General features: G+C 44.2%; 4 protein-coding genes across 6 annotated transcripts in view; 3 read left to right on the top strand and 1 right to left on the bottom strand.

Moving 5' to 3' along the window:
* The window catches only part of HYAL2 (hyaluronidase 2), a 16,522-nt gene extending 6,657 nt beyond the window's left edge, over nt 1–9,865 (top strand). The window contains exons 1-4 of one of the 2 annotated variants that reach the window (XM_069968671.1): nt 527–676; nt 5,282–6,234; nt 7,329–7,418; nt 8,839–9,865. In XM_069968671.1, the coding sequence (XP_069824772.1) occupies nt 5,302–6,234; nt 7,329–7,418; nt 8,839–9,249 (1,434 nt within the window). In that variant the 5' untranslated portion in view covers nt 527–676; nt 5,282–5,301 and the 3' untranslated portion in view covers nt 9,250–9,865. Of the gene's footprint in view, nt 1–526; nt 677–5,281; nt 6,235–7,328; nt 7,419–8,838 lie in introns of those variants that run through there. The other variant, XM_069968670.1, reaches the window with a different exon arrangement.
* An 18,942-nt stretch (nt 9,866–28,807) lies between these two features.
* On the top strand, nt 28,808–33,225 carry HYAL1 (hyaluronidase 1). Its single transcript, XM_069966542.1, has 4 exons — nt 28,808–28,919; nt 30,188–31,098; nt 31,774–31,863; nt 32,062–33,225. Exons 2-4 carry the CDS (start codon nt 30,196–30,198, stop codon nt 32,377–32,379), a joined length of 1,311 nt encoding a protein of 436 aa, XP_069822643.1. The 5' UTR covers nt 28,808–28,919; nt 30,188–30,195; the 3' UTR covers nt 32,380–33,225.
* A 2,411-nt stretch (nt 33,226–35,636) lies between these two features.
* NAA80 (N-alpha-acetyltransferase 80, NatH catalytic subunit) lies at nt 35,637–41,328 on the top strand. Its single transcript, XM_069968669.1, has 2 exons — nt 35,637–35,681; nt 39,198–41,328. Exons 1-2 carry the CDS (start codon nt 35,659–35,661, stop codon nt 40,108–40,110), a joined length of 936 nt encoding a protein of 311 aa, XP_069824770.1. The 5' UTR covers nt 35,637–35,658; the 3' UTR covers nt 40,111–41,328.
* A 9,287-nt stretch (nt 41,329–50,615) lies between these two features.
* On the bottom strand, nt 50,616–64,911 carry IFRD2 (interferon related developmental regulator 2). 2 transcript variants are annotated; one of them, XM_069966540.1, is made up of 13 exons: nt 64,769–64,911; nt 61,086–61,145; nt 58,864–58,980; nt 58,698–58,782; nt 58,486–58,610; nt 57,694–57,851; nt 56,735–56,785; nt 56,127–56,293; nt 55,773–55,878; nt 55,554–55,691; nt 53,841–53,969; nt 53,646–53,741; nt 50,616–51,951 (listed from the first exon to the last, which is right to left on the bottom strand). In XM_069966540.1, the coding sequence occupies exons 1-13, from the start codon at nt 64,821–64,823 to the stop codon at nt 51,871–51,873; spliced, it is 1,368 nt and encodes a 455-aa protein (XP_069822641.1). In that variant the 5' UTR covers nt 64,824–64,911; the 3' UTR covers nt 50,616–51,870. The 2 variants fall into 2 exon arrangements, with proteins under 2 accessions (XP_069822641.1, XP_069822642.1); XM_069966541.1 differs by lacking the exon at nt 61,086–61,145 and having other exon boundaries at nt 64,769–64,909.
* Between the last annotated feature and the right edge of the window lie 7,178 nt (nt 64,912–72,089).

Raw genomic sequence — 72,089 nt, 5'->3', positions numbered from 1 at the left:
AGGCCAAATAGCCAGCACAGTCATGTGCTTCTCCATGCTATATGTACAGATTGGTGGGGGTCTTTAAGTGTCACTTACATTACATCACTTACATAAAAACATTTTTAAAAATGCTGCTTTTATTCAAAGAAAAATACTGTGTGTGACACAAGCCTGATGTTTGCCGTGATAATAAGGTCAGTTGTACTGTAATCCCTACCTGCTTAAGCTCTAGAGCCAGTAATAATCCTACAATGATGGGAGTGATTGTCTCACTGTTACAGCTGCAGTCATTGCTCACGTGATGTTTACCTGTAGAAGCAGCATTGGGCTCCTTTCTCAGCTACATGATCACGTGATGCGTGTACAGTGCTGCAGACAAGGAGCTGACCGCAGAACTTGCACTCACACGCTCCCGTCTCCGCTCTCACTGTCACGGCGCCTGTCCCTTTAATCTTCGACCCCGCCCACTAATAGTGGATTGTCCCAATCGGAGGGGTGTCTGGGGCCGCACAGTTCAAGCTTCGGGATAAGGGAGAAGGACTGAAGAGCAGGGCGCCCCTATTCTGGCTGGCAGCAGTGGTTGAGGCGAGATCGGGCTCTTTATGTGAATGAAAGGCCCGGGACAGATACAGGCGACAGTGGTACAATGTATCCGGGGCAGAAGCGGCGCTGAGAACACCGGCGGACCGGGAGGGTGAGTGACGGGATGCGAGACACAAGTCTATAGGAGGGAACACCGCTCAGCACAACCACAGCTCAGCTCAACCAGCTCTGCTACATGGGGCACAACTTTCTGCACTCATAATACATGTGCTGAGCACTGATACCCAGATGGTATATACCCTGATACATCCATGTATACTACCTAACATATATATACTGATACCTACAGATTGTATATACCCTTACCCATCCATGTATACTACCTAACATATATATACTGATACCTACAGATGGTATATACCCTGATACATCCATGTATACTACCTAACATATATATACTGATACCTACAGATGGTATATACCCTGATACATCCATGTATACTACCTAACATATATATACTGATACCTACAGATGGTATATACCCTGATACATCCATGTATACTACCTAACATATATATACTGATACCTACAGATGGTATATACCCTGATACATCCATGTATACTACCTAACATATATATACTGATACCTACAGATGGTATATACCCTGATACATCCATGTATACTACCTAACATATATATACTGATACCTACAGATGGTATATACCCTGATACATCCATGTATACTACCTAACATATATATATACTGATACCTACAGATGGTATATACCCTGATATATCCATGTATACTACCTAACATATATAAACTGATACCTACAGATGGTATATACCCTGATACATCCATGTATACTATCTCACATATGGTATATACCCTGATACATCCATGTATACTATCTCACATATATATACTGATACCTACAGATGGTATATACCCTGATACATCCATGTATACTATCTCACATATCTCACATATATACTGATGCTTACACATGCACCTAAGTCATACATACAGTGAAACCCATGTTATATATTTACTGATACTATCAGATGCCTACAGATACCTATATTATATATACACTGATACTACCAGATTTTTAGAGATACCTATATTATATATACACTGATACTACCAGATTCTTACTGATACCTATATTATATATACACTGATACTACCAGATACTTACAGAGATACCTATATTATATATATATTGATACTACTAGATACTTACAGAGATACCTATATTATATACACACTGATACTACCAGATACTTACAGATGCACCTAAGTCATACACACATACATACAGAGAAACCCATGTTATATATACACTGATACTACCAGATGCCTACAGATACATATGTTATATATGGACTGAGGCCTTCAGATGTTTATAGAGAGATATCTGTGTTACTGTCAGATACTTAAAGAGCTACTGATACTACCAGATAACTATAGAGATACCCATGTTATATATACACTGATCTCCACAGATACTTACAGATATACTGATACTACCAGATAACTATAGAGATACCCATGTTATATATACACTGATCTCCACAGATACTTACAGATATACCTATGTTAAATACACACTAATACCTATAGTTATCTGTGTTATTTACATTCTGAGACATCCAGATATACCTGTGTTATATATGCACTGATCTTTACAGATACTTACAGATATACCTATGGTACTGTGGGTTTACACTGATACTTAATATAATATACCTATGGTACTGTGTATATACACCAAAACCTCCAAATATCTACAACTTTGTTACATATCTACTGAGATACCTATGTTATATACACACTAATACCTGACTGACTGATTATACTAGATAATCAGATGGTCATAGAAATGTGTCTACACCTTGCTTACAGCTTTATCTAGGCTTTCCATAATTCTGAGCAAAAGTTCAGGACCAGGGGTACATGGTAGCCAATCACACCTTTCCTCTTGCAAGTAGGGGCAGAGAACCCTCAGGCTGCTTTATTGTTCTCATTGCCCCAGTGAAGCTGACAATACACACTTTTCACATGCTGTGCTAAAATCTCAAGTCCATGCTCAAAAACTATAATTAGAAGCACAGGCCTTGATAAATATTGTGCTATTTTGCACTTTTTGGCTTAAAAAATAACTAAAACAATGTTTTATGATAAATCTAGCTAAAAAAAGTAGCTAACCCAAACCATGCCAATAATGTGACCCTTTGAGCAAAAAAAAGAAAAAAAAAATGCAACCCCTGTAAACTGCTCAAAAATAGCGCAAACTGCTTGATAAATGATGCAGAAAATGTTACGCCCTGTGCAAAAACACAAAGAGGGAGATTTATCAAACATGGTGTAAAGTGAAACTGGCTCAGTTGCCCCTAGCAACCAATCAGATTCCACCTTTAATTTTCCAAAGAGTCTGTGAGAAATGAAAGGTGGAATCTGATTGGTTGCTAGGGGCAACTGAGCCAGTTTCACTTTACACCATGTTTGATAAAACTTCCCCAAAATACACAAAAAAATGAAGCAAAAAGAATGTTACACATGCCCCCAAGTATTTGGACAGAATATCTCAGGCGTTGGCTGAAGAGCTGACAATGTACTGTACAGAGCTTCATGTTTTCCTCTTGCGCAGTCACACCACAGGGCATAATTGTATATCATCTAGAGTGACCACATTCACAGCTAACAAAACCACTGTATCCTCGCTCTACAATCATCCACTGATCCCTGTGGCCCTGCTGCCTGCCTGAGAGAGAGGGAAAGGGCAGACATGGAAATGGACTTTATAAGGCAGAGCAGGCTTGGGTGAGTGAGAGGTTTCTGTACCGTAGACGCCATTGTGTGATAAAGGGACAATCCAGACAATGGGACACCAGGCGCCAGACCCCAGGAGAGAGTTAATAAAAGGCAGAGAGTTCCGGGGGTGGGGGATGGGATGGGTCCCTCTATATTGTCTCCCTTTATTTGTGTTGTGGACAGAACTTGTGACATCCATGGTTTTGGGTGCTGTCCTTCGATAAACACATTTCAGACACTAAACTGCTTTCTCATCTCCATGGTGTGACCAGAGGAATACAGGCTGGAGAGACAAGAAGCAGAGGTGAATTACGTTATTATAAACTACAGTGATTAGGTTACTGGCCCTTTAAATCCTTTATATGAGAATCATACTGAAACATCTGTGCTTCTAAAACAAAGCAGATAAGGGTATATCTTCTGATTGTATTGGTTGTATTACAATCATTAGTATTATTAGTTGCTGTCGGTCATCTTTGTATCTCTTTTAGTGATTGACTCTCTCTACTGTCTTTATGACTTGTGTGTAGATGGGTGCAGGGCCCTGAAGAGGCCATCAGGGCTCCACCTGCTGATTGTCACAGCTACAGGCAGTCGGACTGTGCCAATTCCTTCCTTTTCCTCTCCAAATGCCACCAGATAGATCATTTAAAGGGGGTTTTCTGCCACAATAGATGTGAGCAGAGGGAACCACACAATTGTGCATGCACCCATATGTAGCAGTCTATGTTGTGGACATAGGTATAGATTCTGGAGGTAGGTCCTGTATCAGAAAGACGTTTATGGCATATTCTGTGGGTATGCCATAAATGTCCATGTTGGTAATATCTATTTAGGGGTTACTCTCCAGGATTTTAGTGCCTACTGTTGAAGATCATGACCAGTTAAACCCGTCCCAACTTTTTCTTCACTGTTTCACCATTAGTAATGGTTTCTGTCAGGAACCATCATAGATCTAGGGTCCTGCTCTCCAAACGTTGACATTTTCTGCTACCTCTGGTTTGTCATTCCTCTCTAGGGCGTCATTTCCCTTTATAGAGGATTCGGTTGTTTGTGTGTTACTATATATATGTCCTGGAAATTACCTCCGGTAGATCTTGTTGCAATGCTCCATCGATGACTGTCACCCTCTGACACACCCGGCCAACTACTCTCCAGGCATGTGCTCTGTACTAGCACTGGTCAGACAGGTGTGAGTAAGAGGTGGGGCACTGACACCCCCTTCGTAATGTGTGATGCAATCCTGTACAGAAAGCACAGGTGCACAGTCAGCCAAGATCATTGTGGGGTTCTGTCTTGTATATTGTGAGGTCGGTGAAGTTGGTGAGAAAAAGAATGGTGGCTGTCTGTGAGCTAATGGGCCAGGACCTGAGATTGGCGTACTTAACCTGCACTGACAACAAGCCCTGCGTAAGCAGCACTACATCAAGATTCCACGATCTCTATTAGAAAGCGGTTCTTTGTGGGATGAAATGATGTCATCGCGTGGCTAGTGATGATCTCTGCTTCTCTCTCCCCTCCTTTTCTTTACAAGCCATGACATCTAGGAATAGGGAAGGACATACAGCATTGATTTGCATTGTCACAAGGCTCTGCATGTAGGAGCTCTAGTATGTTAGCACTCCTTGTCTTTCTAAAAATACTTTCTGTTTGTGCAAAACCTCAGTGATGTTATTGGAAGCTAAGGGCATGGATGTAGTGTGATAAAATCTACCTGGGTAAGGGGTACGGAGAGTGATGTCATCAATCTGACATTAAGCCTGTTGCAGATATGTGGGCAGTTCCAGTCTTTTGTTCATATATAGCTTGCTGGGGTGAGTGTGATGACATCAAAGCTCCTATAGACCTATACTGGTTTCACTTCAGTATGATCAGGTGTTATTACTGGCAAGATGATGATTTGCTGAAAATACAATGTCTTCTTTTCTCCCTTTAGGTGTCTCTTCCATTTTTACCATGCCTCCCTTCTTTATGTTCATTATCTGGTGCCTTGTCCTCAACTTCCATGATGGCATTTCCTACCCCGCAATGGAGAAGCCCACTGCTCGCCCTATTTACAGTCAGCGGCCATTTGTGGTAGGCTGGAACGCACCCACGCAGGAATGTCAGCCACGACACGATGTGCCATTCGATTTACGAATCTTTGACTTCAATGCATCCCCCAATGAGGGCTTTGTGGATCAGAGACTCACCATCTTCTACAAGGAGCGCCTCGGACAATACCCTTACTATGATGAACGTAATGTTTCCATCTATGGCGGTGTCCCCCAGAACGCCAGCATCAGCAGTCACTTGATTTGGATGCAGGAGGGATTAAAGAAATATATAAACAAAACCGTAGATGAGGAAGGTCTGGCTGTCATTGACTGGGAGGAGTGGCGTCCTATTTGGTTAAGAAACTGGAACCTCAAAGATATATACAGACAGGCATCAAAGGATCTGGTGGCTGCTCGACACCCCAACTGGAGCAAAGAAATGGTGCTTAAGCAAGCAATATTTGAGTTTGAAACCGCCGCCAGTAACTTCATGGAAAAAACGTTACAACGTGCCAGGAGCTTCCGGCCCCACCAGCTCTGGGGCTTCTACCTGTTCCCTGACTGCTATAACCATAACTACCTACAGAACTGGGAGAGCTACACTGGGAAATGTCCAGATGTGGAGATTTCACGTAATGACCAGCTGAGCTGGTTGTGGGAGGCCAGCACTGCACTCTTCCCGTCTGTTTATCTAGATCCTTCTCTGGCATCCAGCAATCAGGGTCGCTTGTTTGTGCAATTCCGGGTGAAGGAGGCCATGAGGATCGCAAATAAACACCACAAAGACTACGCCTTGCCTGTCTATGTATATTCCCGACCCACTTACAATAGGAGGCTGGACACCCTGTCCCAGGTAAGATACATGCAGGGTGATATTTTCTATTTCCATGGCTGCCAATCACATGACATAAATGCCCAGTCCTTATAATGCTGGACACTTCTCAGAGGAGTAGAGAAAAGAGTTGACTTTTAACAATAGAAAATCAAGTGGCGTTCCTCTTGTGTTCTGAAAACTTTTTGATAAGGGGTTAATTTACTTTTTGCTTATCGTTTAGCTTCTCCTCACAGTTGGTCGATGCAGTTTATCGGCTTACTGCTGTTGTTTAAGTTCCCAAAATGCACTACACTTTGGTATTAGATAAACAGCAGAAATGTGATAAAACTTCAGTCACTGAGTGCTGCACAGTGAGCAGATACCCTGCATATATTATAATTGTACAGTATGCTAACTTTCCCTCACTCAGAGACGTGTGGGTGACCCAGCCCTTGCTGAGAATCCACGGCAGCCATGCCCTCCTCCCCTCCCAAACTGTGGGCCTGAATGTTTTGACAGAATCTGCAATGGAATGAACCCAAAGCAGAACCAGGCACGTCCATCATAGAATTATTCTTCATCCTCACATTTAACCCAGTCCATACCCCGCTGCAGCCTGCATCTGCTTATTACAGCTTATTTTCTCCAAGAACTTGCTGCAAGGCTAGAAAACCGTGTACTCCATCCATCCATAGATCATGTCCTCTATTATATCTGGAGTCCCCCATAAAGCCAAGCCATAGATGAGGCAGTAGCGCTGAACATAGATGAACATTATCTCAGGGATTATATTATGTCCCAGATCCATTTTTCCATGTTATGTTTTCTAGTTAGTTTTTTTCCACATATCTACATATCTAATAGGGTTATAAAGCCTTCTTTACCTTGACCGTACAGGTTCACAAAGAAAAAATCAGACTACAGAAAATAAATGATGTAACTATATAACAATGCAGATTTCTATGCCAATCGGGGAGGGTGAGAAGCTGAGCAAGAGTCTTTTATACAGACATGCCCATTACCAATGTAATAGACTCTTTATTCCTCCTATGGAAGCTGTACTGGTAGCGATAAGTGCTAGTCTCAAAGTGTTTGTTGTCATTTATAATAATGTTTTTTTTTTTTTTTTACAGATGGATCTAATCTCCACCATCGGGGAGAGTGCTGCACAGGGGGCTGCTGGGGTCATCTTCTGGGGTGATGTTGAATATGCAAAGAACACGGTGAGTGCCCTGGTCCAGAGCCATCACACATGACTCCAATGCGACTGTGTCATGTGATGACTCCAAATGTTGTGCAGACAAAAACTGTACATTGTGTTTCCCGTGAATTTCGGTTCATTCTGAGGTTGTTTAAACAATCTTGTCTTTTGAGGATTGAAAGGTTGTGTTCACACATTCAGGTTTTTAATAGCAATTATTGATTACAAAGTATTTTCAGTCTAGAAAAACTACTGAAAATAAATGGTGTTTTTTTCTGCTGATTTTTCTGGGCAGAAAAAAACTGCTTATTTTTGGCTAAATCAGCCAAGATAAACAACATAACTTTATTTTACACCTGTTTGAATAACGGCAGAAAATTAATGTGAGAACAAACCATCTGTTTTTGCCAAGTTAAGTAGAACTTAAAGAAAATGAACAGTAAAAACATTTTTTTCTGGGGTTTTATGGCACAAATAAGTGAATCCACTGCATCGGCTACCATACAGAGCGAACTGCCCTGGAAGTCCTGCATTATCTACTGTGTAATGGTTACATTGGTTCAGCCCCTACTGAACTGAACAGGAGCTGAGCTGCAGTAACCAGCACTACACAGTAGATATTCAGGGCTTCCAGATGTGTTCTCTGTGTATGGGTGGTGGTGCGGTGGCTCCGCCTAACAGCTGATCAGCGAGGGTGCCAGGTGTCACCCTGACAGTGTGTGAACATAGCTTAAAACACAGAATAAAAATGAATATGCTGCTGTGGTGGGGAATAGGCACAAACCCATACCTACTTAAAGCCCTATTACATGGAGATATTATCGGGCGTATTTGGCCGTTACGGACGATAAGCGTCCCATGTAATAGAAGGCAAAAATCAGCCGACATGAACAATGTCGGCTGATCGTTGCTGTCGTTTGTCTTTCAAAATGTGGAAAGACAAATGACTGTGATAGCAGCGACATGTTGCCGTTGCTTTGTGGAATAGGAGCGGTGGCAGCAGACCGCCGCTATCCTCTATGGGCTGCCCAAACGATCTAGCGATCACCCAGGCAGCTCCCCCGCAGCTCCCAGCGGCCTCCCCTCCCTGCCACCGTGTGTAGTAGCCGCCGCGTGTAAAAGGGGTGTTCTGGTTCTAGTGTTTTATCAGTGTATTTTAGCTCCTGGGTGCATTAGTGCTCTGTTCCCAACCCTGCCCGTTGTTGTGAATTTACAGATCCAAGCATGCCAGTGCTTGCTGGGAGTTGTAGTTCTACAACAGCTGGAGAGCTCCAACTCTAGACCATAGCCGTACCTCTCTACACGTCATAAACTTTGCTTTTTTGTACATTATTACCTAACTAATGGCCTTATACTCCACCACCCTCTGTACTCGCTTGTAATGTTATAATACCTATCATGACTCTGCTGCCACGTTTTCATAGTCTGTGTGTTTCCTGCAGGAGTCTTGCATGAAGGTGAAGTCGTATCTGGAAAACAGCTTTGGTGAATACATTGTTAATGTGACAACTGCTGCTGAGCAGTGCAGCCAATTTCTCTGTGGTGGGAACGGCCGATGCTTGAGACAAGACAATAAGACAGATGCCTTTTTACACCTCAACCCATCCAGCTTCCGTATAGTTCACTCTTCAAATGCTATAAATGCATTGGTCCCTATATGGGCGACGGGGCGTCTTTCTGAGGAAGACAAGCGCTACTTGAGTTCACATTTCCGCTGCCAGTGTTATGTAGACTGGTATGGCGACAGCTGTGGGACACAGAGAAGTACAAGGAACCAGACAGGAGCCACCGGCCCCTCTAGGGGCCACATGCTACTGTGTTCATTGCTGGCCTTACTCCTCATGCTGCTGTGAGGGCCACAATGACCTACTGAAGGACAGTTCTGTTTATCACTACATTGGGCTGTGGCTGATGGGCTCTCCAAAAGATGGGAGCCAAAGGACGTTTTTAGTTGGTCCCGTGAGATTTATTTATTTTAAATGAACTTCGTATCTGCCATGGCATGGCGCTGTGTATTCCTACCTCTAGGACTTGACAATTAACCCTGTGCCATAACACAGGACGCAGGGTTCAAGGGGTCGTGGTCCTGGCCACATCTAAGACTGTGCAATAAGGTTCTCATCATATCTGCCTGGGGGGCTTGGGGATGCAGTGTTTGACCTGCCCCCTCCCCTCCATCATATAAAGGGTTAATTGCAGTCAGGCACTCAGGAACAGCATTAGCTGCTGCTCATGTCGGTGCCTTCACCTGTTTTTATACTGTTGGTTGCTGCCATTTTGTAGTATTTTATGAACTTTTTTTTATTGTGTGGCTGTGAGGTCATTGGGGACCCCTCCAGGGGTTGTATGAATGTGGAACGCCTTATCTGGAGCTGGTCATCCAGACTTTGTCATCAGCACACATGCCCAGTTCCGCCATAACTGGCGCCCAAGAACCGAGAAACACAAAACAATAAAGTGTTGTAAGAACCCGGTGTAATGCTTCTTATTAAGTGAGAGCAGCTCTGTGTTCAGTGTAGGTAATCCCTGCTTCTTAAAGGGGGGGTCCATCTTCATGTAACATTTAAAAACATTCTCCCCGAAATAAAAAATTCTCATAAATACAAGTTCTTTCTGAGGGTTTGTCACAATGCATCAGTCCAGGTAATGGCACAGGTAATCTGTGCTACTGGTACACGAGAAGGGTGGAGCTCACAGAGAATTATCTATACTGAGAAAAACAACTTTGGACACCACTCGCTGAGGATAGGCTACTAGCTTTTTCATGTAAACAAGAATGTTTTCATTCTTTGACAAGCAGAGATATAAAGAAGGTTTGTCTAGGTATTTTGTGTCAGTGTATGTATATTTCCAGATCTCGACTCCTATATTTACTGAGTTTAGTAACCCCCCTCCCCCAGCAGAATGGACACAGCTCATGTGACTGCCTAGCCCAGGTGATGCTTGATCTAACTCTGCGGGGGGTAAGAAGGTTGGGGCGAGCTGTGGGGGTGGGCCGCTCTCTACAGCTCTTCTTTCCTTCCCAATTCTAGGAATAAGGTTGCAGCGCTGCTCTGATGTCTGTTGCGTAGGTTCACACACCCCTGATACATTGTTACTGCAGCTGCCTTATTTATACCAGCTTCTTAGCCGCTAGTCCTGTTCCAGGAGCTTTATCAGGAGCTCGGGCCTCATTCTCCTCCTCCTCACAGCAACGTCTTCCAGATGTGAAACCTGATGTCTTTCTTACTGAGCTTTTACTGACATAGCCCCCAAGGGTGTTACAGGATGCTTAACTCCTTCTTGGCTACTTGCAGCCTACAGTATAATGGTCTCACCGCCTGGGGCTGGCTTTTCTTATGCAGAACCCCTCTGTCCTATTGGGGAAAATATATATTATATAGAGGGATCTCATTCTGGGACACATGGCCCAGCCATCCATTTCACGGTCTCTCTTTCGTTTGAATGAGTGACATGTGACCAGAAGAAAATTCCTGCAGCAACATCAGATGACTGGCAGGCGGTTACGGGATATAGACCTGCAGCAATCAGCTGAGCGCTGGTGACTTTTACAGAAGGGATTGTCTTGCAGAGTTCACTTCTTTGGATTGAATAATAAAGAAGTTCAGCCATTTTCAGCATTTTGTGGCTCTTCACTTAAAGGGGTTATCTGTCACAGTAAAAAAGGAGCTCAGGCCAGTGTTGTTAGGGCTTACCAGAATGCTCTGCTTTATGTGACCAAAATGAGTAGCTGTAGGACCCCTGAAGCCCCACAGTCCCATGTCTAAAGCTGCCTTACTTCCACATTGGGCAGCATGGCACATGATGCACACTACTAAACCACACCCCGCACATGTGATTGGGGCCAAGCGGCCTGTCCAGCTTCCTGGATCATGTATCTTCCAGTATGCTCACCCAACCAGTGCCATGCAGCTGAAGAGGTCATTGAGGGAGTCTGGCCTGAATGAGGAAAACAGCTTTTGAAACACCCTGACATGATGGAACTGTGCATTTTCACAAAATGGCAGCGCGCAGTGAAAAGCAGGGACGACAGTCCAAAAAGTGTATATGATTGCACAACTTTTGGTGGGGAGATATGGGGTATAAAAAAACACTGTGAGCTTTTGAAATCAGTGACATAAGTACATTGGTAAAGTGATATAACTGAAAATGGGGTTGAAGCATTCATCATTTTCAATATTAAGAAGTTATCCTCTATAGGGGATACCTAACCTTTACACCCAGGGGCTGCACTCCTGTCCCGATCTAGTCCTGCACACAAAGCCCAGAAGGTGCAGCCCTATCCAGTCTAAACAATGCTGTGTGAACTCCATGGCTGTGTACACCTGCACTGATACATTGTAACAGAATATGGGGACAGGTTGGAGATATGTCACGATTATTTTTAGGGGATCCTGACTGGAAGTTCAGATGCAGTTTCTGTTGCAGAAACTGTTCTGGTTTCTGTTTTGTTTTCTGGATATTTTATAATAAAAGAAGAAATGTAGCTTCATTTCCATTTATAAACCTGGGCTCCCATGATGCTTTGCATTGATATTGTAAGTTATCAGTAGCAGGGCCATCCTAACAGCATTAAAGGGGTTGTCCGGCGATAAAAAATTATTCACAGAATAACACACATTACAAAGTTATACAACTTTGTAATGTATGTTATGTCTGTGAATGGCCCCCTTCCCCGTGTCCCACCACCCCCACCCGTGTACCCGGAAGTGTGGTGCGCTATACATTACCTGTCGCGTGCCGACCACGGTCTCCGATCGTCAGCAGTGACGTCTTCTTCGGGAGGCCAGCGGATCTTCCCGAGTGCCGGCCGCCCTCTGCAGCGTCATCCGAAGCTCAGCCGCGATTGGCTGAGCATAACTGTGCTCAGCCAATCGCGGCTGAGCAGCTGATGACGTGGCCGCGTCATCAGCCGCTCAGCCGCGATTGGCTGAGCACAGTTATGCTCAGCCAATCGCGGCTGAGCTTCGGATGACGCTGCAGAGGGTGGCCGGCACTCGGGAAGATCCGCCAAGCTCCCGAAGAAGACGTCACTGCTGACGATCGGAGACCGTGGACGACACGATATGCGGTTAGTATAATGCACCACACTTCCGGGTCTAGCGTGGGTGGGGGGAAACACGGGGAAGGGGGCTATTCACAGACATAACATACATTACAAAGTTGTATAACTTTGTAATGTGTGTTATTCTGTGAATAATTTTTTATCGCCGGACAACCCCTTTAAGGCTCCCTAGACAGAACTGTGAACTGGCCCCCCTTCCCCTGATGTTCTTACCAGCCACATTATGCTGCGTTTACACAAAGCGATAATTTGCCCAATCGATCGTTTAACGATTTGGTTTTTAAGATCGCTTAAGCCCATCTTTCACATAAGATGAATCTGTGAAAGACTGTTTACACAAAGCGATCTGCGAATTTTGTAAGTACATTATTTAGTACGTTACATAATCTACTTACAGGAACCAGGATTTACACTTGGATTCCCTGTTCCTGTACAGTACACATTGCCACTCACTTGCCACCCCAGTCGTCAATTGCAATTACTTAGCTCAATTTTTGCGGCAGCTACCTGGGCACAGGGGGCATCTGCAGGACTGGTGTCACCCCGGGGCAGAGGGGCCCCCTATGAGTCATGGGCCCCCGGGCAGCCACCTACCCTGCCTAATGAGAAAGACTGCTCTGATCAGTAGCCATCATAATGTGGGATCTCATAGAAAAACAGTTATGTCCCTAGGTATGTAAGAGTTACTATAGAGGAGTCAATGTGCTGCACTGATATCACACTGTTCACAGGGCCAGGAACCAGTGATTCATTTCCATTTATAAACCTGGGCTCCCATGATGCTTTGCATTGATATTGTAAGTTATCAGTAGCAGGGCCATCCTAACAGCATTAAGGGTCCCTAGACAGAACTGTGAACTGGCCCCCCCTTCCCCTGATGTTCTGCCCAGCCACATTATGCTGCGTTTACACAAAGCGATAATTTGCCCAATCGATCGTTTAACGATTTGGTTTTTAAGATCGCTTAAGCCCATCTTTCACATAAGATGAATCTGTGAAAGACTGTTTACACAAAGCGATCTGCGAATTTTTAGCGAACGACGAACGATGATTTGAGAACATCTTTAAAGATCAAAATGAACGATTTTCTGCTTGTCGCTTGATCGTTTGCTGTGTTTACACAGAACAATTATTGCTCAAATGCGATCGTTATTGTGAAAATTCGAACGATAATCGTTCCGTGTAAACGCAGCATTAGAAGCCATTACAATGTTGTAATCGTGTGGTGCGCGTGCGTGGGTACGTTGGCCTCTTGTCGCAGTGATTTGTAAAGCGCAGCCTCTAATAAGTGTGGCAGGTAGACGCCCCTGCCTGCCACACTTACTACAGGCTACTACATATTAGGTTCAACACACAACAGTTAATGCCCCTCTCCAGGAAGCCCTCAGTATTGTTGTCAACCTCTCTTCCTCCTGGAGTGCCCCTGGAATTGTCGCTAACCCCTCCCCCTCCATGAGTGCCCCTAGAATTGTTGATAACCCCTCCCCCTCCAGGAGTGCTGCTGGAATTGTCGCTAACCCCTCCCCCTCCAGGAGTGCCTCTAGAATTGTTGCTAACCCCTCCCTCTCCAGGAGTGCCCCTAGAATTGTCGCTAACCGCTCCCCCTCCAGGAGTGCCCCTAGAATTGTTGCTAACCCCTCCCCCTCCAAGAGTGGCCCTAGAATTGTCGCTAACCCCTTCCCCTCCAGGAGTGCCCCTAGAATTGTTGCTAACCCCTCCCTCTCCAGGAGTGCCCCTGGAATTGTCGCTAACCCCTCCCCCTCCAAGAGTGCCCCTAGAATTGTTGCTTACCCCTCCCCCTCCAGGATGCCATTAGTATTAAAATTAACCGCCCACCCCTGGATGCACCTAGTATATTAGGCCCGCGGCCCATTTTATTGCAGTTAACCCCTTACTCCTCAATGAAATACCCCTAGTCTGTGCCAAGTTAAAAAAAAGATTCCACTCACCTGTCCTTTGTTCAAGCATCGGCCAGTCGTCTGCATACTCTTGCAGTCGGACCATGCAGGTCTTTTCCTACAGGCGGCACGAGATAAGATTACGTAATCATGCATGGCCAGCAGGAGAAGATGTGCACCGCTCTGGTGCACAGGAGCAGGGAGTCCCTGCTGCTGTAAGTACATTATTTAGTACGTTACATAATCTACTTACAGGAACCAGGATTTACATTTTGATTCCCTGTTCCTGTACAGTACACATTGCCACTCACTTGCCACCCCAGTCGTCAATTGCAATTACTTAGCTCAATTTTTGCAGCAGCTACCTGGGCACAGGGGGCATCTGCAGGACTGGTGTCACCCCGGGGCGGAGGGGCCCCCTATGAGTCATTAGCCCCCGGGCAGCCACCTACCCTGCCTAATGGGAAAGACTGCTCTGATCAGTAGCCATCATAATGTGGGATCTCATAGAAAAACAGTTATGTCCCTAGGTATGTAAGAGTTACTATAGAGCAGTCAATGTGCTGCACTGATATCACACTGTTCACAGGGCCAGGAACCAGTGATCACATTTCCTGCTTTTCATCTGGGCCCAGTTTCCGACTTTAATTATTGTTACAGTTTATCTAAGTATCAACTGGGTTTTGTACAAAGGCTAAAAATGAGCTTGTAACGTTATATCAGTATAATGTCTTTTCTCTATGCACATTGTCTGTGCCTCTATGCAGCTGTGAACACACAGCAAGAAAGTAATTTCCAATATTGCTGCAATACTGCCATTTCCAATATGACTACAAGCATTTATTATCAACAGCTCCACTTTTCTGCAGAAAAAAGGCAACATAGGCAGGTTTTTCACCACATTTTTCTCTTTCTGTTAACTGCATACGTTTCCGGAGCATGAAGACCAGTGTTATGGATGTGTAACTGCCCGGGTGAAGGCTAGATCAGCTGGGCAGCCCATAGAGGATAGCGGCAGTCTGCCGCCGCCAGCCACTATTCCACGGAGCGACTGTAGCATATCGCTGCTATCCTGGTCATTTGTTTTTCAACATGTTGAATGACAAATGGCAGCAATGAACATGAACGATGTCGGCTGATCGTTGCCTCCTATTACACCAGACGATTATTGGCTGTAACGGGCAATATCGGCCGAATACGGCCAATAATCGTTTTGTGTAATAGGACCTTAAGGTCATAAGTAAGGATGCATGGCATCCCCACTTAACCCTCCTGGGAGCCACACAGAACAGTCTGGCCCCCCAGGGGTTTAAGTGAGGGTGCATAGCATTTTCATACTCACCAGCTGATGTTTCCCTTTTTTACCAGACCTGGCACACTGAGCTTGATGTGTGTCGGGCTCTGGCTCTTGCAATGTCCAACACCTAAACCACAAAAATGATTATTCACACATAAAGGCAAAAACATCCGAAAAACGCATCCGAAAAACATCCGAAACATCCGAAAAACGAAATCATGAAAAAAAACGGCATGTGTAGCAATGAGGCCAGAAAAACGCCACAAAAAAAAAAACTATGGGGGCACCCTGGAACTGTTTTCAGCTAAAGTCAAGGTGAAAACTGCACTGCCCTTCATGTCAGCATAGATCACAATGGCTTCATTCAGGGCCGGCCTTAGGGGTGTGCACTCCCAGCAGGAAGGGGGCACCACCTGCGGCCCCCTGAGCCTATAAATCCATCCCTGCCTCGGCACAGCAGCCTTGCTGAGAGACAGCAAGGAGAAAGTTCTCCCCCTGACATGTGACTGCAGCCTGGCTCCATCCTCCGCCCCCCACAGCGTCTTCCAGCTCACAGATGCCCCAACCCCCCCCCCTCCGTACGAAGATAATTCAGCAGTGTGATCCTCCGCTCTACCTCCTCATGGGCAGAGACATCCTCCACTGATCCTTCTGTGTGAGTATATGTATTTCTGTCCATGTGTTAGTGAAGTGTGTGCGTGTGTGTGTGTTATTGCTCTGTGTGGCTGTGGTAGGACAACAACTCCCAGCATGCTCCTGTGTGGCTGTGTATGGAATACAACAACTCCCAGCATGCTCCTCTGATTCTGTGTGTCGAATACAACTCCCAGCATGCTCCTGTGTGTGGAGTACAACAACTTCCAGCATGCTCCTGTGTGGCTGTGTGTCGAATACAACTCCCAGCATGCTCCTGTGTGGCTGTGTGTGGAATACAACAACTCCCAGCATGCTCCTGTGTGGCTGTGTGTCGAATACAACAACTCCCAGCATGCTCCTGTGTGGCTGTGTGTGGACAACAACTCCCAGCATGCTCCTGTGTGGCTCTGTGGACAACAACAACTCCCAGCATACTCCTGTGTGGCTGTGTGGACAACAACAACTCCCAGCATGCTCCTGTGTGGCTGTGTGTGGACAACAACAACTCCCAGCATGCTCCTGTGTGGCTGTGGTAGGACAACAACAACTCCCAGCATGCTCCTGTGTGGCTGTGTGTGGACAAAAACAACTCCCAGCATGCTCCTGTGTGGCTGTGTGTGGACAACAACAACTCCCAGCATGCTCCTGTGTGGCTGTGTGTGGACAACAACAACTCCCAGCATGCTCCTGTGTGGTGTGTATTTGTATATGTGACTGTATGTGTGTCTGTGTTTGCAGGATATATATACTGTGTGTCTGTATGTGTCTGTGTAAGCAGTATATACAGTGTGCGTCTGTGTAAGCAGTATATACACTGTGGGAGAGATTTATCAAGCATGGTGTAAAGTGAAACAGGCTCAGTTGCCCCTAGCAACCAAAGAGTCTGTGAGGAAAGGTGGAATCTGATTGGTTGCTAGGGGCAACTGAGCCTGTTTCACTTAACACCATGTTTGGTGAATCTCCCCATGTGTGTCTGTATGTGTTTATGTGACTGTATCTGTCTGTGTAAGCAGTATATACAGTGTGTGTCTCCAAGAGATAGGCTTAGGATGGGCTACAACCAGCCGGGAGGGGGGGGAAGTAATATTCTGCACAGGGCGCCATCTACCCTAAGGGTACAAACCCACACACCGTATACGCAGCAGATACGCAGCAGATACGCAGCAGATTTGATGGTTTAGATTTGATGCTGTGTTCAGTTATTTAGATCTAATCTGCTGCGTATTTGTTGCGTATTTGCTGCGTATCGCAGCAGTAAATACGCTGCGTATACGGTGTGTGGGTTTATACCCTAAGGGTGCCTTCACACCTAGCAAATCGCAGCGTAAATTACGCTGTGAGTCGTCTAGGTCCTGGCAGATCACTTTCACTACATACATGCAGCGGTCTAAACGACCGCTGCGTGTATGTAATTCTGCCGGCCACTTAACCCCTTCAGCTACCGCCCGCCTCCCGCTTCCACTCCACTGTATACATTACCCCTCCTCGCTGCACGGGGTCCCGGCGTACTGCTCTCCCGCCCAGCCAATCAGTGTGTTGCCCAGCCGCAGCCACTGATTGGCCCGGCGGGAGGGCAGTACGCCGGGACCCCTGCAGTGAGGAGAGGTAATGTATACAGAGCAGGAGCGGAGCGGGAGGCGGGCGGAAGCTGAAGGGGTTAAGGGGCTGGCAGAATTACTTACACGCAGCGGTCGTTCAGACCGCTGCGTGTATGTAGTGAAAGTGATCTGCCAGGACCTAGATGACTCGCAGCGTAATTTACGCTGCGAGTCGCTAGGTGTGAAGGCACCCTAAGGCCGGCCCCGGCTGCATTTTGTTTGCACTATGGGAACACAGCTTTACACCTTTTGCTGGGTTCACACTACGTTTATTTGAGGCTGTATGTTTGAGGCTGTATAGCAACCAAAACAAGGAGTGGATTGAAAACACAGAAAGGCTATGTTCACATAATGTTGTAATTGAGTGGATGGCCGTCATTTAATGGCAAATATTTGCTGTTATTTTAAAACAACGGCTGTTATATTGAAATAATGGAAGTTATTTACCGTTATATGGCGGCCATCCACTCAATTTCAACATTGTGTGAACAGATCCTTTCTGGGTTTTCAATCCACTCCTGGTTTTGGTTGCTATGAAGACCTGACATGAGGACCAAATACAGCCTGAAATATACTGTGTGTGAACCCAGCTTTGGCTGTGATTCCACACATTATCTTTGCTCAGTATTTTGCAACCAAAACCAAGAGTGGATTGAAAAAACAGGCTATGTTCACACACTGTTGAAATTGAACTGATAGCCGCCATTTAATGGCAAATACCGTCCGGGATCCCATTAAAGTAGAGGCATTGTTCCACCTGGCACAAAGTAAGGCCGTTGTTGCCATCGGCGGCGTACTTTTACGTAGTGTGAACATAGCCTTAAGCAGTGTTTTATCAGGTATGTAGTAAAATATGAAAAAAGTTATGGCTATAGAAACAGTGCGATAAAATAAATTATGTGAAAAATAGTTTTGATTGTTCAAAAATAGTAAAACATTAAAAAATATACACTAAGGCCTTGTTTACACTTTCAGTAGTTTGCTACTGTTGTCTGCAATGTGCAAAAAATTAGTAATCCGTAATCTGTATTTTTTACACATCTGCAAAAAATGGGAAGATGATAGTTAAATTAAGGTGATAGCTATTATTTGCGGACATTCCTCACATTTCTTCTGCAAAACTTATAGACTTCTATAAATAAATCCATCTGCAATTATTACCTGTGAGGACCCTTAAAACTATGGACAGTGTGAACAGTCCAATAGAAATCAATGTGCCCTAAATTCACACTGCGTACGAATCCGTACGCAGGTCTTACGCTGCCGTACATGTACGGCTGAAACTACGGGTGTGCGAAAAATCGACATGCGGCCGGATGCGTACGAACTGCGAACATATGCCCGCAGTACAGTTATGCTTCCCTAGCTTGTTTCGAAGCGATTTGAGGCAGGTCATTTACTTGGAAATCTTCGCCCAGCCCCGTAAACCACACAGAACCTTTTGGATCGAAAAGTCAAGTTCAATTTGTCTGAAATAAGTACTCCGTACGGGACCGCATGGAAATCCACGGCCGTGAGTTTCAACATTTCCGTCTTCAAACAATGGTCTTGTTCATTTTTCACGGAGCCGTATACGATCCGGCCGTAAGCTCATACGTAGTGTGCATTGTGCGGGCTTATATAGTATACTTTCAAGCAAACGCATCAACCTCAAAACTTCGTGCGTATATTCGCGGTTCGCACTACAGATGGATTCATACGCAGTGTGAACATAGCCTAAATGTGTAAATGTACGGAATGTGTAACTAAGGCTATATTTAGTATCAACCTATAATATAAAGATTAATTAATAATTATTGAATGGATTATTTTGTGACTTTTATGTAGCAGTCATGAACGCTTTTGTTTTGCAGTGTCACCCGATTTAATTTCCTTAGTTGAAACAAAGCAAAATAAATGCAGGCTAACATAGTGATTATTGGTCATGTGAACCATTATGTGGCCAAATTCTGCATATAGTCCTAACCTTATACCATATAATAAACAGTAAAAAAAACTAAAATTATGGCAGAATTGCACTTTCTATTTATATGTATCAAACATGAACTAAGCCTGTTCTTTCCACAATGACAGAAACATCAGTTATACTAAACTGCATGGAGATTATTCATAGTTCTCAGTATATAAATGCCACCTAGTGGCCACAGCTGGTTCTGCAGATTAATTTATGCCACCCGGCGGTGTTTGATGGCGTTAGGGTCTTTTCACACGTTAGTATATTGTTATATCTGCTATTTTTCATTAGCAATTCACAAATTTCCATCCAAATTGAATCCATATTGCATCTGTATTTTTTGCTGATCCATGCATAGAACGCCGCCGGCATGGGGAAGCTGGTGCCGTAGTCTTTTTTTTTTAACTGCAGTCTGGTTCCCGTGTGTGGCGCCGTTCTATTCACGGGTACCAGGCCGGGGGTGAAGCACTGGAGGCGGGCCAGCCCGCCCCCAGTGGGAGGAAACCCCCTCTATGACACGGCTCCATTAATTCTAATGCTTGCTTCTCTAACACTTGCTTGCTGCGCAGAATACCTCCTCCAGCCTTCTCCAGCTCCCTGGATCCTTCTCCGGCAGCCGTTTCCACCTCTCATCCTGCAGGTGCCAGCCAGTGCTCTCCCCGGGCTGCAGCAGATCCTCCAGCCTGCTCCAGCTGCTAGAACCCATTTCCAGGCTGCTTGCACTCGTGCTTCAGCACCGAGGGCCTGTAGATGGGTGCCGGCAGCTGGGCCAGGCTGGAGGAGCTGTTCCCTGTCGCGGGCAGAAGCAGCGGTCGCCCAGGATAAGCTCAGGCAGGCTGGAGGACCTGTTCCCCACAGCAGGGAAAAGCAAGGGCTGCACGTGAGTTCAAACAGCCACCTGCTCCTGCTTCTTTCTCTGCCTCCGTTGCAGGGAACACCTGTTTAAAGTGGAGATTCCCCTCATAATTAAGATGGGTGTTGGTACATTTGCTTTAAAGCACACCTGAAACACACTGTGTAACATCTAGAGAAATCATCAAAGATATCAAGAAGAGAATTGTGGACTTGCACAAGCTAGTTCATCCTTGGGTGCAATTTCCAGATACCTGAACACCAAACAATTATTGGCCGCACTTGGAAAACCGATCTGCTGAAATGCACAATGTTGGTTGATTGTTGTCTTAAACAAGTTCTATTAAAAAGACAACGATATCGATGGTCTGCTGGATCGTCTGAGTGTTGTCCCACCACGGGTGTTTCATGTTTCGCAAAAGCTTCTTAGGGCCCTATTCCACGGGCCGATTATCGTTCAGGTCATCGTTAAATTGTTCGAATCTAAACGATAATCGTTCGGTTGAGTAGCAGTTAACGACTAACGACCGAACGAGAAATCGTTGATCGTTTAATGAGACCTGGACCTATTTTTATCGTTGCTCGTTCGCAAATCGTTCGCATTGAATAAGACGTCGTTCGCAGTAGTGACGAACGCAATAGCGATGACAAGACGACCGCAAGAACGATCATAAGTAACGATTATCTTTCCATGTAAATGGGTGAACAGTTTCAGGTCTTTCGCAATAGCGGTCGTTTGGATAGTTTATCGTTAATGATTATACGAACGATAATCGTCCCATGGAATAGGGCCCTTATTCTAGGTTAAGTGGTAAGGAAGGTAGTATTCTCTAGTTTCAGCACTAGATGATGGGAGGAGGTGGAGCGTCAGTTCTACTTAGATTCTTGTGGGCGCAGGACACACAGAGCAGACGTCCCTGCTGTAGCCAAGCCAGGGCCTGGCTCTGCCAGAACCCTTGTCTGGGACAAGTCCGGTCTAGACAGTGTGTTAAGTGAGTTGGTTAAGACACGTGTATGCAGAAGCAACCAGAGACACTCAGTTCCTTCAGTCTATTTACTATATCTGTTATGCAGTGCTAGACACTACCAAGGGAAAAGAGTTGGGGTCATCCTAGCCCACGATAGGGCAGAAGGTGGTCAGACTATAGTCTATACACGGGTACAAGTAAACTTCTCACTCTTAAGTATCTCTTCAAATTCCAGCAAAGCACAGAACTACATTGGATTAGGACTCCCTTGACAAACTCCGCTCCTCTACACTGCTCTACTCTGTTTCTAACTCTTCAAGCACTGCTATAACTACCTCTACTCTATTCTACGCCTCCAAGCATTTCCGCAGCACAACCAAGTTTAAGCACTAAAGCCTGTACAAAGATTCATCTATTTGCTGTCAAAGTGTTCTGTATTATCCAAAGACTGTACAGTAAAGCTGTTCTATTTTTTCATCACTGGGACTCCTTTCCTCCGCACCAGCACCTATACACCATAGCCACACACCTTGGTTCATTTTTCAGTCTGGGTGGGTCAATTGTCACTCAGGACTACCGTGACAAAAACTCAAGGGACCCATCACAAACCAGCAGGTCACCGACCATTTCTGGGGAATATAGCCAGCCTCTATATAAAGCAGGTACCAACATCACACCTGTGTGCTGGATTAGCACTGGTGTCACAACATCACGGTGGACCACCACATCCGGGCAGCCCCTGCTGCAGTTCCCTGCAAGTCCTTCCCTAGCTCCCTGAAAGTCCTCTACCCAGCCCGCTCGATGTCTGCGCGTGTAATAGCACAGACAGTGAGCAGGGAACAAGGAGCAAGCTAGCACTGACCTGACAGGTCGGTGCTCGCTTGCTCCTTAATTTCACGCAGTGTAATAGGGCCTTAAGTGTCATTACCCACAGTAAATTGGGCACTGTATCAACATGGGTGAAAGGCCACTTTAAAAAAAAAAAAAAATTACTCTAAAAACAACAACAAATAACATAAAAAAGCCAGATTAGTGTTTACAAATACACACAGAAAAAAAATACCTTAATTTTTGGAGACATTTTCTGTGGTCCGACGAAATTACACTAAAGTAAATCGTTACGTTTAAAGTTAAAAGGGAGAAGCTTTTTTTTTTTTTTTTTTTTTTGAAGCACAGGGGTGGCAGCATCATGTTGTGGGCTTAGCTTGAGGAAGGATATCTCAAATGTTTGAACCAAGTCATACAGTTTTAGACACAAGCCTGGAGGACAGAAATGGCTGCACATCGCACCCAAGGTTGATATGAAAGCCTGTTCAGCTACATTAAAGTGACTGTACCACCAGGCCCAGGCTGAAGCACTGGAGGCGGGCTGACCCACCCCCAGTGGGAAGAAACCCCAGCCCCTCCATGACGTGACTCCATTAGAATCAATGGAACCCTATCATAGAGGGGCTGGGGTTTCCTCCCACTAAGGGTGGATGGCCCGCCTCCAGTGCTTCAGCCTGGGCCTGGTGCTACAGTCACTTTAAATTCCAATATCAGAAGTTAGTATATAATTTGATCAAACCATATTGCCTCATGTACCATGTGCAGGTCTCTGATACACATGAGTCCCTTTACTAAACGACACTGTGCCGGTCAGCGAACGCCAACCCCGAAAAGCATGCGCAAGCAGGAAAGGGGGACCACAGAATGGCCCTGCAATCCCACTGTCACAGGACCAAACCCCAAAGGCCCCCCCAAACCCCACAGGCGCCGACGGCAGAGAAGGCGGCCGCCAAGCAACACAAGTGTGAACAAGCTGTTACTACTCACCAAACCACCATCAGGTAGAATGGGAGAAAAAGTAGGTACTTACCACAGGTGCTACATGCTAATTTGGATCACATGGGTCTTACAAGGGAGGAGTGCTAGCCACATAGAAAAAAGGGACAGAATACATAAAATGCACAAGCCTGGAGAGACAGAAATGGCTGCACATCGCACCCATGGTTGATACGAAAACTTGTTCAGCTACATTAAAATACAACATGAGGCAATATGGTTTGATCAAATTATATAACAACTTCTGATGTTGGATTTTAATGTAGCTGATAGGCTTTCGTATCAACCATGGGTGCGATGTGCAGCCACTTCTGTCCTCCAGGCTTGTGCATACAGTTTAAAGGACAAGTGCCATGAAAAACTTTTTCCCAGTAATTGAAGCACATTACAAAGTTATATAACTCTGTAATATGCTTCAATCACCTATCTGCCTCCCTTGCCTGCCTTTTCCCCCCTCCACCCCCCACCAGGAAGTGTCTTCACTCACACAGACCTGATTACTGTCGTCACCAAGCTCTTCTCTCAGCTCCTTCTCCTGTTACACTAGCCTCCCCCCTCCCCTGCCTTGTCAGGTGACAGGCTTGCTCAGCTCCCATTGGCTGAACAACTGCAAGCCATCACTTGTCACATCTCACTTGCTTATCTTCCCTCAGACTGACTGGGGCACATAGGCAGCTCCCCCCTCCCCTCATACCCTCTCTCCTGCTGCCGTGGACTCAGTGAAGGAGTCATGTCACTAGAGAAGATAAGCTGAGCAAGCAGAGTCACCTGACAAGGAGGGGGAGGGGGAGGCTGGTGTAACAGGACCTAGAGCAGCCCTCCTGCTGATGACTCATCCTCACAAGAAGGAGCTGCCTGGTGACGGTGACAGTCATTAGGTCTGTGTGAGTCAGGACACTTCCTGCTGGGGGGTGGAGGGGGGAAAAGACAGGGAAGGGAGGCAGATAGGTGATTGAAGTGTATTACAGAGTTATATAACTTTGTAATGTGCTTCAATTACTGGGAAAAAGTTTTTCATGGCACTTGTCCTTTAACCCTTTGAGGACCAGGCCCAAAATGACCCAGTGGACCGTGCAAATTTTGATCTTAGTGTTTCCGTTTTTCCCTCCTCCCCTTCTAAGAGCTCCAGCACTTTCAGTTTTTTATCTACAAGGCCATGTAAGGGCTTATTTGTTACAGGAATAGTTGTACTGTGTAATGGCGTCATTCATTTTACCATAACATGTATGATGGAATTCCAAATATATTATTTATGAAGATATAAATTGGTGAAATCGCAAAAAAGAATGCAATATGGTAACGTTTGGGGGGTTCCTGTGTCTACGTAATGCACTATATGGTAACAGCGACATGATACTATTATTCTATAGGTCAGCCCGAACACAACCATATGCAGGTTACACAGATTCTCTAATGTTATATATTTTTTTAAAATGAAATCCTTTTTTTTGGCAATTAATTATAAATAAAATGGGACTATTGTGACGCTTATAACGGTTTTATTTTTTCACCTACGGGGCTGTATGGGGTGTCATTTTTTCCGCTATGATCTCTAGTTTTTATTAATACCATATGTGTGAAGATCGGACGTTTTGATCACTTTTTATTACTTTTTTTTTAATATATAATGTAACATAAAATCGGTAATCCGCGCACTTTTTTCCCTCTTTTCGTGTACGCCGTTTACCGATCACAATGACGCTTGTTATATTTTCATAGATCGGACAATTACGCACGCTACGGTATATTATATGTTTATTTGTTTATTTATTTTTATATGTTTTATTTATATAATGGGAAAGGGGGGTGATTTCAACTTTTATTGGGGGAGGGGTTTTGGGGTAGTGTGTTAGTGTTTATAACTTTTTTTTTTTTACACATTTGAAGTCCCTTTGGGGGACTATTACATAGATTAGTTTGATTTCTACACTGATGAATGCTATGCCATAGGCATAGCATTGATCAGTGTTATCGGCGCTCTGCTCATTGAGCCTGCCTGTGCAGGCTCAGTGTAGCAGATCGCCGATCGGACCGCACGGAGGCAGGTGAGAGACCTCCGGCGGCCCGTTTTACCGATCGGGACCCCCGCAGTCACACTGCGGGGGTCCCGATCGGTAAGTGACAGGGGACTCCCCCTGTCACTTACACTTAAACGCCGCGGTCGCGCCGCGATTGCGGCGTTTAAGGAGTTAATGACACGCGGCAGCGCGATCGCTGCAGCGTGTCATTACCGGTTAGGTCCCGGCTGCTGATTGCAGCCGGCCCCCACCTGCTGTGAAGCGCGCTCGGCTCCGGAGCACGCTTCATAGCGGGAGAAACACCCAGGGCGTACAGTTACGCCCTAGGTCGTCTGGGGACAGACTTCCATGGCGTAACTATACGCCCTGGGTCGTCTAGGGGTTAAGGCCAGGTTCAGACTATGTAAGTGTGCGGCTGTATTTGCGGCTGTAATTGTGCGGCGGTATTTTTGGTGGTTCATGCGTACGCTGGAAAGTATACGATATACGGTTGGACAATGCACACTATGTATGAATCTACGGCTCTATCGTAAACGGACCCGTAAAAAATGAACAAGACCATTGTTTGCGGCTGAATATGCGGCCGTGGATTGACAGGCGTTCCGTACGGAGTACTTCAAAAATAGCCGGCAATGATGCCGAATGCCGATGCCTCTAATAGTTAATATATTAAATTAATAAAACACATTTTCTTTGTAATAAAGTCACTTTCGTTGTTCAATAATTTAATTCTAACGAATCCATTATTTTGCAATTAAATATACTGTTAAAATAAATATATATATATAAATAAATGTATATTTATATGTATATTTATTTTTTGACAGTTTATTTAATTGCACAATGATGGATTCGTTAGAATTTAATTATTGAACAACAAAACTGATTTTATTTCAACGAAAATGTGTTTTATTAATTAAATATTAATTAGTACAGGAAGCTCCATAAGCCGTTAATTCATATTGCCGGCAAAAGAGCTTTCTGTACTAATCATCACTTTACTTTAATGAAAACATCAAATGTTTCTTCTAATTATGTTATCACAATAGCATTATTAGAAGAAACATTTAGAATTATATGTGCGCTCAGCTGATTGGCTGATCGGCTCAGCGCACATATAATTAGCGGGTCCGCAGCACAGTGACTTCATTGTGCTGCGGACCAGAGAAGAGGACACATCGGGGTGAGTATAGAGCTCTCTCCACCCCCTCCCCAGCACTGCACCCCTCCCAGCAAGGAAGGGGGGTCACTTAACCCCTTCCTTGCTGGGATGGGTGCAGTCTGGCATCAGTCTGGCCCCCAAGGGGTTAAGGGGGGTGCAATACATCCTCCCTTAACCCCTTGGGGGCCAGGCTGTAAGCAGCGATCTGTAAAGATGCTGCATACTGTAAGGAGCACAACACCGCTCACAATGATGGGTGTTGTGCTCCTGTTTGTGTGTTTTTTGTGTGTTTCTCCCTTTTTGTTTTTCAGATATCGGTATCCTGGGGATTACGTCGGATTCGGTGGACTACGTCGATGACCAGCGGTTATTTGTTGTTTTTTTTTTAATAAAATGGTCAATGAGGGGTGTGGGGGTGTTTTTATTTGAATAAAAAATTTTTTCAACTTGTGTCTTGTCTTTATTTCTTTACTTTATAGACTTAGTAGTGAAAGCCGTCTAATAGACGGAATCCATTACTAAGTCGGGGCCTAGTGTTAGCCGGTATAAAATGGCTAACACTAACCCCCCATTATTACCCCAGTACCCAATGCCACCAGGGGTACTGGGAAGAGCCGGGTGCCAGTGTTCCCGGAGCGTCAAAATTGGCGCTCCTGGACCGGGCGGCAGCAGGCTGGTAAGATTTAGGCTGGGGAGGGCCTAAACCAATGGCTCTTCCCACCCTGGTGTTACCAGGCTGCTGTCGTTTGGTTTTTAACCCGGCTGGTTATAAAAATAGGGGGGACCCTATGCTTTTTTTAAAAAAAATAAATAAATAAATAAAAAAAACGCAGCACAATGAAGTCACTGTACTGCGGACCGGCTAATTATATGTGCGCTCAGCCAATCAGCTGAGCGCACATATAATTCTAAATGTTTCTTCTAATAATGCTATTGTGATAACATAATTAGAAGAAACATTTGATGTTTTAATTAAAGTAAAGTGATGATTAGTACAGAATGCTCTATTGCCGGGAATATGAATTAACGGCTTATGGAGCTTCCTGTACAAATTAATATTTAATTAATAAAACACATTTTCGTTGAAATAAAATCAGTTTCGTTGTTCAATAATTAAATTCTAACGAATCCATCATTGTGCAATTAAATATACTGTCAAAAAATAAATATATATATAAATATACATTTATTTATATATATATATATTTATTTTAACAGTATATTTAATTGCAAAATGATGGATTCGTTAGAATTAAATTATTGAACAACGAAAGGGACTTTATTACAAAGAAAATGTGTTTTATTAATTCAATATATTAACTATGAGAGGCATCGGCATACTGCAGAGGATCGCAAACCCCGGTAATAGCAATTCATGTAAACTGTGTTCCCTGCTTTCCCAGATGCATCCAGAGGTGTTTGCATCACTTTCTAAAGATTTTATTTGTTATTTTTAGTTGAACCAGATTTCCAAGTAAATGACCGTATGTTTTGAGCCGCATGTCTATTTTTTCCCACGGCCGTAGTTTCATCCGCACATTTACAGCCGCATAAAAAATACAGCCGCACAGTTACATAGTGTGAACCTAGCCTACGGGTATAAACCCACACACTGTATACGCAGCAGATACGCAACAAATACGCAGCAGATTTGTTGGTACAGATTTGATGCTGTGTTCAGTTATTTAGATCTAATCTGCTGCGAGTTTGCTGCGTATCGCAGCAGTAAATACGCTGCATATACGGTGTGTGGGTTTATACCCTTAGGGCAATGGTACCATATGTATGTAAACTTTTGACTTTGCCTTTAAAAATGTATTTCTCTCATTATTCTGGTATTTGGCAAATATAAACATTTTTGGTAATCCTAATTGACCTAACACAGGAAAGGTTTATTCTGATTTCATGTCAGACAGTGAGAAAGTATATAGTGTATGTAAACTTCTGGATTCAGCTGTATATAATTAGTTATTTAATCAGTTTACATTGTAGCTGAAGAGTCAGAGATTGTATATTGTGGCTGGGGATGATGATACACTGGCGATGTCAGGAGCCCAGTCAGAGCTGAGAGGGAGGAGGGTTCAGGACTCCAATAGGGAACTGAAAGAGGAAGGAGGGGAGTATAAGGGAGGACACCACAGAGGAAGTGTCACCACATTAATGTTTTCAACTGCTGAGGGTATGAGGTGATCCTCCCTACATCAGGCGGCACAACTGATTTCTAGAAGGGCACAGACTGCAGCAGCGAGGGGTAAGGAGAGGGCTCATAGTTGGACATAGAGATGTTAACTATAAAGCTACAGATACAGTCAGGTTGAATTGTTATAATACATTGCACAAGACGACTCAGCGACAACACACAGCTCACAGAAAATCTCACATGTTCACTAGGAAGCCACAACTGACAGATAATATCACATGTTCACCATAGATTGTAGAATATGTTCAATAATAATAAATTCACATATGATACATATGTACTGGTAAACAACTTATAGATTGTATCACATGTTCAATAGTAACCAACAATGCACAAATAACGTCACGTGTTCACTGGCAGGGAGCTTTTTTATGGAATTGAAATGCTGTGGGTTTCCACAGGGAAATCTGCACCATTTTTGTGATTTTGTCAGTGTCGATTTTAGTGCAAAAAAGGTTAATGTATAGTATGCAAAGTGAATATATTTTAAGTGTCACTGTCGTTTGTAAAAAAGAAAAATTGACATGTTATAAAGACATGTCAAAAGTTTGGATCGGTCCTGGTCTGAGTGTTTACACCCGTACCGATCTGGAGAACGAGGCGGGAGAGGATATAATGCAGTGGGGTCGACTCCTGCTCTGTGTTAGGAAAAAAAGAGTCAGGCTCATAATGTATAATGTATTCCTACACATAGCGGGGAGCTCCTTCTCCTGATCGGTACCGATCAAAACTTTTGGTATGTCTTTATGCCATGTCAAAAGTTTATACAAATGCCAGGTGCACTTTAAAATTTGCAGTTAGGAATTGTGCAATGGATCCACAATGTTTCTGTAGAACAATAAACAAGTATATGGACTGTGACTTGCACTGAAGTCAACAGGTAAAGTCTGCTATAAGTGTTGAGAGGACCTGTCAAACTGTTCAAGATCAGCAACATCCTCCGAACCCAAATGCTAAGCATTTGATTCCCCACCGTTGCAGAAGTTGTATGCGGCCCTAGGGAGTACAGGAAAACATGGATACATCCATGTTTTCCTGGCTTCCCTAGGGCTGCATCCAACTTCTGCAGCTGCGGTAAATCAAATAGCGAACAATCAGATTTGAAGAATGTTGCTGATCCTGAACAGTTTGACAGATTCTCTCAACTCCATCTGCTACAAATCTGCAGCTGATTGACAAATTGACAGGCTGCTGTAGAGACTTCAGAGTCTTTTATTTTCATCTAAACAATGGGACCCTACGGGTGATGTTATTAACATGTTCAGTAGTAACTAACTATTTTACCGACAGCTCACAGTGATATTTCCTCTTATGTTTAGGCTCCGGGATGAACAACTCTTTCCGCCTGACATTTACGCTGCTCACATTTCTGGTTGTCACTCTTGCCAGTCCAGAATCTCTCCTTCCTGGAAGGCCTTTTATCACAATCTGGAATGCCCCTATTAGCCGGTGTTGGGACAAGTATGGGGTTGCCCTGGATTTTAATGCTTTTGACATTGTTGTTAATGAGAACCATTCATTTGTGGGCAGCGACATTGTGATCTTTTACAGTTCTCAGCTAGGCCTCTACCCTTACTATGACGAGAATGGAAATTCCATCAATGGTGGCACACCCCAAAATGCCAGCCTCAGTGAGCATCTAAAGCAAGCCTTTCAGGACCTAAATGCCACAATTGTATCCCCAGACTTTAAGGGTGTAGTGGTTGTTGACTGGGAGAACTGGAGGCCGTTGTGGGATCGCAACTGGGATAAAAAGTCAATCTACAGGGATCGTTCTGAGGACCTGGTGAGGCAGAGGCATCCCGACTGGTCGGATAAGGAAGTGATGACAACAGCCAAGAAGGAATTTGAGGAAGCTGCTCGAATGTTCATGGAAGGCACCTTGAATTTGGGACATAAATATCGGGCTGGTGGATTGTGGGGCTTTTACGGTTTTCCCTCCTGCTACAATTATGGCTACAAAAACTCAACTCAGAATTACACAGGAGAATGTGCTCAGGTGGATATGGAGAGGAACAACCAGCTACAGTGGATGTGGAGGTCCAGTCGTGCTTTGTACCCAGACATCTACCTGGAGTTGCTGCTGAAGAAGTCACAATATGTCCGCCAATATGTCAGGCATAGGATAGGAGAAGCCTTTAGAGTGTCCACTAAGGGGCCTGAGGGGGAGATCCCTGTCCTGCCCTATGCCCGAATTGTCTACACCTACAGTATGGACTTCCTGGAGCAGGTAAGGAGATACTACCATCCATCTTCCACAGACACTAAAATACAGAACGTGTATTCTCCCTTCATACCTGCCGAGAGGATAGGCTCTCGCTTGTCTGATCCAAAAAGAAAAAATGTCTTGCCAACTCACATTAGTTGTGACCTTCTGTACATGAACCTGGAGGAGCAGGATAAACAAAGCTATAGGTCCCACCCATACAGGAGGTACTGCAGAGCAGGGAATTGTGGGAAGACACAAACAGTTTGGGGAAATTCAATATTCTATACTTTACTATTGTTATTGTTGTACATTACTTAGGCGACATGTTCATGCTTACAGTTTTTACAGGGATGTTTTTAATAGTAAAAAAGTCACAAAAAAGAAGACATAAATGGGTCAGCATTTTCTATGTGAACAAGGTAATACACGAAGAGAGTCCCAAATTTACTAAGAAATGTGTGTCACAATGCTAAGCAATGAATACAGATACACACAATGTATGCTGGACACGTTCCCCCATTGTCTAAAAATGGTAGACAAAACCAAGCAACGATAAATGATGTACATAATACATAATTACATAATATATATTCAGGCTTCTTCTTGTAGCTGCTATGCTAATGCTAATATGCTAATATATAGTCCATATAGTGCTGTGTTCTTCTGTTAACCCTTTGTTGACTTTATGTCTTGCAGGAAGATTTGATTGAGACCATTGGACAGAGCGCAGCTCTGGGGGCCGCGGGAGTTGTTTTATGGGGAAATGCAGACTACAGCTCCAGCAAGGTAACTATCCCAGCATAAAGCTGTTTACTACTAATTTAGGAGGGACTGACTATCTGCTGTGGAGCCCATGAATTCTAGTATTACCTATGGGCCCCATCAGTGTCTATTGCATCTGGTGTCTGCTGCATCCCTGCTCTGTATTAGAACATAAGTTCAGCCTTTATGACGGTCAGTTCTTGTGTCTCTCTTTTATCACAGGGTGCCTGCCTCGCTGTGAAGTCCTATATAGATAATACCCTAGGTATGTATGTGGTCAATGTGACTAGCAGTGCCTTACTGTGCAGCCAGGCTATATGTACTGGTAATGGACGCTGTGTGCGGAGAGACCTTTCCTCTGAGGCCCAGCTTCATCTAAACCCAAGCAGCTTCAGCATCAGTAAAAACCTGAAAGGAGGAGGCTTCCTACTCTCTGGACAGGCCACAAAGATGGATATTCTTTATATGGCTGCCCACTTCCAGTGCCGCTGTTATCCAGGCTGGAAAGGGACAGACTGTTCACAGAAGATGGTACAATGACCATGGGGCCAAACACTGTAAAACAAGTCAGGCGCCATTTCTGCTGAGTGAAGATCTATGCACAGACCTATATAAAGATAAAGGTTTTAGCCTTTAGAATATAAAGGAGGATCTGACTGGCTTCAATATATTGTATGAGAAGAGAACTCTCCACAATCACCAGATTAACGTTAAAGGGAGTGGAGACTGCATGTGTTCTTGCCACAGAAATTGGCACGGATTCCGCTATTAGTTGTTTGAACAAGCCCTTAGACAGTCTTAGTAGATTTATGCCCATATGTTTAGGCAGGTATTGCCATTGAGGTCGGAGTAGGGGGATGGATCCTGAAGGTTGTCCGTCACTAATGTACCCCTATGAGTCTGGAAATCCAGGCAGATTTTCCGGATGTGTGCTGGTGGCCTTTTGTAGTTGTCCAGGAATAAAGAAGAAAGCATCATATTGGTTTACTTTTACGACAATGAGGGAGTATTACAGTAAGATTGTCCATATTGTCCATAGCAGCAGATAACATTGGGAGGTGCAGTCAGGAAACCTAAAGGTGACCATAAACAGGCGAATGGCAGGTTTAATTGACACAAGTATCAAGTGTATGGGGACCGATATGCTAGATTGGCGCTCGTTTACTGGGCCTATTTCACAGCCCGATAATCGTTTAACGAGGGCTGCAGGGACATCTTTACCGATGTCTTTGCAGCCCTTGTTTTAAACAACATACTTACCTAAACATGTTGCAGGGCTTCTTCTGCGCTCCTTCTTCCTCCCGGTCCCCCGCTCAGCAGCAGCTTCGGAGCGGCCTGTCTGTGCTGACAGACCACTCAGCCAATCACTGTCCTCGGCGGTCCTGGCCAGTAATTGGCTGAGTGGTCTGTCAGCTAAGACAGTCCGCACCGAAGCTGCTGCTGCGCGCGGGACCGGGAGAAAGGTAATGTATGGTGCTGCTGAAATCGTCAGTCGCCGGCGGCACATCGCTATTCCACTCAGCGATGCGTGGTCGGTGTCTGGTGATTTTAGGTTTGAACCTAAATAAATGATCAGCCGATGATCATGCCATATCGGGCTGATTATCGCTTCGTGGAATAGGCCCCTTAGTCGCACGTCAATTGTAGACAGAACATATGACCAACGTATTTCAATGGCCCCATTCACACGTCCGTACATGGCTGCGATCCAGGCTGCGAAAAAACCCCCACATTTGCAGCACGGATTGCTATCTTTAGTGTAGTGCTCTGTGACACACGGAGCACTACTGATGAACATTCGTAGTCCAGTCTGTGGTGGCGGCCTACACAATGGACATGTGAATGTAGCCTTAGGCATTCTAAACTTGGACTAGACAATTTAAAAATGCAGCCAGGTAGCTGAGGCTACTACATCTGTTGGATTCATAGACTGTCTAGTCTCAGTTTAGACCATCTGTTCACATACTGTGCTCAGATTTTACACCAGAGTTTTGGGAGCAGTGTTGCTTCATAGGTCAAAGGTCTGATACTTCAGAAAAGTGTGAAAAAAGTGTTTTACACTCATTGGTGGACGCTGGGCCAAAATTCTGATGTATTTGCAATTTCTTTATTTTATTTTGGAACATCTCATGGACAGACTTTGGACTTTGAAAGATATACTTATTATATAAACACATTGCGTTCAGGCTGGGGCTGCACAGTGATTTCCAGTCGCTCGACATGATGCCGTGACCCCAAAATCTATCCTAGATCACCATGTGGCCCTAGCCTTATAATGCAGGAGAAGAGGATTTTGTTACACATTCTTTTACACATAATAAACCAAAAGAAGAACATCCAAGATTTGTCAAATTACAGGAAAAGTATCAAAATAGTAAGTAAGGTAACACAAACAGTGAGTGGAGTGAAAAATAGTGAAAAGGATAACTCATATAGTAAAACTGTGCCCATACTTTATAGTTCTTTGGACTGCCCCTGTAGTTATAGTTAATGGGGTTCTTCTCTTTCTCTAAAACAACAAATGGTCGCATACTTACCACCCATCTCTGCTGCAACTGTGATATCTTCTGGTCACCGCTCCTGTGCTGGTCTTCCAAAGACAGCGGCTCCCCTCTCAGCCAATGACAGAGCAGGGAAGGGGAGCAAGATGTCACCAGAATAACAGAGGAGCAGAGATAAGAATATATGAAAGCTGCAGAGCTGGGGAGGTAAGTACACAGCAGTGAAAGCATGGCGTTAACTGAAGCTTTTCCTGGAAAACCTCTTTTAAATCAATCATGTAAGCGCTACAAAAAAAAAAAAATGCAGGGCTGTCCTGATCTTACATTGAGAGACTCCAAGCACTGCCAATATAAATTTGATGGTAGAGCTTGAGGAGAGGCCATCAATTTTTTTCACAACTTGTACTACCCCTTTAATTTTCCTCATGCACATGGCCATGATATGGATCTGTAACAGGGCACGCAGAGTACAATGGACCCATATTGAACGTACACATTCCGCCGATTTCATAGAAGAGATTATGTTTCATTACAAAATGTATTATGAGGGTACTGGCTCCACTGGTACTGGATTGCTGTCTTTATACCTGAGTAATCCAATCCATGTTGTGCAATAGGGTTAGGGTCTATGTGAGGTATCCTGAGGTGGATGCAAGCAGGATACAGGCTATTATAAATGCTGTTGATGGTCTCTTGAGGAGGCTTGTCTCCCATATTCTGCTATTAGATTTTTTTGTTTAGTTGATTTCCAATAAAGATTTTCTCATTTTGATGTGCAGCCAGTTGTATGTATGTGCTTTGTCCTTTGTGGTTCTTTATTACTTTATATGCTCTATTGCATTGTGCTGAGCCCCCTTTATTTATTTTTTTGTTTAAAGGAGAGGCCATCAGTTACAGCTTGCACAGCCCCTTTAATTTTCCTCTTGCACATGATGTGGATCTGTAACAGGACACTCAGAGTACAATGTTTCATTAGAATATGAAGTTACTGACTCCATGAGGCATCCCTCACAGGTCAGGATACATGGATTGGAAATACTGCATTGTTTTTATCACAAATCACTGTAAAACAGTAATTTATGTCAGAAGACATAACTATACAGAAATTTTTAACACTTCCCCTGTACTGTAGCAATGTGCTCCAGATTACACGCAGCTTCCACGCACATTAAATCCTGCGCTGCACCGGCGCCCTCTCGCGGCCGCTTTAGGTTTGTAGCGAACACGACAAGGACCACAACTCCCGGCATTCGTCGCGCGGCTGCCTGTTCATCCTGTGACGTCACGACACGTAATTGGCCAGAGAGTCTGGAAGCGCATGGGGGAGAGTGCGGTATACGGGTGAGTGTGCGGCCCAAATAGGGTAAAATATCAAAGGTGTAATATAGGCGGAGAGCGACCCCCTATGTATCAACCCCGTATACATGCAACGTGCAGTGACCTCCTCTATACAATAATCCCCCCTATATGAAACATGGGGAGTGAGCGACCTCCTCCATACAGCAACGCCGACATATGTAACATGTGCAGACAGCGAACTCCATATATTATCCCCCTGTACATGTAATATGCAGTGACCTCCTCTATATATTATCCCCCTATACATGTAATATGCAGTGACCTCCTCTATATATTATCCCCCTATACATGTAATATGCAGTGACCTCCTCTATATATTATCCCCCTATACATGTAATATGCAGTGACCTCCTCTATATATTATCCCCCTATACATGTAATATGCAGTGACCTCCTCTATATATTATCCCCATATACATGTAATATGCAGTGACCTCCTCTATATATTATCCCCCCCATACATGTAATATGCAGTGACCTCCTCTATATATTATCCCCTATACATGTAATATGCAGTGACCTCCTCTATATATTATCCCCCTATACATGTAATATGCAGTGACCTCCTCTATATATAATCCCCCTATACATGTAATATGCAGTGACCTCCTCTATATATTATCCCCCTATACATGTAATATGCAGTGACCTCCTCTATATATTATCCCCATATACATGTAATATGCAGTGACCTCCTCTATATATTATCCCCCCCATACATGTAATATGCAGTGACCTCCTCTATATATTATCCCCTATACATGTAATATGCAGTGACCTCCTCTATATATTATCCCCTATACATGTAATATGCAGTGACCTCCTCTATATATTATCCCCATATACATGTAATATGCAGTGACCTCCTCTATATATTATCCCCTATACATGTAATATGCAGTGACCTCCTCTGTATATTATCCCCCTATACATGTAATATGCAGTGACCTCCTCTATATATTATCCCCATATACATGTAATATGCAGTGACCTCCTCTATATATTATCCCCCTATACATGTAATATGCAGTGACCTCCTCTATATATTATCCCCTATACATGTAATATGCAGTGACCTCCTCTGTATATTATCCCCCTATACATGTAATATGCAGTGACCTCCTCTATATATTATCCCCTATACATGTAATATGCAGTGACCTCCTCTATATATTATCCCCTATACATGTAATATGCAGTGACCTCCTCTATATATTATCCCCTATACATGTAATATGCAGTGACCTCCTCTATATATAATCCCCCTATACATGTAATATGCAGTGACCTCCTCTATATATTATCCCCCTATACAAGTAATATGCAGTGACCTCCTCTATATATTATCCCCCTATACATGTAATATGCAGTTACCTCCTCCATATATTAACCCCATATACATGTAATATGCAGTGACCTCCTCCATATATTATCCCCTATACATGTAATATGCAGTGACCTCCTCTATATATTATCCCGCTATACATGTAATATGCAGTGAGCTCTTCTATATATTAACCCCGTATACATGTAATATGCAGTGACCTCCTCTATATATTAACCCCGTATACATGTAATATGCAGTGACCTCCTCTATATATTATCCCCTATACATGTAATATGCAGTGATCTCCTCTATATATTATCCCCCTATACATGTAATATGCAGTGATCTCCTCTATATATTATCCCCCCCATACATGTAATATGCAGTGACCTCCTCTATATATTATCCCCCTATACATGTAATATGCAGTGATCTCCTCTATATATTATCCCCCCATACATGTAATATGCAGTGACCTCCTCTATATATTATCCCCCTATACATGTAATATGCATTGATCTCCTCTATATATTATCCCCCCCATACATGTAATATGCAGTGACCTCCTCAATATATTATCCCCCTATACATGTAATATGCAGTGACCTCCTCTATATATTATCCCCCTATACATGTAATATGCAGTGACCTCCTCTATATATTATCCCCTATACATGTAATATGCAGTGACCTCCTCTATATATTATCCCCTATACATGTTATATGCAGTGACCTCCTCTATATATTATCCCCCTATACATGTAATATGCAGTGACCTCCTCTATATATTATCCCCTATACATGTAATATGCAGTGACCTCCTCTATATATTATCCCCCTATACATGTAATATGCAGTGACCTCCTCTATATATTATCCCGCTATACATGTAATATGCAGTGACCTCCTCTATATATTATCCCGCTATACATGTAATATGCAGTGACCTCCTCTATATATTACCCCCCTATACATGTAATATGCAGTGACCTCCTCCATATATTAACTCTATATACATGTAATATGCAGTGACCTCCTCTATATTTTAACCCCATATACATGTAATATGCATTGACCTCCTCCATATATTATCCCCCTATACATGTAATATGCAGTGACCTCCTCTATATATTAACCCCATATACATGTAATATGCAGTGACCTCCTCTATATATTATCCCCCTATACATGTAATATGCAGTGACCTCCTCTATACATTATCCCCTATACATGTAATATGCAGTGACCTCCTCTATATATTATCCCCCTATACATGTAATATGCAGTGACCTCCTCCATATATTAACCCCCTATACATGTAACCTCCTCTATATATTAACCCCCTATACATGTAATATGCAGTGACATCCTCTATATATTACCCCCCTATACATGTAATATGCAGTGACCTCCTCTATATATTATCCCCATATACATGTAATATGCAGTGACCTCCTCTATATATTAACCCCCTATACATGTAATATGCAGTGACCTCCTCTATTTATTAATCCCCTATACATGTAATATGCAGTGACCTCCTCTATATATTAACCCCCTATACATGTAATATGCAGTGACCTCCTCTATATATTAACCCCCTATACATGTAATATGCAGTGACCTCCTCTATATATTATCCCCCTATACATGTAATATGCAGTGACCTCCTCTATATATTATCCCCCTATACATGTAACATGCAGTGACCTCCTCCGTATATTATCCCCCTATACATGTAATATGCAGTTACCTCCTCCATATATTAACCCCATATACATGTAATATGCAGTGACCTCCTCCATATATTAACCCCATATACGTGTATGTTATGGTGCATTTAGAGATTTATCTGACAGATTATTGAAGCCAAAGCCAGGAATGGATTTGATGAGAGGAGAAATCTCAGTCTTTCCTTTATGACCTGTTCTCTGTTTATAGTCTGTTCCTGGTTTTGGCTTAAAAAATCTCTCTGTGTAAACATCCCATAAGAGGTATAGAGGTTGCTCCCTGCACATGTACCAGAATGACCCCCACTCTCCCTGAGGATACAGCTGTGATTGTCCGGATTCTTCATTGCTATCCTCCCCATCCCTTTGGGTCAGTGATTGTCACCCCCCTTCTATACATGTACCTGGCAGCCATCATCTCACACTTCTGTCCACTTACAGGGCGGCTTCTCCAAGCAGCGTTGTGCTTGTGCCTCTTCACCATCGTCCGGACCTCACCGCATCTTGCGCAGAACTTTTGAACCAAACATGGAAGCGCAGTCTGGGGGCTCGTATGCACTCTTTAGAGCGGTCCTCGGATGACTTCCCTGTTTGTTTGGTGCTTATCAGGGACCCTAAGGGCCCAGCCCTGGGTCATGCCAGACTCTGCAGAGTGGTGGGTATGCAAGACAGCCTGTTTGTGGAGTCGGTGGTGGTCAGTACTGAGCTTCGTGGTAAAGGCTATGGAAGGAAGCTAATGGAGGCCACTGAGAGGTACGCAAGAGGAAAGGGCTTCAGAAACTTGTACCTGACCACCCATGACAAGCAGGACTTCTACTACCACCTTGGGTATCGCTTGTCAGAGCCTGTCCACAACATGGGGAGCCTGAATAGTCTGCTGCCTGCAGGCATGATCCAGAAGATGGCAACTACTAAGACAAACCCTGTCCTGAACCATCCTATGTCCTCATCCACACCACTGTGTCCTCCAACATCTACCTCAGCATCTTCTACAACTTCTTGTCCACTACCTCCACCTCCTCTCCCTCCTATGCTGTTCTCCATGTCTCCACATCCTACTCCTCCTCTTAGCCCCTGTTTCTCATCCTCACCAGCACCTCCACTACCACCTCCACCACCACCTCCCCCTACTATGCTGTGCTCCATGTCTCCACATCCTACTACTCCTCTTAGCTCCTGTTCCTCATCCTCACCACCACCACCTCCTCCTCCTCCTCTGCCGCCCCCACCACCTATGCCCTTATCGCCTTCATCTCTTCCACCAGCAAATCAGGACAGTCCTGTCTTTTCCTTGCAGACTCCTTACTGGGACTTTCGTGGGGATCCCATATTTTGGATGAAAAAATGTATCTGATGAGTTAAGAGTACACGAAAGTAGGATCATGCAGAGGACATGAATATACTAAGGCCAGGTACACATTTCCCCAAGGGTACTGTTTGTGGAGCTCCTTTTGGATATTCTTTTTATTTTACATGATCTGGGCAGGCAACAAAACACTGCATGCGGTAATTTTTTTGAGGGCTCAAATCCTGCTAAATAAAAACTTCACGGACTCCATTGAAGTCAATGGGATCTCTTAGGTGTCTGACTGATTAAGTTGGTGTCTTTTATTGAAGAAACTATTTCTGTGGCACCAAATGTAGCTGGATGAACATGTCACCTCTTTGAGCGGAGAGCGGCGGCAGCAGAGGAGCGTACGCTCTCCCATACACGAGCTATGGCACACTGAGACAGACGGGATTCCGTGGCGGGAAGTTCTGCCTGATTTACTCGGTGTGAACAAACCCTAAGGGCCCTATTCCATGGAACGATTATCGTTCGCATAATTGCTAACAAAAAACGATTTCAAACGACCGCTATTGCGAACGGCCTGAAATCGTTCACCTATTTACATGAATTGATAATTGTTACTTATGATGGCTCTTGCGGTCGTCTATTTGTCGCTATTGTGTTCGTTGCTACTGTGAATAAGACGTCATTTGGTCGTTTGCGGTAGCAACCAACACAATAGTGACGGCAAGACGACCGCAAGGACGATTATCGTTCCATGTAAAGGGGTGAACGATTTCAGGCTGTTTGCAATAGCGGTCATTTGAAATCGTTTATCGTTAACGATTATGCGACTGATAATTGTCCCGTGGAATAGGGCCCTTAGCATTCTCGCATGAAAAGCTGCATAAACAGCCATTTACATCAAAATCTACACTTGCAAATTTTCAAATACATTGTTACCAGAAAATCCCTACAAAGTTTTCATTGGTCGGAGTCTGAATGTTACAGCCAGGAGAAGGCTAAGAAATTCACTCCCTGCCCCCGGTTAGCTGCAGAAGGGGGTTACTATCTCCTGCAGTGAGATGGATATTGCATTGAGTCAGGGAGAGAAGCGCTTAGGGTCCTATTCCACGGGCCAAGGAGGGCCCGATCAACGATGTAAACGAGCGGCGATCTGCCGTTTACTGGGCCTATTCCACGGCCCGATGATCGTTGAGCGAGGGCTGCAAGTTAGTTCCTGATGTCCTTGCAGCATCATACATTACCTGTCCAGGCTTCTTCTCCACGCTGTCTTCATCCCCGGGTCCCGTGTGCTCTATCTTCAGAATCGCCGGTCAGCTGACAGGCCACACTCAGCCAATCACAGGCCGCGGCAGTCCCGGCCTGTGATTGTCTGAGCGCTCCGTCAGCTGACCGGCCATTCTGAAGATAGAGCACGCGGGACTCGGGGATGAAGACAGCGCGGAGAAGAAGCCTGGACAGGTAATGTATGCTGCTGCTGCTGCTTGTCAAATCGTCGGTCGTCCGGCGCGCACCGCTATTCAACCGTAGCGATGCGCTGTGGGGGAACGATGATTTTAGGTGTGGCCCTAAATGAACGATCAGCTGATGACACGATCATCGGCTGATCGTTCTCTCTATTTCACCGAACGATAATCAGCCAAATCGGGCCAATCCGGCCGATTATCGTTACTGTGGAATAGGGCCTTAGCCCAGCCTATTTTCCTGGGATCTCTGAACACCCACTAACCCACGACCAATCAAAAGTCTTTTAAAAAGTGAGTGCCTTATCTAAGAAATCTGTGTAAACGTCTTGTGTCTGAGCATTTGATCCAGTTATGTGCACAGAAGTATTTTTGCAAATTTTTGGAGCAGTGAAATAAAAAAAAGGTCTGCTTTACATCCTGAAAAACTTGTATTTGTGATTATTACAGATGTAAAATTATGTTTTTTTTTTCACATTTCTTGGGCCAGTTTTGTCCCAGAAATTAAGGAATTGAGTCACAGTAGCAAAAAAAATGGCTAGGAAAAAAAAGAAATGCAAACATTTACTTGTCTGAAAATTTGACAGTCATTCTGCCTGTGAAAATGAATGTGTTTTTGTGAGTCTATCACTTGCAGGAGCTAACATTGGTCTGCTGCCCCCTGCTGGATTGTTGGTCCAGATGTACTGATGTGTCTTTGGGTGTGCTGAGCAGAGAGGCCAGATTGATCAGATTTATCAAACACATGTATAAGGTTGTGGCACATAAATATGGTATAAACAAGATCTAGACAAGCAGAATGTCATTGATACGGGACAGATGGCGTCCCACACACCAGCCTCCGAGAATAAAGACGCCACTTATAATCTTACTACAAAACATTTATTAATCATAAAATAAATTTGACATTTATGAAATATAAAACTTCATGCAATAAACAAACAAATATGACTAATGGCAGATCCTCTGTCCCCATCATGTGTCATTATATTAGGTGTGCCTCGGTGGTCTGTGCAGTGTGTTTCTGTGCACTTCTACTTACATTTGCCTTCATCTGTCACCACTAGGAGGCTCTTGCTATTTACTACTGTACTGGAAGAGTTAAAAGGAATGCACTGTAAATAGAACCTAGAGAAGAGGGCAGGTAGATTGGCTCCAGCTGAGATCTTATGGCATCTTTCATCCTGGATTGAGTAACTTCACATTAGCATGATCCAAACTAACAGCTGTCAGCTGAGGACATCAGGGTCCGGCAGCTGTAATGATGCAAAAAATGTGCTTCTTCATTTGCAGGTCCTAATGTCCAGTGAGTTAGGGTGGTCACTCAGCAGACCCCCTTGGGTCCATAGCTGTGTCCCTGTATAGTGAGGAGCTGCAGATTTACTTTGTCTCATTCCCTTTGAATTCGTGATTCATGGAGGGCTGCTGCAGAGAATCCATCTGTGCATAAAGCTTTTCTGTGAGAGTCCGCAGCAAAGTGCCCTGATTACCTGCAGGTGGAAAATAGAATATAGGAGATTCCTTCACATATGTACACACACAAGCTGTTTGCACATGACTGTAATAAATGGTTTATATACTATTACAATTGCAGATAGTATAGGAGCAATTTATCCTATAGACCATTGGACATCACTGTGAACTCCGTCTTTCTATACTTCTATAATGTGCATGGTCCGTGACTGCAGGCGACCTGCAAATAACACTCGGTGGGCCGTTTGCACCAGGTCAATGGTTTTGCGGTTAGTAAGATACTATATTCATTGTAAAGTAAGGGTAGGTTCACATTGAGGAATCCGTGAGAAATTCCACGCCTATTTAGCTCTGGCAGAATAGAAGTGGAATTCAAACCCCATTGACTTCTATAGGAGTTGTATAGGCAGAAAATTCTACTGTGTGAACAACAGAGCAGAAAACCTATTGAACACAATGGGACATTGCTCTGTTCATATTTTCCGGGCGAAATTTCAAGCCGATTCCGAGTGCATTTTGACATGAAATCCGCATGAAATTCCACACAGATTCCTCAGTGTGAACATACACTAAGTGAGAGAAACGGGGGGAAAATGACCGTGGCAGAATTTCAGTGCCAAAGGTGTGGTTTGACAGTTTTGCATTCTGTTCTACTGGGTGTATGTCTCCAGTCACATCCAGAGCTGTAGTCATAGTTCTTCTGATTCCATTTTACATCCCCCAGCCCTGCGCTGCCACACACACATGCTACCATTCTACCATGCTTCATTTCATCAGTTTTATCTGCATCAGGTGAATACACATTTGTAAGCCCTTCATCTCTCTCACCACCACCATTGAATGGTGTAGAAACAGAAGATTTTCAGCAGAAAAAGACCACCTGGTCCATCTAGTCTGCCCTTTGAGTATTTTCTTTTTATCTTTCAATATATATATATATATATATATATATATATATATATATATATATATATATATATATCTCCCAGTTACTGTAGATTTACCTACCACATCTGCTGGAAGGTTGCTCAAAGCATCTACTACTCTTTCAGTAAAGTAATATTTTCTCAAGCAGTAAATGTCACTTTCCTTCTACCTCCAGAATTGTGCTGCTATTGCTGTATATAAGACCATTGTTCACACTACTCACTGTACAGATGCAGGATATAGAGCAGGAGGCTCATGTTGACAAGGGTGATGACTATGAGGAAGGTGAGGCTAGTGTTTGTACAGGGCGATCCACATCTGCTCTGGCTGACAGAATGGTCAGTGCCTGGCGTCTCTGGTTTATCAGGAAGTGCGGCCATGGACTTCTCGCAGAGTGCATCCGATATGACTAGAGGTAAAGAGATGGACAGTTTAGCAGTCTGTAGGTTTCTTCAGATTTGTGTTTTTTTTTTTTCTACCCAGCAAAAGAAAGAAGGAAGCACTGGCTGTATCATTGTTGTAGTGCCCCTAAATATATGAGCTGTAGGGGATATAGCTACTGGGACCCCTCAGTGATCATTGTTGGGGAACCCACCTACAAGAGCTTATTTCCCCTGCAATCTACTGGGCCTAGTATATTGTAACCGACCTCGTCACCCATAGAAACCAATGACTGCAAAGCATTAATCCATTGGTATGGACCACCAATATTTTAGTTCTTGATAAATAAGTTGCAGCATTTATTGAGATCAATGAGCTGCAGAAATACATATAAGGCCTGTGTCAATGCCAGTGCTGGTTTGGACCTCTATGTACTCCATCATTTTTCCCCATTATTTAATTGTTAAATGTTGCTTGATTACAGTCAACAGTAACATCCAAAATCTAAGAAAACAACCCCCCACAACTTGTTACAGTGTGTCATTATGGACAGTCCACAGCAGCAGCATGAATGTCCCTTGTACTGTCTTGTTATCTGTCTGGACTACATGCTTTTATCCAGCGAAAATCTTTTTCTTTCAAATCAACTGGTTTCTAAAAGCTATATAGATTTGTAACTTACTTTTATTTAAAAAAAATCTCAAGTTTTCCCATACTTATCAGCTGTTGTATGTCCTGCAGGAAATGTTTTCTTTTCAGTCTGACACAGTGCTCTCTGCTGACATCTCTGTGTCAGGAACTGTCCAGAGCAGGAGAGGTTTTCTATGGAGATATGCTGCTGCTCTGGACAGTTTCTGTCTCGGCCAGAGATGTCAGCAGAGAGCACTGTGTCAGGCTGAAAAGAAAACAAAATTTCCTGCAGGACATACAGCAGATGATAAGTATGGGAAGACTTGAGATTTTTAAATAGAAGTAAATTAGAAATCTATATTAATTTCTGAAACCAGTTGATTTGAAAGAAAAAGATAACCCCTTTAAAGGGATATTCTGCTTAAAAATAACCATTTGATATGTTGCTGCCCAGAAGTTGAGGCAGAAACATCTCAGCCAGTAACTGAAGATGCCATAGGGAACACCGGAGGAGCCCGGAAAGGTAGGAATACACTGTTTGTTATGTTATTCTCATAGACAGCAACAGTTAAAAAGTTATTTTTGAGCTTTTCTGACAGGTTTTGGGTTGCTTTATCCTGTGTAAACTCCATGGGGATGCTACTCTTTCTTCTACATGTTGCTGTTAGCCTGCTGGGGGTTGTAGTTCTGCAACTGCTTATAGAGGTTACAGAATACAGCTGTTTGTGGGTCACTTACCTTCCTCCTGTTGGGGGATCTCCGTGTCCAGGGGGATGCTGTGCAGGTCACTGATGGAGTCCACGAGCAGCAGGCACACATTACCCTGAGCATCCCCAGGGGTGGCGGAGGGTACAAGGGCACAGACTGGAACATTAGCCATCAGGCTGGGGACTAACCGCAGAAAGATGGAGAATTAATACAGGAGTAAAGGAGGAGATGGTGTATTACAATGAGGGTCCAGGGATACAGCTGGAAAGGGGGGGGGGGTGTATGAAGACAGAGTGCAATGCCAGCCCAGGGAGCCCTGCCTATTATAGGATAAGTGGAATGTTTGGGAGGATATAAATAGCTGGGGTAGAACATCCCTCCGCCTTGTCTGGGACAAAACACTATTTGATCCTCGAAAAAGCATTTGGCACATTACAAGATTCATCTGTATAGGTTACAATGTTCTGCTTCTGGAAATGTGGAGTAACAACCTTAAAAAACTCCATTATAGCTTCCTACCAACTTCTAAATTCTTGAATGGCCATTTTACATAGCTATACATAGGGACCAAAGCTAGAAATGTAACAATGCAAGACTTTCAATAACATGCAGGAACGTTGTACAGCTGGGGGACAGATTCTATGGGGGCAGAGACCATGGCCAAGGTATATAACAACTGGAGAGAGGAGAGGAACTCATTGCCATGAGAGTATGCTGGACATGGCTTTTCTACATTTGCAAATCATTCCGTTTAGATGATATGTAGGCCACGTCTCCTACATTCCAATCAACAAAGTACAATAGACTGTAGGATTCATCTGATCAGTGATCTACGCTCTGTTGCCCACTGGAGTCTTGCCTTTCTGATATCATTTGCACTCTGTTCTGCTGCATAGCCTTCCAGTCCTATAGAACAATTGGAGCATCCGCATTGAATCCAGCTACAGTTTGCTTGACTGTAGAATGATTCTTGACATCTTCCTCTGAGTCTTTTACGTCGATAAGTTGTTTACAGCCACAGGATTCCATATTACTACATGATTTTTCTTTTGCAATCACACCATGTTCCACAGGAAAACCGCACAAGGTTGTCCATGAAATCTGGGCCCCAGCTACTCTTGTACCAATGACCTGGCCCCATTCTAGATTCCCAGATCACTTGATTATCCCATTCTATTGTGGATTCATAGTAAAACAGAGCTACAGGTTAAAACTGCTCTATTTATTTCATGCTAGTCAAAGGTCTAATTTCCATACAGTGAGGATCCAATCATGAAAGGCCTGGTGATTTGTCTGGGTCACACATTTTATATGTCAGTTATGTTTAACATTTCAAACTGCTGACACTGTAAGATAGCTGTTAGGTCAGGGAGACACATGGTACCTTTCCTATATCTCTTTGAAGTTCCAGAGTAGAAAACGCTTTTATTCTCTGGTACAAAGCATCTAAGAGGCTTTTCCAAGCTCCTGATCTGCTGCTGGAATGTCTCCTCCCTGCCTGAGTGATACCTTGGAGTCCTAAGCAGGGTCAGGTATGAGAGGTGGGAGTAAAGAGGTGTTAAAGCTTGCTGCACTTTAGGAGCTTGGGAAAGCCTCTTTGACTCTTCATAATATAGAATAGGATTTTTTTGGCAGCAGTTTGGAACATGAATTGCAGCTGACCAATTCAGCATGGATAGATAACTCCCAATCAGCAGCTGGTGGGTGGAGTTTTCTGCTTCTCATGAATATCCAGGACTACTGAGCAAACACACATAATGGAGAGGACTACTTATTGTCCATAGTATTCACTGTCCATGGAACACTGCAGCATCATCTGTCCCACTCCTCCTACTGATAATCAATGGAGGGGGCGGGCTGAATGAAAAGGCAATGTTCCTAACAATGCTCTGGAGCGGAGTTTACTCTAGCGCTATGGTGGCGCTATCAGCAGGTTATATTTGTCTTTCGTATATGCAATAATTGTAATGTGCTAACCCTCCCTACCCACCTTGGAAGCAAAAATTATGTTAATTTGTTTTCCCTAAGACCCATTGGCATCACAACATTGTCTTGTGATGCCAATGGGACGATAGGGAAGCTACATTTCCATTAAGGGAACGGGTGGAAGTGGGATACTGGGAGCAAGGAAAAGCATTTCATCCTCCTACTGAAAACTCATTAAAAACAGAGAAGTGGTGCTGCCGGTCATCAGTCAGTTACTAGATTTCCTCATGTTTCCTTTTTAGCAACCCCGGTTCTATTGCACATTCATGTACATTTAGTGAGATAAGCGAAAGGTTAAACATGCAAAACTGTCAATATGGAACATGCATTTTTTATATTCTATGCCACTTCCAGAACCCTTCCCCCATAATACAACACAGACTTATGTGATTTTTTTTCTCTAATCTTTATTATTTGACATTTTTGGCTTGTGGCCAAAATTTTTTATTAAATTTGTAAATATAAAATCTAAAGTTAAATAGATCTGACAATGCAGCTAGAATGTAACAAGAAGGGGATGGCACCTTGAATAGTCACACCCCCAGGCACTGTTGTGAGGAGGGAGGAGGCACAGGCCATGTCTCAGGACCAAGAGAGGAGGGTGGAGTAAGAAGAATTCAAAAATCAATAAATATTTTGGAAATTGAAGCTAATGCAGGGAACAGATCATCAATAGAGGACACATATTAAAAGTTTTTCTACCAAACACCCCTTATCACCTGTATGAATGCAACAATATTAAAGATGTATAAATATTATATAGTCTAGCAATTTTGCACAAAATAAAAATAAACTTATGTATCCCTGCCTTCCTAAAGCCTTAAAGGGAAACTGGCAGCATGGATATATCCATATCACACAGGAATCGCATACATACTTTTAGCGATGCTGCGTGATCTAGTATCTTTGGTAAAAAGGCTCTTAATTTCGGGCAGACTGTAGAGGCAGGTCTGTGACACTGTCTGCGCCCCCTTCCTTTGGCTGCTTCTCTGTCTTCAGGCCACCCCTGTCTCCTCCAGAATGATTGCTAGCTGGCTCATCTTTGGCTGTCAATAATTCTGGAGGTGGTCAGGGCAGCCTTAAAACACAGCACTAACCTAGTATTCAAAAAGAAAAAGGTAGAACATATACACAACATTTGGTGAACACCAAAAATCTGAAAAATAGAAACTTTATTGATCCTGCTAGACAATTAAAAACAATTCCTGAAGCATCCTAAGATAAAGGATGTGCACCCCACTAAAATCAAATACATTCATAGTAGATACCGGGCACAAGAAATGGATATAATACATGTAGGTTTGATATGATATCCATTTTTTCTGCCCGGTATCTACTATGAAAGTATTTGATTCCCTAACAGTGGGGTGCACATCCTTTATCTTAGGATGCTGCAGGAATTTTTTTTGTCTAGCGGGATCAATAAAATTTCTATTTTTCTGATATTTGGTGTGCATAAGTTTATATACGCTCTGCCTTTTTCTTTTTGGAAACATTGTTCAGCCTTTGTTGCACCCACTTCTTTATGAGGTTTATTATGGTGATGCCAGAAATAACGGACATTTTTACTGAAGATGCCAGATCACACAGCATGGCATGGGTATCTGGAAACTGTCATATCCGTGCTGTCGCTTTTCCCTTAACTTTTTATATTTTCATAAATGTAGCTTGTTTTTTTTGTACTTTATTGATGCTATTTTTACCATGATTAGTTCCTTTTAAAATACTTTATTTTTATTTTTTAATTATTTCAGTCCCTTCAAGGGAATGTCACAACATGATCTGCAGCTCAGTTATATAATGCTTAGGTACACTGCATTATTAACGCCTGTAATGTAAAGTAAAAAACATACCCACCTGCCTGACACTCTCCATTCCCTACTGCTGCCATTTAGACAGCACCCGTTCCCCAATGTTTGGCTGATTTTTGTAATGTTGTTCCCGCACAAAATGCCTGCTCAGCCAAACACGAGTCACTGCTGCAGACAGCGTTTGGCTTAGAGTTTCTGCAAGGACAACACACCACAGGAAGCAATGGGAATCTGGTACCACCAACATGACAACTACAGGGAAAATGTGACCGACATTGCAGATGGGTCATTAGTATTAACATGAATTCATACCAGTAATGTGATTGCTAGAGACCAATGAAAAGCCAAAATCTACATGATAAAACGTCACAGGAGGCTGAACGAGGGTGGACTTAAACTCCACTATTGTCTTCACAAAAATAAATAAAGCTTCTAATATAGCACCACCCCCCACATTTTTAAATATAAATCCAATTAATAGGTCCTTTAGAAGAAGTTACCGAGACATGGCTGTCAATGGTCAGAGGACACAACTAAGCACCATTTTACAGTTTATATGGATAATAATTTCCATAAACAGAAGTTATTGTGTACCTAGATAGTATACTAATCTAAAGTTACTTTCTGTACTATACAGAGTTGTATACACTGTCTTGCTGGTGGAGTCATTATGTACATGTCATGGGTCTAGAGTTCAAGGAGTTATCCAGTGTTAGAAAACCATGGCCTCTTTCTTCCGTAGACAGCACCCCTCTTGGCTCCAGCTTGGGTGTAGGTTTTGCAACTCCGTTCCACACCTAAACTTTATACAAAAGTTGTGCTGTCTCTGGAAGTGGCCATGTTTTTCTATGACTTGATAACCCCTTTAAATCCTGTATAGCTCTGCAGCGTAAAACTCACACCTCTGCAAGTAGTTCCATGGACACCACCCTAAGATTTTCACTGAGCCCCGGGAACATATATTGGTTGCCTGTACCCTTCCCTGGGGTACAAGTTACCAAGTTAAGCGCTGCACATACAATGAACAATAACAGGCTCGCACTCTAAAGTACTATACATACTAGATAGAACCTGCTGAGAATAGTGCAACTCCAAAATATGTGGGGCAGATTTACTAATCCTGTTTGATTCTCAAACAGCATACACCTGACCAGTGAAATAATGCACCAAATTTATAAATCAGACAAATCTTTAGATTTTTTATTTTTATACCAACTAGTGGGCGGCTTTCTTTGTACCAGAATGTTGGCACATTGTAAGCCACACCTTTCTTTCTTGCATAACCATGCTGCCGTGCTAAGGGAGTTGCAAAGAGTCTTAAACACAGTATCAATGTGTTCACAACCTGTTCTAGATGCAGTGTATCTATTAACAACAATCTGCCTGTGCATACTGGAATGTGGTGCATGATTTAACATGTAACACAGGCCCATTGCAAGACCTTTCCCCTCTTGCCCATCTGTAAAGTCTGGGCAAAGATGAGGGAACACTGAACAGACAGGGATGGACTATGTTAACAGCAAGCATGGAAATGGCTCCCAACATATTCATTTTATGGGGTGGAGAAGTGTAAGACATCAATAAAAAGCAACAATCACTTTTTTGGCCAGATGGCTCTTTGGTGACAGCAGCATAATAACCACTAAAAACAATATATGTTCTATAATTTCTGGCATGGCCACCAGAGGTGATCATTACAGTTTCAGAGTCTCATACAAGATAAACTCTAGAACCAAAAAAAAAAAAAGTATAAATGACATAAGGAACCATAGCAACCAGTCAAACATATGCAAGTTGGTTGCTACAGGTATTACCTCCTCCTCTCCCACTGCTTAAATAGCAGTGATCTGCAAGACCTTTACCTTTTTTCACTCAGTGCCAGATATAATTGTTACCTATGGAAGTGCGACGTAGCTCCACATCCAAGTTACAAACAACTCGTCAAAATGCTCAATAATTGAACAAAAATAACAGCAGCAGAAGGAGACAACCCACAAAGTGTTAAAAAGCAGCATGTTCCCTTTAAAACCTGTTTTTTGTTTTCTTTATACTTTCAGACTTTTTGACTGTAACTGTGTTGAAGTAACTCCCAGTAGACATTCTTCTCCAATGGTGGCTGGTTGAGTGATGAAGAACACAGGGAGTTGTGTAAAGCACCTTGGTTAGGACAAAATGAATGTCTGATGTGTCTGCTCTCCTTTCCTTGTGCCATCTGTACACCGATCAATCTAAAAAATACTTCATAAAAGTCTTCATAAAAAATGTCCCTTCTGTTGCTCCGGTGATCATAACATTTATCCTCTTCTCTCCCACCCAGAAAGGGGCAACATTCTAGGCCGCAAATCATCACACTGGCAACAAAGGGATATTAAATATATAAAGAAGTCAAGTAAGGGCACAAGGTCCCAGTATAGTGGTGACTCCAGAAGGATAAGGGTTGCTTATAGGATATCCGCTCGCTTGTCTCGGACTCGATTCCGGGCTTTAGTTCTCGCTTTAAAGGCAGCAGAATTGAACATATGCTAAGAGGAAAAAGATAAAAAAGGTACAAATAAGACACTTTATATTCAGACACCAAACCCTTGAGCGGGGTGCACACACATGGTATTTTTAGACAAAAGTGTAAATTATTCCTTTAAAGTTTCTCTGCTGATTTCACTCCTGGCTTAAATACAGTTTAAATAAAGCCTATGGTGTGAGTAGGACTAGATCAGAGCAGAATTTCATCCTTTCCTAAATGCTGAGGCTCTGAACACAGTGAGAACAAAGTTCTGAGTAGTGATGCACTAAAATATCAATACTACTAAAGGGTTCGGTACCATGATTCCCTGGCTTTTGATACGTTATGTTAAGCTGTACAACAGCAGCACAGCTTAACAGACTGTGGTGCAGAGAACACAGCAGGCAGCTACCTGAGCACCTACCATCTTCTCTGTGTGCCGCTTCTCCAACTTTCCCCCTAGTACAAAACTCCAGCAACGCAGGTTCCTCTCTATACACCATAGTACACTAAGCTATCCCTACCATGCAGCGAGTCTGCAAACATCAGGTCACCCAGGATGCCGTACTACGCAGCCAGCGACGGCAAGTTCAGTCGTGGCTCCTGTAAACCTGCCTCTCACACTATCGCTGGGGACACATGTGCATCACTGCCGGGCACAAGCTTCCCCCTCCACAGGCACCAGGAATGAGGACGAGCTGGATCCAGGTGGGCGAGTGAGCGGGTTCCCAGGTTTATGTCTATGTGCTGCCTAAGTCCTCACTAAAAGGGAGGCTGATGTACAATATGGGGTGTAGGTGCCAATATATATGTATATGTATTATGTAATAGTGGTGACCGAACCCCATATAGTACAGCAGCCCTCCTTATAGTGAGGACCGGGGCAGCACACCACACATTAGAGATGACAGACAGTCACGCCTCAGCAGACACGCTTAGACACAATAGAGATGACACCCATGGTAGGATTAAACAGAGAATCTCAGCAGACTGTCAGGCCAGACAGATTTATATACAGCTACCAAGCAGCCCAAAATATTCCAAGCTCCAAATTTGCTGATTTTTGGCGACATCCCATAAAAAAAAGTGATCCAAACATTACACATATACAAACATGGGGGATATTTATCAAACATGGTGTAAAGTGAAACTGGCTCAGTTGCCCCTAGCAACCAATCAGATTCCACCTTTCATTCCTCAGACTCTCTGGAAAATGAAAGGTGGAATCTGATTGGTTGCTGGGGGCAACTGAGCCAGTTTCACTTTACACCATAAATCTCCCCCATGGTACCAATAAAAGTTACAGATCAGGGTTCAAAAAAAGGACCCTCACACAGCCTTACAGGCCAGAAGATTAAAAAAAAAAAAAAAAAAAAAAAAAAAAAAAGTCAGAACAGAGCAATTTTAAGCACTTTTTTTTTTTTACTTTTTTTAAGTTGTAAAATAAAAGGAACATAAACATGCTATATTTATCACACAGTCAACAGTGTAAAAACTGGGGCACCTTATAGCTATATTTTTTTTTTTTGGGGGGGGGGGGGGGGGGCATTTGTAAAAGTCAAGTATCGAAATGGTATCAAGCATTGAAATTAGAGATGGCATTGAACAAAAAATTCTGGTATTGTGACATTTCAATAAATAGCATTTAAACTATACTTCCAGAAAACTGAACAAGTTATTGGATCCCACTATGAACTGGTCTCCACGGATTCTCACCTTCTCCACTCTTGAGATTTTACTTGCTTTGATTGCTGCAGCATCCAGGACCAGTGGAGGCCCCAAGGAGAAGATGTCTCTCAGAACCTCGTTGTACTGGGTGGAGAAACCAAAAGAACAGGGTTAGGCGTGTGTTTTAGGCCTTAGTCTGTAGGCTGCAGCCAGGTGCTCAGTTCTCAGCAAGTGATGATTTACCTGTAAGTGGTGCCGCACGCCAGAGCCCAATGCTTCTTTGAATGAGCTGTATGTTCTTCTGCACACCCAGCTGTCCACATACATCACTTCTATACCAAACTTTATGGTCTCCTCTTGGAACTCACTACTCTGTGGAGGTTACATAGCAAGACTTACAATTATTAAAAACTTTGCACTATATACAATAAAAGGCTATTGATCCATAGCCAGGATATTAACCACTTCATGACTGCACCAATTTTCATTTTAGTTTTTTTCCTTCTCTCCTAAGAGCTGTAGAGCTGTTATTTCTCTATCTACAGAAGCATGTAAGGGCTTGTTTTTTTTATCAGGAACAGGTGTACTTTCTAGCACCTGAACCATAAAATGTATGCAATTTCCTGTGTCTACGTAATGCTCTTTACGGTAAAACTGACATGATATCTTAATTCTGTGTGTCAGTCTGAACACAGCGATATGCATGTTTGTATAGCTTTTCTAATTTTTTTTGTTACAGAAAGTTTATTTTTTGCATATAATTAGTAAAATGGCAACACTGTGGTTTTATTTTTTCACCTACAGGGCTGTCTGGTGTGTCATTTTTTTGTGCCATGACCTTTCATTTTTATTAGTACCATAGTTGTGTAGATCGGATGTCTTGATCCAAATATATAAAAAAATAAAATAAAAAAAAAATCAGCAATCCTGGCATTCCCACCCCCTTTTTTGTTTACGCCGTTCACCGTATGGGGACAATATTGTTATATTTTAACAGATCGTACAATTACGTAGGCGACGGTATATGTTTATTTTATTTTTTTTATTTAACTAATTGGAAAGGGGGGGGGGTTAACTTTTATTGGGAAAGGGGCTTTGGGATATTTTTAAAAACATTTCTACTTTTAAAAATTTTTACGTCACCCTGGGGAACTATTACATTCATTTATTGCATTGGTAATACTGGTCAATGATGGCATAGCATTGATCACTGTCATCTGCGATATTCTCAAAGACCCTGCCTATAGCAGGCTCTATGATCACCCATCGGACCACACAGAGGTGAGCAGATCTCCTCCGGTGGTCAGGCTAGACGATTAGGACCACCGTAGTTACACTAAGGGGGTCCCGATCGGTACGTGACAGGAGCTGCTCCTGTCACTTACACTCAAACGTCACGATCGTGGCGTTTAAGGGGTTAATGACCGGCTGCAGCCGGTCATTAAGGATGAGGGCCTGGCTGCTGATAGCAGCTGGTCCCCACCCGCTACAAAGTGCACTCAGCTACTGGGCACGCTCCATAGGGAATAAGGACGTACCGGTCGTCCAGGGTCTAGGGGTTAAAAAGGGTTTAGACATGATTAGAATAACATGGCTGCTTTATTCCAAAATTAGTGTCACACCAGTCCACAGGTTGTGTGTTATTAAAATTCAGCTCAATCAACTTCAAAGGAATTGTGTTTAAAAGGGGTTGTCCAGTGTAAGTGTCTATTTGATGCTGCTGCTGCTGCTGCTAAGGCTGTAGGGGACATAACAGTCCACTTCTTATGAAGTCAAATGATCACTCTGTCTACTATATAGCGCTTATGTTCCACACATCATCATGAAATAGACTTTTACACTGGACAACCCCTAAAAATACCACACACAAACAGTACAAGAGTGACGCTGTTTCTGGAATAAAATAGCCATGTTTTTCTAATCCTGGACAACCCCTTTAAACTCTGCATATCTTACTTCAATGTAGTGTAGGACATCCCGGAAGATGGAGCGCTGCTTTCTACGATCAGTCTTTGCTCTGTATTTGTTGCTGTCGGTGGCTAGTTGCTTTAGTGTCACACAGAGAGTGTCCGTATCCTCAGAATCGAAGTCCTCCTGCACACATTTAGGGAGACCATGATATACACAGGTAATATACATATGCTGTGAGTAAACCAAGTAGAATGTGTAACTTACATCCAGATCACGGGCCAGCTCATAGAGAAGCGCAAGAGTCTCTCCAGCAGCAATACGGAGGTTGACACTCTCACAGGCCAAGACTCCTGGCAAACGGGAAAGATGACTGCAAGGCAGGAGTAAAAATTACATATACTGGCTGTGCATGTGGGTGTAATACCATAACAATAAAAAATTATGTAGCGGTAACATTTTTTCAGCACTTTACAATGTCACCACAGCATATGCAGCCAAGGTTAAAGCAGCATAGTCCATATAATTTGTGTGTTTGGCCCAGGTTTTTCAATGGACGATTACGATATCTTAATACTTCTATATTTGTCAGGTTTCCCTGTGCTTATTAATGGTACTCACCTCTCTAATGTCTTTTGGATCCGACTGGCAGGACAAATGGTTAACAGCAATGCCCATGACTGAATGGCAGAACAAAACATTCCTTGCTGTGATGGTGAGGAGCCATTGTTTTCCGAGTACAACATACTCAATATTGCCTCTAGGACACCAAGGCAAGAGATCAGATCCTGGAAAAGAGATGTACATACATACTTATTACAACAATTGCACTTGCCTACTAAAAGATTTGACCCCTTGTTCCCTCTGGCCAAAAGAAAACCCATCCTAGTAGAATGCAATACCGAAGATTCCTATAATACCCCAGAAGATGGCTACCAAGGGGCTAAGCACCTTCTGCTTCTACTCTTGCTTATTTACTTTAATGGAGCCTTGGCACAGATCATATGCTCCCATCCCAGTATGACTAATGTTCAGCTATGACAGCCCATACATAGCTGATCAGGGACCTATCACAATTGGAGTAGGCCCAGTAACCATTATTTTCAGGACACCTCCCACCAATGCTTTATTGTGATATGTTGAAAGATATGAAAACCCCGCTTTAGTCCCCCATTTCCTTCATAAATCATTTAGAAATGTATGTAATATATTATGTACACGACGCATACCTCTGCATCAGCAGCAGCAATAAAACAGCACAGCCCCAGAGCGGTGGCACACTGTGAGAAAGAAAAGAAACCAATGAAGAGCCTTTAGTCTAGGTATGTAATGTTTAAAGAGGAACTATCAGTATATAATGTCCTGCTAGCTGCTATCTTATGTCATGCTGTTACATTAGCAGCAATGCAAACTGAATTCCTGTGTACTGCAGAGCAGCTTGAGGTGGAGACTAGAGATGAGCGAACCGGGTTCGAGTCCATCCAAACCCGATCATTTAGCATTTGATTAGCTGGTGCTGCTGAACTTGGATAAAGCTCTAAGGTTGTCTGGAAAACATGGATACAGCCAATTACTATATTCATGTTTTCCACATAGCCTTAGGGCTTTATCTAACTTCAGCAGCCACCGCTAATCAAATGCCGAAAGTTCGGGTTCAGATGGACTCGAGCAAGCTCGAGGTTCGCTCATCTCTAGTGGAGAAGTCTGCTGGATAACCTGGGGAGTCTCTCACTGGCAGCAAAGAAGCTAGATCCTGTTACAGCTTTTCTCCCACTTTATCAGTGTGTGTCTGCTGACTGTGGGTATATAAAGAGAGACTTAGATTAACTCTTTACAAGCAGCTGTTCTGCGTATTAAGAGTTAATCTCTGCTTCTCTACCTTAAGTCTCTTCTACAAGCAGCCATGTCATCCTTCTCTAGCTGAAAAGCATAAGGCAGGTGGCACATAGTGATGCCCGATCACACTACTAGGAACCATTGCATTAATACACAGGGGAATCAATGTCATACCTTTCCCCCTCCTTTTCACTTTTCTATTTTGTAGTTTTTTTTAGCACATTATGTAATGTCTTTCTTCTTTTTGTTGTGCTTTTTTTGCTCTTATTACATAACATATCCATCTATCGTCACTTTAATGTATTTTGCTCAGAACTGATAGGCCTTGCATTTCACAGATGGGGTTACTTACACTCTGCCGAGCAGTCACTCCAGCACTGGAGTCGGTCAAGATGCTGATAAGAATCGGTTTTAGACAATGGAAGACTTCTTCACCTTCGGAACCAGAGCCCAATTGTATACAAAGAAGAGAAAGTACTGTGGCTGCCAGAGACTGCTCCTCATCTTTCCCTTAGAGACAAGAGAGAGAGAAGAAGAAGTGTTACATGGCAGCTGATGTCACCACTGCTCTACTGACAGCTTTTATTTAGTGTTGCCATTGTTAAGGGGGCATATTAGACAGCCTGGCTCTCACTGTAAGCAAGCTCAAATCTGCTAGATCAGCACTCTCTTACAGAGACTATTACATGGCTTGATAATCCAATCTTGTTAATGTCCATGCAGCCCTTGCTTTAAAACATTATTTTACACTTTTAGGCTGGGTTCACACTACGTATATTTCAGTCAGTATTGTGGTCCTCATATTGCAACCAAAACCAGGAGTGGATTAAAAACACAGAAAGGATCTGTTCACACAATGTTGAAATTGAGTGGATGGCCGCCATTTGATGGCAAATATTTGCTGGTATTTTAAAACAACGTCTGTTGTATTGAAATAATGGCAGTTATTTACTGTTATATGGCAGCCATCCACTCAATTTCCACATTGTGTGACCATAGCCTTTCTGTGTTTTTAATCCACTCCTGGTTTTGGTTGCAATATGAGGACCACAATACTGACTGAAATATATGTAGTGTGAACCCAGCCTTACTTTTGAAAAATTTACTAGAAACACTATTAAATAGAGACATAGGATGTCAATACCTTTTTTCAAACAACGTTCTAGAGCATCTGTAAAGGTGATTCGTCTCTCTGCAAGGAAGTCGCCAAGCACGTGTGAGGACAGAGTAAGCCGCAGGCTGCCCAGTGCAGAGACTCTTGTTTTCGAACTGTAGGAATCATTGATTCAAGTCAGATGAGTAGAAACAAACCCCCAAACCAAAAAACTTCTCTGAATCGCAGTGCCAACATCTTACCTCTTATCTGTAAGATTGTCAATGTCTTCCTTCAACTTGTCTTCCCGCTGCTCCTGAGCTATCAGAAGATCTTGTGTGTCATTGCCTGAAGGGGATCATAGATACATTATGTCTCACATCACAAGTCTATGTAGTGAGAAGAATGAACACTTTTAGATTTACTTACCTGACCCGTCTTCCACAACACTAACACATTCACTGGCACTGCTACAGTGACTAAGGATATCACTTGCACCTTCATCCTCGCTGGCCTCAGACTCTCCCCGTGTGCATGCCCGAGACCCTGAAATGCAGGTAAATAGTTGAGGTCACATACAACATTTAGCAATGCAGCCATAAACAATGAACTGCAAGCATTAGGCTACAAAACATACAAATGAACCTACAAAGGGGGGGGGAGGGGGAAGCACAAACTATAGCTAAGGATAAGTGAATAGAGGTTGTGCAGAAACATTAGCTGGTCTTTCCAGTTGCAGCAGCTTTTTTGTTTTATCTCCAGGTTGACTCTTCTTTACATTCTGTATGGATACAATTGGGCTGAGGCCTCTATCACGCCTGGTCTGAGCAGCAATCGGCCATATAAACCTGGTGACCTGCAGTGCAGCAACACACAAGCTCCATGGCCTGAGGCTGAGGTCACTGAAACGTCCCATAATAGCAGGAGTTTATTCTGGAACTACAGCCGCGCCTCATACATCGTGGACTGTGTGGGATGAATGACAGAAATGAGTCACAATTCTAAATGTCCTGCGTGTAACACTGCGTTCAAAGTAAGGTGCCCAGTTCTAGAGAAAGAGGGAAGTCACTCCACTTATTAATAGATCACACGCCTGGCGTACAGTCCCTGAGCTGTAATACAAGTAGGATTGACCCCAATGACATGTAGGCCTGACAGAAGCTCAAACACTTTAGAATGAAGAATTCTGAAACTTGCTAACTGACTGTTTCAATTTCCTATCATTTTCAAGATCTCTGCTTCCATGTGAATGGTAACAGGTCCTGACCTTGTCCTGCTCGTACACTGTTAGGCCGGGTTCACACAATGTATGACAACGGCCATTCTGTGACCCGGCCCTGTCACAGAACGACCGGTGTCAGTGAAGTTCATCCTGGTCAGTACTCTTAGAATTAGAATTGGGATGCGGTCGCATTCATGTGCGCCCACATCCCAATTACTCCTAGAACCCAATGTAAAGTGCGTTTAGAGCCGCACTCTACATTGTGTGAACTGTCAGTGTTGTGCGGCCGCTATTCAAATTGTTGCAATTTGGAACAACAGCCTTGATTAATTGAAAATTTGGGTCGTGTGAACACAGCCTCACAATGTTTCAGTGTAGAAAGCACTTCAGCAGCACAAATCTTTCAGCTGGTGTGGACTCCACGCTGATAATTCTCGCCTGCACTGATAACACACTGACAAAAAAATAAAAACAGTAGGCAGTTTCGTCATCAGGAGGGACGTGTATCAATAGATTCCGCTGCACATTGTCATTTCCATTACTTCTATACGGGAGAAGACCACAGTAACTGAAGTCACTCTGTGATTCAAGTCACCTAGCACCACTACTCATGAAGCCTTTGGCTACGACTACACAGAGACTTTTTTTGGTGTCTGGCTGGTGCAGACCCCTCCTCCATGTTAAACTGGATATGTGTCTCTCTCTAGCTACAAAATTATCCCCAAGGTAAATGACTGTTACTTTGGAGTGGCGCAGCTCTAGTTTTACAATCTATGCATTCCTATGGACAACTCAATCACCACCACCAACCGGACACCTTGGCTACGGTCACAAAGCAGTTTTGGTCGTGCATTGTAAGAAACGTTACATCTAATAACTTACGGCACAATCTTACTATAGCAAAGAAAAAAAATCCATCTTTGCTAATTTTTTGGCTGCAGCTCACAATTGACTTTGCCACCACTGACCTCAATGCAAGTCATGTGCGAGTGCCGCTTGGCTTGTACGACTTGGAAGCGATTTGCTGTCATACGTCATGTAGCCCTAGCCTGGTATGTCAATTCACCGCTACATCTCACATTTAGAACTAAAGTTAGGGCTGTGTTGGTATGGCCTTTCCTTTTTGCTTACTATCAGTCACATGACCAACCAAGAGACAATGTAAAATGCCCAGTGAACGTGCTCTCTCATGGATAACATTGCCTACTGTCATGTTTTTAGGGCTCCAGAACACTCAGGACCTGATGCGGTAAATGCCATCCTTGTATCAAGGCTATTGTCCCCTGTATAACATTCAGACAATGTGACTGGCTGGCATGACGACACATGGAGCAGCAGCGCTGTTATGTGCATGGATGGGATAAGGGAGCAGCAATCACACATGGGGGGCAGGGCAGCGTCATGCAAGGAAGTGACCGACACTTTGTACCTTTTACTGGGTTCAGTTTTTCTGAAACTTTCAGCTGCAGCAGCTCCTGTCTCAGAGAGCCTAGGGTGGGGGATGGGGGTAAACACAAGAGGTCATATGGTTCACCCAACATATGGGAATTCAGAGATACAACTTTACTCACAGAAGAAAAACACGCTACTCCACCTCAACTTTATGGATAGATCAATACAGAGGATCTAACAAACAGTGGAAGATGACCGAGGCCATGATTTATATACCTCACAGCGAATATAACCCCAAACATAAACTATACTAATAACCCAGAGCACAATGCCCATACAGCATATATACCAGCAAAAGCCCCCCCCCCCCCTACACACATAGTATAGTGATAGCAGCAAGTATAACCCTTACACTGTGTATACCAATGCCATGTACAGAGATATTCTCAATTATAACCCATATAGTGTATATCCAGGTAATTCCAAACGTAGTGCCCCTGCATAAAGCCTTGCCAAGCACCATGCCTACAGGTCCCTGTATAATACCCCCCATGCATAGTGCCCACAGGTCCTTGTATTTCCCCCATATGCCATATAGATGTCTATAGATGTCTATAGATCTGAATTTTACTCCATACCCTGTGTCGATAGGTCTCAGTGTGATAACATACACCATGTCCATCTCTGTATAATGCCATATGCCATATCTACAGGTTTCAGTGTAACCCCATTACACACAGGGGGACATTTATCAAGGGGTTTGCGCCTCATTTTTGGTGAATAATTGCATTTTTTACCCATTTTTGGTCTAAGTTCTATTTATGAACCAGTATTCGACAGGTGAATATTTTTAGATGCGACTTTTCTTTAATCTTCCTGTTTTAAGTATTCACCCAAAAGTTTGCATAATCTGGGATTAGCGCCCAATTTATCATTTGCGACTTTTTAAAAAGTCGCATAAACAGGCGCAAACTTGCGTCTGGTCAGAACCAGGTGAATAAAACTGCGTAATTTTTTCATAGTTGCACCTTTTATTTAGATGCATTTAATATGGCAGTGCTACAGTTTAATGAATCAGTCGCAAGATATTAGAGCAAAATACACACCAATCCCCATTAGAATAGTTGCACTTATTAGACTCCAGTAAATGTCCCTCGCAGTGTCTATAGTTCTCAGTATAACCCCAAAATGCTGCATACTATTAAACCAACTGGGGAGTGGGCACTACACGAATGCAAAAGAGTGCTAACCTACGCATATAGTATATCAAGATTCACCAAGAAGAAAAAAAGCACCACCTCAGGTGGTGGCAGTGTAACACGCGGGGTGCTTGTCCCACCTGACCCTTTGCTATTTTATGATCCCACACATAGTGATACTTCTTTCACCAGACTATTTTTCCTTGATACTGCATTATTTATCAACACTCAACTTCTGTATTCATGCCAGGTAGGATCCATGTGGTGCAATAAGGATAGGGGGGGGGGGGGGGGGGGTAACCTCATCCTGTCGTGAATCTCTAAAGGTTCTATTCCACGGAACGATTATCGGCGTATTTGGCTGATATCGGCAGACAATCGTCCCGTGGAATAGGAGGCAACGATCAGCCGACTTCATTCATGTCAGCTGATGGTTAAAGTTGTTTGTCTTTCAACATGTTGAAAGACAAACAACTTATATAGCAGCGATCTGCCTTAAGGGGCCTATTACACTGGACGATTATTGTGTAAAAAATCGTTATATCGTTCAAATTTAAACGATCATCGTTCTGTGTAATTGCAGGCAACGATAAAAAAAAATCATTTGTGTGTCGTTGATCTAGATCTGAACCTAAAATTATCGTTAACCATCCGCTGTTATTCCACGTTCGTTCGATCAAGTTCTGCATTTTTTCACTAATCGTTCAGTGTAATTGCACATTGTTCATTGTTTTGCTGGGATCAGATGGCGTTAAATAATCAAGACTAACAATCGCAATAACGATCGTATCTAACAATTATCGTTCTGTGTAATATGGTGAACGATTTCAAGTTAACGATAAACAACGATAACGATAAAAATTGCTGCATGTAATAGGCCCCTTAGCCTTATTATAACACCACACACTATGTTTATAGGTCTTAGTATAAGCCAGTGACACGGTGTCTATGGGTCTCAGTATTACTCTATTACAGTATCTATAGGTCCCTATATAAGCCAGTGAGACGGTGTCTATGGGTCTCAGTATTACTCTATTACAGTATCTATAGGTCCCTGTATAAGCCAGTGACACGGTGCCTAACTGTATAAGCCAGTGACACGGTGCCTATAGGTCCCTGTATAAGCCAGTGACACGGTGCCTATAGGTCCCTGTATAAGCCAGTGACACGGTGTCTATGGGTCTCAGTATTACTCTATTACAGTATCTATAGGACCCTATATAAGCCAGTGACACGGTGCCTATAGGTCCCTGTATAAGCCAGTGACACGGTGCCTAACTGTATAAGCCAGTGACACGGTGCCTATAGGTCCCTGTATAAGCCAGTGACATGGTGCCTAACTGTATAAGCCAGTGACACGGTGCCTATAGGTCACAGTATATCCCAGTGACACGGTGTCTATAGGTCACAGTATATCCCAGTGACACGGTGTCTATGGGTCTCAGTATTACAGTGTCTATAGGTCCCTGTATAACCCAGTGACACGGTGTCTATATGTCACAGTATATCCCAGTGACACGGTGTCTATGGGTCTCAGTATTACTCTATTACAGTGTCTATAGGTCTTAGTATAACCCAGTGACACTGTGTCTATAGGTCCCTGTATAACCCAGTGACAGAGTGCCTATGGGTCTCAGTATTACTCTATTACAGTGTCTATAGGTCTTAGTATAACCCAGTGACACGGTGTCTATGGGTCTCAGTATTACCGTGTCTATAGGTCCTAATATAACCCAGTGACACGGTGTCTATGGGTCTCAGTATTACGGTGCCTATAGGTCCCTGCATAACCCAGTGACACGGTGCCTACAGGTCCCTGCATAACCCAGTGACACGGTGCCTACAGGTCCCTGCATAACCCAGTGACACGGTGCCTACAGGTCCCTGCATAACCCAGTGACACGGTGCCTATAGGTCCCTGCATAACCCAGTGACACGGTGCCTATAGGTCCCTGCATAACCCAGTGACACGGTGCCTATAGGTCCCTGCATAACCCAGTGACACGGTGCCTATAGGTCCCTGCATAACCCAGTGACACGGTGCCTATAGGTCCCTGCATAACCCAGTGACACGGTGCCTATGGGTCTCAGTATTACTCTATTACAGTGTCTATAGGTCTTAGTATAACCCAGTGACACGGTGTCTATAGGTCTCAGTATTACAGTGTCTATAGGTCCCTGTATAACGCAGTGACACGGTGTCTATGGGTCTCAGTATTACTCTATTACAGTGTCTATAGGTCTTATAATAACCCAGTGACACGGTGTCTATAGGTCACAGTATAACACACGTTGCGTTTATAAGTCTTACAGCACACACACCAGATGTAAGTACAGGAGCAGCACCTCTCTATGTCCCCAGGTCTCCGTGCAGCCCCCGCTCCGGGGTCAGTAAAGGTCTTGGAGTTTGATCACACACACAACATATGTTACTAACAGAAGTAAGAAAGTATCCGAGCTGCCGCCCCTCCCCCAGACATGACCCGGCGGGCGCCCTGGGCGGCTCCCCAGTAGCCCTTACCACGGCTGGCACTGCCCTTCTTGGTGGCCGCTGCTCTCCTCCGGGCCCTAGGCATGGTTGTGAGCAGCTGTCAGCGTGCGCTACTCTAGACCGGGGTTCAGTCCCCGCACAGACTCCTGGGATGTGTTGTTTCCTAAGCACCTCCTCCAGCTCTCCGAGCTTGTGTAAGAACCACAACTCCCGCCAGCACTTTAGAGTGTTATTTGCAGCACGCCGTACGGAGCGCACAGCATGCCGGGAGCTGTAGTTGTTATTCGAGCGGAGGAAATATATTATCCAGGATGCAACGCGTGGTCGATCGTGTCCAAGCAACCAAGCGCGGGAATACACAGTGTTCCCTGAGTGACGGGAGGAATAGCCATCGGTTTCTCCACTCAGGTCCTGTGTAATGGAGTGAAGTGAAATAATGGACAGATACTTAGTTCTAATGTAATGACAGGGTCTGTACCACATCACTGGCACAATAGGTGTGCTGGGGGCAGTATTGGAGGGGTCACTGCTGCAAGTGGGGTACCACAGGGGGCAGTATTGGAGGGGTCACTGCTACAAGTGGGGTACCACAGGGGGCAGTATTGGAGGGGTCCCTGCTACAAGTGGGGTACCACAGGGGGCAGTATTGGAGGGGTCACTGCTACAAGTGGGGTACCACAGGGGGCAGTATTGGAGGGGTCACTGCTACTGGTGGGAGGGCCGGATTAAGGTTGGTGGAGGCCCTGGGCGGCAATTTTTTTGCCCCCCCCCCCCCCCATTCCCCCCCCCCCTCAAAAAAAAAAAAAAAAAAAAAACTACAATCTGTACAGCTGGCTGATTACTGTAGGCGACTTAGCTCAGACCTCTCCTCACTCCTGGCTGTGTGGCTCAGCATCCTCCTATGCTGTGCATCTGATGGTCACTGGAGGCTGCAGTGCAGAGGAAGATGCCAGGCCTAGAGACAGGAGCGGGGAAGGCTGACTATCAGGGTGTGTTCTCACATTGCATTATTATCACAAACACAATGTGAGAACCCAGCACCTTCTGTGTGTTCTTACCCACTGGGTAAGTAGCGTAGTTCTGCTAGATTGGCGCTCGCTTACAGAGCCTTTTATAAGGCTGGATCAGCCATCGGTCGCACATCACTATTAAACGTAGCGATGCACGGCCGGTGGCAGATTTTTGAACATGTGGGGACATTTTGCTAGGGAGAAGCAGTGTGGGTATTATGGCTTAGAGCAATATAGTCTAACATTTTTTTTATTTTACCCTGGGGCACAAAAAAAAAACATCATTCAGTGACTCACAGGTGATGTCTTCTTTGATCTGAAGTGTCACTTTCCTTTTCCTCTCCATCTGGCCTGGACCACCATGATGATTTCTTCCAGCTACAATTCGTCTCTTTAGAACCTGCGAGACAAACATCTTAGGCTCCGCACTTTTTCAACAACTTACTTCCTTTTTCCCAACCTATAAGGTCTCAAACAATAGTAATTCCACTTTTTGGTGTGATTTCCAGTAAAGTGAGTAAGTACTGTATGTGAGTTGCCCGTGTATGTAGAATTCCCTTGTTGTGCGCCCAAATAGTTATAAAGTCCCTATGTCCCCATATAGTAGTAATGTCTCCTGCTGTGCCTCCATATAGTCATAATGTCCCTGGCTGTGCCCTCCATATAGCAATAATATCTTCTGCTCCTGCTGTGTCCGCACTTAATGGTATACTGTGTGCAGATGTGCTGTGTGTGTGGGTTAGCTGCACCTGGGGCAAGGAAAAGTACTTGCGCCCCCAGTGCCCCTAGCATTGTAATTAACGATTTAGTGGTGCTAAAGTAGCTATCCCCTGTGGTGTGCTGATAGCTGTAGTTCTCCCCCCCCAATGCCCTGTGGTGTGCTGAATGCTGTAGTTCTCCCCCCCCCCAATCCCCTGTGGTGTGCTGATAGCTGTAGTCCCCCCCCCCCCCAATCCCCTGTGGTGTGCTGATAGCTGTAGTTCTCCCCCCCAATCCCCTGTGGTGTGCTGGTAGCTGTATCCCCCCCCCCCAATCCCCTGTGGTGTGCTGGTAGCTGTATCCCCCCCCCCAATCCCCTCTGTTGTGCTGGTAGCTGTATCCCCCCCCCCAATCCCCTCTGGTGTGCTGGTAGCTGTATCCCCCCCCCCAATCCCCTCTGGTGTGCTGGTAGCTGTATCCCCCCCCCAATCCCCTCTGGTGTGCTGGTAGCTGTATCCCCCCCAATCCCCTCTGGTGTGCTGGTAGCTGTATCCCCCCCCCCCCCAATCCCCTGTGGTGTGCTGGTAGCTGTATCCCCCCCCCCCCCAATCCCCTGTGGTGTGCTGGTAGCTGTATCCCCCCCCCCCAATCCCCTCTGGTGTGCTGGTAGCTGTATAAGCCCCCCCCCCCATTCCCCTCTGGTGTGCTGGTAGCTGTATCCCCCCCCCCAATCCCCTGTGGTGTGCTGGTAGCGGTATCCCCCCCTGGTAGCTGTATCCCCCCCCCCCCATCCCCTGTGGTGTGCTGGTAGCTGTATCCCCCCCCCCCCCAATCCCCTGTGGTGTGCTGGTAGCTGTATCCCCCCCAATCCCCTGTGGTGTGCTGGTAGCTGTATCCCCCCCAATCCCCTCTGGTGTGCTGGTAGCTGTACCCCCCCCCCCCAATCCCCTGTGGTGTGCTGATGTAGTAAAAAAAACAAAAAACACTCCACTCACCTTTCCTCGCTCCTGAGCTGGCCGGGCCCTCTGCCATCTTCTGCAGCGCACGTCTTCTCCAGCAGGCGGCGCGCGATGAAATGACGTCATCGCGCGCAGCCCGCCAGAGAGAAGAGGCTTGCGCCGCCTCACAGGAGCTCACAGGCACAGCGCTCTCCTGTGTCTAGCGGCAACCGGACACAGGAGAGCGCTGGATGCCATAGGCTGCATTCCCACGTTCCGTGATCCTGACGGATCACGGACGTGGAATGCCATTACCGGAGTCCCCCCGCGGCCGGACAGCATCTGTAAATAGATGCTGGGAGCGGGGGAGACTGTATTCATAATTGCCGTGGTGTAGTAACAGCTGATTTATTACAGCGCAGTGCTTATGAATACAGTCTCCCCTGCTCCCAGCATCTAATTACAGATGCTGTCCGGCCGCGGGGGCTCCGGTACATGCATTCCACGACAGGATCACGGAATGTGGAAATGCAGCCATAGATGCACCAATCTGAACCCGGAACTCTGCTTCCGGGTTCGGGTTGGTGGGGGCCCCTTTGTGGTGGGGGCCCAGGGGCACGTGCCCCTGGTGCCCATTTCTTAATCCGGCCCTGACTGGTGGGGTACCACAGGGGGCAGTATTGGAGGGGTCACTGTTACTAGTGGGGTACCACAGGGGGCAGTGTTGAGCCTATATATACACTATATAACGCAGTTCCCACAATAAAGGACAGTGCACGGTTGCAGATGGATCTGGGAAAGTTGGATTCTTGCTCTGAGAAGTGACCGGTGAAGTTCGGTACTGATAAATGTAAGATTACACATATGGGAATGGAAAATCCATGTAAGGGTACATTCACACGGACGGGCTCGCAGCGAGATTCTCGCTGCGAGCCCGGCAGGTCCTGGCAGTTCCCATACACTACATACTTGCTGCGGTCTAAACGACCGCAGCGAGTATGTAATTATACCGCCCTTAACCCCTTCTGTTTCCCCGCTGTAAGCATACATTACCTGTCCTCGCTGCACGGGTCCGGCGTCCTGCTCTCCTGTCCGGCCAATCAGTGGCTGCGGCTGGGCAACACACTGTGAATATACCCTAAAGATTATATACTACAGTATATGGGAAATAACTGGGAAGAACATGGATTAAAAAGGACTGGGGCTCAGGCAGCTGCTGTAAAAGGGAACCAATCACCTCAAAAACGCATATATAGCTTTTTAACCCCTTAAGGACAGAGCCTGAAATGGCCTTAAGGACAGACAAATTTTATGAATTTGACCGGTGTCACTTTATTCATTAATAACTTCGGGATGCTTTTACCTATCCGGCTGATTCTGAGATCGTTTTCTCGTGACATATTGTACTTTACATTTCTGGTAAATTGGAGTCGATACTTATAACAAATCTTTGTGAAAAAACCAAAATAACGTAAAAAAAAAAAGCATTTTTCCAACTTTGAAACTTTTTTGCTTAAACTATCTTTCATTTTTTTTAGACAATAGAAAGCTTAAAACATAAGCAGCAAATTTCCAAATTTTCTGTAAAATTTCAAAATCAGATATTTTTAGGGACCTGTTCAGGTTTAAAGTGTATTTGAGGGGCCTGTATGTTAGAAAGCCCCACAAAGCACCCCATTTCAGAAACTGCACCCCCCCACACACTACGATGGCTCTGTAAATGCGACATGGCGTTCATCATCCATTCTAGCCAAATCCAACCTCCAAAATCCAAATGGCGCTCCTTCCCTTTGGAGGCTTGCCCTGCGCCCACATGGCGCTTTATGTCCACATGTGGGGTATTTACGGACTTGGGGGAAATTGCTCTACACATTTTGGTTCTCTTTTAACCCCTTGTGAAAATGATAAATTCAAGGCTAGACCAACATTATAGTGTAAAAAAATTTAATATTTCATTTTCACGCCACATTGTTCCACATTTGTTCCGTCACCAGTGGGTTCCATAGGCTCACTACACCCCTTGTTACATTCCTTGAGGGGTGTAGTTTCCATAATGGGGTCACTTGTGGGGAGTTTCAACTTTCTTGGCAACACAGGGGCCTTTTGAATGCAACATGGCCCCTTGAAATCCATTCCAGCCAAATCCAGCCTCCAAAAGCCAAATGGCGCTCCTTCCCTTTGGAGGCTTACCCTGCACCCGCATGGCGCTTTATGTCCACATGTGGGGTATTTCCGTACTCAGGGGAAATTTGTCTACACATTTTTCTTTTTAATCTTTTAGCCCCTTGTGAAAATGAAAAAATCAAGACAAGATCAATGATTTAGAGTAAAAAATTTTAAAAAATTACACTAAATGTTGGTCTAGCCTTGATTTTTTTTCCATTTCCACAAGGGGTTAAAAAAGAAAATAAATGCAAAACGTGTAGGGTAATTTCCCCTGAGTACGAAAATACCCCACATGTGGGCATAATGTGCCATATGGGCACAGGACAAGCCACCAAAGGGACAGAGCGCCATTTAGAGGCTGGAATGGAGGATGGAGGCCATGTTGCAATTACAAAGCTCCTGTGCGGCCAGGACAGTAGAAACCCCCCACAAGTGACCCCATTCTGGAAACTACACCTCATAAGGAATCCAACAAGAGGTACAGTGAGGATATGGACCCCACTGGTGACGGGCACTTATGTAGAACATGTGGTGTGAAAATAAAAATAATTTTTTTTTCTTTTTCATGGCACAAATGTGGCCGTCACCAGGGGGCCATATCCCGGCTGCCCCCCTTGTTAGATTCCTTATGGGGTGTAGTTTCCAGAATGGGGTCACTTGTGGGGGGTTTCTACTGTCCTGGCCGCACAGAGGCTTTGTAATTGCATCATGGCATCCTCTAATGGGAATGGCGGCCATACCTATTTAGCTGGGGAAAAGGGACAATTCTAGTTTATTTTGGGGTAGTAGGCCAATTATTAGTTTTAAGGTTGAAAATGACAGGTGTCCATCAAATTCAACCTGTGTTGATCCAGAGGAAGGCAAAAAACCCTCGAAAGGCAGACGACAGTAGCTTCATCACAGGGAAAAAATTCCTTCCTGACTCCATAATGGCAATCAGAATAATCCCTGGACCAACGTGACCCCTGAAATAGGAATAAGGGACAGAATTTAGAAAATGTAGAACTCCAATGACGCGTGGTGCGCCTTGAAGTGAACCAGTATGCAGAGGCCGGGGTGATCCGGACAGATGGCACACTGGAAAATGGTGTCCTTCCTGATCCCCCTTTATGGCACATTCTGCACTTCTTCTGGGGTCTCCTGTTTTCCAGTGTGGGGGACGTCACCTGGTGCGATACGGGGTCCTTCATATCCAGAAGCGCTGGGTCCGCTCCATGGCTGCTAAATATTAAGGCTGTTATTACTGCTTTTGATATTTTCGGATCGTGCCGCAAGCTACAGTAGCTCGGGCAGCGACGGACCAGAAGAGGGGGTGCTGGTATAAAAGTTATCAGTGTACGGGTGGTGGTAAACTTTATCCAGCTGTGGGAAGATCAGTTCCCAAATTGGGAATCTGGGGGCTGGATTCGGGTGTCCCTTCCTTCATACACTGTAAGGGTACGTGCACACTGCGGAATCGCGACAGATAACCCTTTGTGCGTTCCGCAGCTGGCACCCGCCGGCGGACTGATGCGGGCACACACGTCTCCACACATGTCATAGACTCCATTCTATGTACAGACGTATTCCGCTCTCCGTCCAACGTATTCGTTCTTTGGACAGACGATGGAATCTGCCCGAGCATAGAATGGAGTCTATGACATGGGTGGAGACACACGCCTGCATCAGTCCGCCGGTGGGTGCCAGCTGCGGAATGCACAAAGGGTTATCATTCGCCATTCCGCAGTGTGCACGTACCCGAAATCTGTAAGTGTACCCTGAGGTACTCTCACAGAGTTTGTAGAGTTTCACGCCATACCGTGATCTCTTATTGGGACGGTACTGGCGGAAAAGACGTGTCTGGGGGGCAGTGTACACTACGCTACCCCCAAACACGTCACTGGATGATGAGGACGATGAGGATGAATGGAGGAAAAAAGGATCCCCCCCCATTCATCCTCACTGGCTGTTTTGGTGTCCGAGGCAATAATAGCGTATGCGCCTGATACCGAAAACACGCCAGGGGGCCACTTTTATATGGAGATTGGTATATGAGGTATGTAGTGGTGTAGTGTCAAACTTTATTCAATGTAGTGTAATGTAGTGTTTTTTACGTGTTTTTTTACAGTAAGTATAAAAAAAATAAAACCCTACGCCAAAAATGCTGTTGCTGATAAATGCCGCACTTATGTGCAGACCGTGGCAGTAGGATATAGAAAAAAAACACCCTACGCGATGCTGATCAACACTTAGCGGTGATAGGGTGCGGAAAATAGAAAAAAAAAATTGGAGAAAAAAAAACAAAAAACCTTTTACTACATGCTGAACATCCCTATAGCTGCTGATAAGTGTATTACACATATCAGCCGCTAGAGGGCAGCAGAGCGTAAAATCCGGAAGAAGCCGAAGACCCGACGAGGATGCCGCGAACCCGGAAGACGCCGATCGGGACCCCGGGACAGGTGAGTAATGTACAAATACCTGCTCTGGACCCCCAGCTACCTAGCTGAGGGGTCCAGAGCAGGTATTTATTACTTTTGGGGACTTTGATCGCCGTGC

The sequence above is a fragment of the Dendropsophus ebraccatus genome, chromosome 4 (genome assembly GCF_027789765.1).
Source record: "Dendropsophus ebraccatus isolate aDenEbr1 chromosome 4, aDenEbr1.pat, whole genome shotgun sequence".
Lineage (NCBI taxonomy): Eukaryota > Metazoa > Chordata > Amphibia > Anura > Hylidae > Dendropsophus > Dendropsophus ebraccatus.
The sequence above is the reverse complement of the archived record's forward strand: the minus strand, read 5'-3'. Positions and strand labels throughout refer to the sequence as shown.

Bases quoted from the DNA above. Each gene is read 5' to 3' on its own strand.
- HYAL1 (XM_069966542.1), top strand. From the start codon at position 30,196: ATGAACAACTCTTTCCGCCTGACATTTACGCTGCTCACATTTCTGGTT. The intron at 31,099-31,773 runs GTAAGGAGATAC...TATGTCTTGCAG, and splicing joins GTATGGACTTCCTGGAGCAG to GAAGATTTGATTGAGACCAT. The intron at 31,864-32,061 runs GTAACTATCCCA...CTTTTATCACAG, and splicing joins CAGACTACAGCTCCAGCAAG to GGTGCCTGCCTCGCTGTGAA.
- NAA80 (XM_069968669.1), top strand. From the start codon at position 35,659: ATGGGGGAGAGTGCGGTATACGG. The intron at 35,682-39,197 runs GTGAGTGTGCGG...GTCCACTTACAG, and splicing joins GGGGAGAGTGCGGTATACGG to GGCGGCTTCTCCAAGCAGCG.
- IFRD2 (XM_069966540.1), bottom strand. From the start codon at position 64,823: ATGCCTAGGGCCCGGAGGAGAGCAGCGGCCACCAAGAAGGGCAGTGCC. The intron at 58,783-58,863 runs GTAAGTAAATCT...GATCCCCTTCAG, and splicing joins TGTTGTGGAAGACGGGTCAG to GCAATGACACACAAGATCTT. The intron at 55,692-55,772 runs GTAAGTTACACA...AAATGTGTGCAG, and splicing joins AGCTGGCCCGTGATCTGGAT to GAGGACTTCGATTCTGAGGA.